The following is a 71,303-nucleotide window of genomic DNA, read 5'->3' on the forward strand; positions in this document are numbered from 1 at the left end:
TCAAAAGAATGTCAAGGTCGTTCAATAGCTAATAACACCATGATTTGTCAGCCTGAATAAATGAATCTTATAACAACAACAACAAATATCAGAGAGGAATAAATGCATGATTGGCATCTTGAATATTTTTAGGTAGGGCCTCACTAGAAAAGGTAAGGTATTTAATAAGGAAAAAGTCGCCGTGTTCTAGTAGAATGACTTAAATGAATTGCACATTTCTAAATGAGCTTGAAGAATTTGTGAGGCAGTTTCCACATCACTTTCTTCAAAGTTGTTGTGGCGGAAGTTGTGCCAAACTTGTTCCCTTATACATTTAATAAATTAGTATTGAGAGGATTTCTTTCACTTTCATGGCAAAGGGCTACTGACTAACTTAGGTTCTGCGGGTTGAAAAGGAAGCCAAGCATTGTTTTTTGTCTAAGTTTGATCAAATTAATTAGTATAATGGTGGTTGCTTGGAAGAACGACCTTCCTTTTTCACTAGCTCGATCGGACGTAGTTCATCTGGTGGACCTACTTCTTTTCGGTAGGGCAGTCATGGACATCTAATATGTGGACATTAAATTCAAATCCGGCCGGAATTATCGCTGATAGGTTAACACCAAACTTTGCAAATTCAATTTTATATTGATAAAATGTTTAGCTTAATCAGATACAAGGAATCTAAAGCAAGATTAGATCTTATTAAAAAAGGTTGGATGTTAATAGGTTTTGGTGAAAAATGAGAAGCCAAGGCTCTCTTTCTTACCTCTTGCTCCAAAGGTCTAGGGCCGCACCGGCTTGCACAAGGAGTTGACTCTCTCCAGTCAGACTGGCTACGCTAAACCCCTTGTGGCGATATTCATTATGGTAGTTGAGCTTGCAGACCCTTTTTATCAGATTGTGCCGGCAAATGCGTAAAAAATATTGAACTCTTCATCTTCTTTAAATCTAAAGTCCTAATTACTCTAACCCCCAACCTGACTGGAGGTCTAGAGTTCTTTTTTTCCTTCAAACTAGTTGAAGGAAATTTGGACTTGAACCCATGTTAGAGCAGCAGTAAACCAGTGGCGGAGGCATAAATTTGTAGCTAAGGAGTACTAATAGTTTAAATTTTAAACTTTAAAGGATACCTATGCCCAAAAGTTTATGGAGAAATCTATATAAAGAATATTGATAGTTTAATTTTAAACTTTAAAGGATAACTATATAAAAGTTTCTGGAGGAATCCATATTTAAACATAGTAATTTATTTGGGCTGGTGCGCGCAATTGCCTATGTCAGCCCACACCTGCCTCTACTACTGGTAAAAACCCCTAGACAAACATCCCCTACTGCAAAAGATGCACTTGGTTTTGGCCTGTGTAAGGAGGTGACACCCATGGGAATCGAAACATGAATGCCCGGCCGATGGGCTTAGCCGGCTCCACCCTACAAACCCTTCCTTTTGATCAGGTTGAGAGTGCATTTGTAGGCACGACAATGAGAAAACAATTAAGTTGCAAACACGAGGCCAACTTTGTTGTCTACTCCCAGTTAAAATTTTGTTTGGTAACAACCGAGTTTTATTAGCTACCAGCCTCAAGACTAACTTTCACTTCCCACAAATCCCAGACATTTGCCCCAACAAAGGCTGCACCTTAACAGCACTCAGTAGGTGCACCAACCCACTGCTGTTTTTGAGATTCTCCCGTCGCCCAATTAATCAATGGACACAGCCTCTCAACAAGCAGGATCATCATTCAATAAATATTGGGATAAGGGCATCGTTCTGGTTGGCAAATAACCACTGCAAAGGCAGCAATATTCATCAAATAAAACTGTAAAAAAAGAAAGGAAAGGAAGATGATAAAGTTGTAAACTTGCGCTGTATTTCATTCTTTAGTACTTGAAACTTCTAATGTTTCCTGGAAGTTCAAACATGTCGGAATCAATTTTATAGCACTGTAGAGCTGTTCCTCGTTCATTTTCTTGGATTCCTTTCAAGTGAGCATTTCATCCTACTACCGAGCTGCTCCCGTCCTTCATTCTCATTTTGACAACAATAACACAATATCATTGTCTCATGAATCTACCTCAAACAATAGGGTGGACTCATGGAACACTTGTTACAACATTCTATAAATTTACTCCATGCGCTTATCGATGAGCAACAATATGCTACTGTTTCCAAACAGCACCATAATATACACATATCATCTCATTAAACATTAGTATTCCTTTGACATGAGGTCAAAGGAGACCCCGAAGGTCCGCCGGTTTTTTCATTTAAATCAACGGAAGTTAGGGCTACACTTGAAGGCAATCAAAAGCTTAAAGCTCTACTTTAGAATTATGGCCAGCTTCTCTTGACAATCTCCCCCAAGAACTTACTTTTAAGAACGCGCCAAGATAGAGCCGACGCTAATATGTCAGTTTTGGAAAGAGACGCAAATGACAAGCAAGTGAAAACAAGTGGATAAGAAAATGTCCATATCGGAAGAAAATGGACATCTTAATCACCAAAATTCTTGTGTTTGTTCCCCTGTCAAAGAAAAGAACCATCTAAAAAGCAGAGCCACATATAGTTGAGAAGTGGGCACATGCCGACCCACTTCTAATAATATCAACTTGAAATATATATACATCCGTCGCTTAACTGAAAATCTACGTACAAGTTTCGAACTGCTTCTTCATATATGATAAACAATTTACTTGTTTAAAAAATATTTACTTGCTCGTCAATCCGGTAGAATAGTTTTTTATATTTGTGAGAAAAAATAAAGAAATAAGTAAAGTCCCATCTTCTTTAAAACACAGAACAAAAACAGTAACAGGACAAGCAGGAGCACGGGAGCTGGATGACGAATGAGGGTTGGTCAGCATGCCTCGTGAATGATGAGCGGAGAGCAGACGGCGTGGAAGAAGGCAGTCGTCACTCTGCGTCTGCCTCGACATTCCCTGCCACATGACTCCCTACTCGCCGTGGGCATTTTCGCCAATTCCTCCGCCTTCTCGCCGACAGCCGGATATAAAGGACACCAGCTCCCTGACTTTCCTCGCTCTCTCTGTCTCTTCCCCCGATGTCCAATGGGTGATTGATTGAGGAATTACGAAGCTAGCCTCCGTTGCAGAGCGAGGAAGAGAGTGGGAGTCTGTGGCCTGCCTGTGTCGTTTCCCGTCCTTCTCTTCCGCTTTTCCGTGAGGTACTCTTCTCGACTTCTTGTCTGCACCTCTCTCTCTCTCTCTCTCTTTCTGTGTGGCTCCTCCTTACTATCTGTCCACGCCGCGAACTCGCTGCTTCATTGGCGGATTCGGATTTCGGAAGCAATTACGTAAATGCCCTCTTTTGTCTGTCCGGCAGCCTTGCCTCGTGATCCTTCCCACCGAGAGATCATTGGTAGACGGCCGGCCGGTTGCCAATGCATCTCTGCTGCGAGCTTTGTCTGCGATTACTTTCGTAGATGCCTTTTTCTTTTTAAATTCCGTTTCTGGTTTCCGAGCAATTTTGGTCGTGCCGTAGCCTGAACTTCCACGAGAGCAGAAAATTTTGCTGAGATACGAACTTCTCAATTTCGGTTTTTTAGACAATATCCTGCATTTCTGGCAAGTGGAATGTAGTTTTTTGAAGTCGTAAAAATGGTGAATCCTATTTATACGAACTTTTTGCAAGTTATATGGATGAACAGATGAGATCTCTTTCTGGATTCATGGAAGGTAACAAGTTTGATCGCATTTACCTCCATTTTAGGAGTCCACTTTTCCGCTTGAACCATATATTCTTTGCTTCTGATACATTCTATCAAGGACATGCCATAGTGAGAAAAAAAGATGGTGGGTTCCTATTTGGCCCATTTACTAACTTTCCAGTTTTTCAAGTGATTTTGGTCTATCACAAAGGACTTATGCCCTGTCAGCTGGATGTAGATTCCTTACTGCTGCTGCATATAATTCCATAGAGGCAAATCAGCATGAAGGTTCCTGGTATGGGGCAGAAGTACGTAATCAAAGAGACCCATATTGTCTTGCTGTGGGTAGCGGTTGTGCTTCTGGCTTTCGCCTCCGTTATGGGAAGAGACGTGTATGGGCTGAGCAAGTTGTCTTCAATGTCCGCCAAATTATTTTCTCTGCCTAATGCAAAGTCCCATCTTGTTGCTCAATCAAACGTTACTGCCGTTGGCATTCCTGCTTCTTTGACAGAGGACCCTCAATCAAAGAGCTCGCTTCTAGATGAACATCATAATGCTTCTGTGAAAAATCCAATCGAACGGATTCCGACTCCTCAAAGTCCATCGGCAGAATTGCCGATGAACGCATCAGAAGAAGATGAATTTGAAGAGTCGTTCAGTGATAATGACGTTACTGCTGCAAATGGGTCAGCCTCTTCACCTCAGTCTCCTGCAACTGAATCTGCGAAAGCTCCTCAAAATTTTGAGAAATCCTTCTTAATCGGCACTAATATTTCAGCAAATTCGAATATTTTATCCACTCCAGAGCAGAAGCCTCGAATCATGAACAATGACACAGAGCCGCTACATGATTCTCCTCCACAAGAGGCAGAAAGATCCTCCGTGACTACCACCAATTTGAGGGATTCTGCAATTTCTCCAACCAATAGAACAAAAGAAGTATGAAATGAAAAATTGGTTCTACTCTCCTTATTTCTCTGTTTTTCTTTCCTCTTGTTTACCGTGCTTTGTGTTAACCTATTCCTTTTCCTTACGAAGGGAACGCCTGCCCTAGACGAGCTGGACTATGTACTGGCAGAAACTGCAGATGAGAATAAGACTGTCATTGTCATTACACTCAACAGCGCATGGGCACAAAACAGGTCCATGATTGATCTGTTCTTGGAGAGTTTCCGCGTAGGGGAAGGCACAAAGAAGTTGTTAGATCATCTCCTCATTGTCGCGGTGGACGCAAAGGCGTACGATCGTTGTGTGAAAGTCCATCCGCACTGTTATATTCTCAGGACACAAGGGGTTGATTTCTCTGCTGAGAAGAAGTACATGACGCAGGATTATTTGAAAATGATGTGGAGAAGACTCGGTTTTCTAGGCGACATACTAAATAAGGGATATAACTTTCTCTTCAGTGTAAGTTCACTCCTTCGAATCAGACCGAAATTTGCGTTAGTCACCTACTGAAAAGAAAAGGAATTTTAAATATCCAAAACTTGATATCCGTTGCTTTTGAAAGCCTTGATCAGAGATTTCTCTAAGAAACCATCTCTTCTTAAACTTAAGGTACTTCTCTGGAACTGTTCTAGTTGATGTAGACATGGCGCATCCTTTTCTTCTGTGATGAATACATTTTCTCTATTCTTAAGGTATGAAACAGGGGCGTCTTTGTTACCAGAAGATGGTGTGTCTGTAGGAATTCACACAAACATTTGTTAAGTAGTCAGTTGATTATTCATCCGTATTAATATTCCATTAGCATCTGCACTGAAGTATTCTTTGCCTTCTGCCACACTTCTTGGCGTCGCCTTCTGTCTCTGTCCAGCCGTAGCCTCCATTGTCAGGCTCTGCATTGCTCTGTTCACTTCTTACTCGAAGGCTTCACTTTGCAGGACACAGACATAATGTGGCTCAGGAATCCTTTCCAGATCCTTTCACAAGATGCAGACATCCAGATCGCTTCTGACCGGTTCAATGGAAATGCAACAGATATAAGGAACCGCCCAAATTGCGGGTTCAAATTCGTCCGTTCCAACAAGAAAACTGTCAGTTTCTACCAGTACTGGTATAGATCAAGGTGGTTGTTTCCGGGCAAAAACGAGCAAGAGGTGATCAACATACTGAAGTACAGAAGCAGCTTCAAGAAGTGGAACATGAAGTTTCTTTTCCTGAATTCAAAATATTTTGGTGGGTTCTGCCAGAGGAGCCAGTACATAGACGAAACCTTCACCATGCATGCCACCTGCTGCAAGGGACTGAAGGCGAAGCTTGCCGATCTTAGAACTACTTTGGACGAGTTCATTGCAGCCAAGCAAAATGTAACTGTGCAACAGAACAGCAGAATCCGAAGGCCAAAATGGTCGGCTCCAAAGGCATGCCCCCTTTCATGGTCGACAAATTAGCCTGCAACATGAAAGTAACTTCCGTCCACATACAATTGATTCCCTTGCTTCCCTGCAATTGCCATACATGGTCAGCACTTTTTGGCCGATGGGTGAGCGTGGGGACGTCGTGCAGGAACTGAGAGGCTTTGCTTAGTAGATTGAACAATGTCCCTGCCCATAGGCCATAGCTTATGGTTCATAAGGTTGATTGTGGCCAATTACCATGTCTAACGTATTATATCATAGCATATAACGACGTTCAGACTGGTTTTTATTTGGGGAGATCAGGCATAGGTTCGACCACAATGTAGCTTCATTTGGAGAGCTCTGTAATTCCAATAAGCAGAAGAAACATGGTGCATAATAATCTTCAAGGCTTTTCTATCGCCTTTTTTGTTTGTTTCCTCTTTTTGGAGAAAGGGAGAGAAATGTATATTAAACATTAGAGGGCCTCATTACTTTGCAGTAGTTAGAAGGAATTCATTTATATATGTCTAAAATATTCGTTCATTTGTGTGCAGTAGTTTGTGGTAGTTCAGTTATATATGTCTAAAATCTTTGTCGTGTTACTAGTACAGCTAAGCCCTGCCACCTAAAGCGCATCTTGTTGATACTTGAACCCGTAACTTGTCTGAGTACATGTAGAAGTTTTGCCCATGCGAGGACCTCCTTCAAAGTGGATCAGATATGGATCTTGATCCAATTCAAAAACTGTTCTAATAAGGAGACCTAAACCGATCCATATACTCCCCCTCCCCCTATTCCCCATTGCCTACACTTACTAGGCCCCTTTCCCGTACCAAAGATGGCGTACAATAAGGAGAAACTATTATAACTGGGTCCATATCCGCGTCTATCAAATGGATATTAAGACAACCGGAGAATCCAAACTTTTATATAATACGATCTGATCTGTCCCCTGGTAGTGGTAGGTGAGTGAGTGATGGTTACGGGCTTAACTGACTGGGTCCGGTCGTGAATCACTATCTCAGTGGGCTGACTTTAGATCTGCTTAAATTTGGATCATAGTCTCAAATGATCTGCAGAAAGGGATATTAAGGTACCGAGTTGTTGGCGTTTGGATCTGAAATGAAATCCAGATTAAGAAAAGGAAGACGCATGAACCAGGTTGAAGTTGTATCGAAACAATAAAAATAAATCAGTTCATGTCTCCTTTTCATATAATGCAACAGGAGACGGTTGTTCTCAATTTCCAAATCGTGGGAGCTGCACATGAAACAAACGTCTACTCTAGTGTTCGAATTGGGCAAGTTGTTAGGAACTGGCAAATTATTGGCTTGCGGTCTGTACCACAAATTTCTTATAATTCTTGAGCCGCACAATATTACGTTGGTATATTACTGGTTTTGAATGTGGATAAATTGGAGCAATAAGCAATACAAAATTCTTTGCTCTCAATAAGAAATGGAAACTTTAATAGTCTTAGGTGAAGTGATCTGAGAAGCTTTAGTGAAAGCTTGTCAAGAATGTGCCCATGTCAAATATCATAAGAAACTTCAGCAGTTGTATTTACAGAGGTTGAGAACAAGGACAATGGATGTATCATTGTAAAACAGTTCTCATTTGATGTGCTAATGGACTTTCAAGTGAACTTATAACTAGTTTTGTATGAACTTGTGTTGAACTAATTTTAAAAAGATCATGTATAACTAATTTCAGGTAACCAACCAAAGTATACATGATGTACCCCGGACAAACGACTTTTGGATGCTTGTAGCCTAGAATCAGCTATGCAATCAAACTTAACCTAGACTTATGGTTTCTCCTGTGAATTTGTGTGAACATGTATTGAAGTCTTTGAAACGACCTGACCCACTCTCACACCGGGCTGGACCGTTAGCGAATCTCAACCAGCCTCCTAACAATTTCTATTTCAACTAAAAAAAAAAAGTTAGGAACTAAGACAACCAACTAGTGAACAACTCCCTTTATAAGCTCTTAAAGATTTCTCTCCATCTTCAATACATAGCTAAACTTCTCGAAATGGGGCATTACAATCTTCCTTTTTTTACTTGAAGATCAAATGGGGCATTACAATCTTCCTTTTTTTACTTGAAGATCAAATGGGGCATTACGATCTTCCTTGTTTTACTTGAAGATCACAAGGCCAAACCTCTAAGCGGCTGTATGCAGACAGGTTGTTTATGGCGCAAAGATTGCTTTATTGCAAGAAGTAGAAGTATGATTTCTCGATCCAGCTTAAGAAAGGAGGTGGCGATCACCAAAATGGCAAGCCATGCCCAAAAGGTCACAAGGTTGGCATCTACCAATTTTCAGGTAAGCCGAAACCCGATTTCATGCGACCCTGCTTTGAGATGCAATGAATTCAACAAACTCATTGAGCTCGCCTGAGAACGGCTTAATCCGACCAACTCAGGTAATATCAAGCCCGTCAGAATCAGTTGCATATTCGGTCCCACTTTCAACTTTGAACCGGTTGGGCGCCAGTGAAACATTACTCAAGCATCCACTTGGACGCATAATACAAAAATATCCATAAACAACAGAGACATAAACGACTACACGTGTATCAAAAAGTGTAAATACAGAAATAGAAATATTATTACTGGATTGGAAAATAATCGAGTATCACATACATATCTGCCGACTCACTTTTAACAATTACAGCGAAAAAATCAATTTTGATTTGAATAGTTCTGCTTCTTCCTGGACGCCTCAAAGAATCGCATGAAAAATAGGGATATAAAGAATTAAATTGCCTGAGAATACATTTGTGAAAGATAATGACGGACATCACGTATTTCATTCTAGTCTACGTGTAGGGGAACTCCTGAAGCTCAGCAGAAACTTTGCATCCTACCAAGCATTCATAAGTCGTTGAACCCTCTCCCTCTCTCTCATTACTTGCTTCCTTTATCTTGTAATTACGATGAAGAAATCAAGACTCCTATACTACTCTGTCGTCTTCTTGCCTGAGGAATACCAAAGCTTCTTTTGGCAGATAAGAACCTTTTCCTGCTCCACACTGTACTCCGTATCATGCTTCTGGCAGCTCCATTTCATTCCCTTGGCAACATTCTGTATTGCTTCCACGAAATGGCTGGACTCGCGCATGATCACATAGCCATCTGGTCTTAGGATACGGTCCATTTCAAGCAGCACATACTTCATCTCGCACCTGGAAAGACACACTCGAAACATAAGAAAGAAAGCACATGCAAAGCCCTTTACTGAATACAACTGCACACAAAATCTGACTTCACCTGTGGCTTTCAGCAGTGAAGAGGCCATCAAGATGCAAGAGATCATATGTTCGAGGATATGTAGAGAATGCCTCACACCTGAAATGATCGACAAGCATAATAAATAACATGTCCGCATGCATTTTGAAAACATGGCCATGTTTCTGTATATAGAAGAGCTCACCAATCATGGTTCGTGCCAATCAAGCCTCGGTCAAACACAACACTGAGAGTATTGATACTATATGAAGACACAACATTCATCACCCACAATGGAGAATCAATTAGAGCAGCAGCAAAGCCTCCATACACAGTATTCATGTCCATGACATTGCGAATCTTATCAGTCCCAAGAGCGGGAAGAAGAGTCTTGTAATGCTTGACCCTGACTTTCCACTTAGAGTCATCATGGTTAAATGCACCAGCACTGCCCCCATGAATGATACTGACCCTCTCGGGAGCAGCATGAAGACGTTCAGGCCATTTTGGTAGTGATTTTAATGATGTTTTCTTCAAGTTGGGGTCCGGAGCCACCACACAGGGCCTGAGAGGAACATACCAAGCAGCATCCGGCTCAAAACTATCATCACATTTTGGTGGATACGAGTCTGCCTTAGCCAGTTTATCATAACAGCTATTGTCTGTGGACTTTTGCCACACAGCAATGTCATCTTTCTTGCTATACTGCTTAAAGCACATTTTCGTAAGCAGAGTCTGCAAACTGTTGTAGTCGGCTTTCTGTTCTTCAATTGTGGTATTCCATCCACGCCAACGGTTTTGATAGTTAACAGGGGGCCCAGATAGGACCCAGAAACCCCCAGGCCTAAGTATCCGGTGTATCTCCAGAAGATAAACTCCACCTGAAAATAGACTTGCTTATTAAAGTACTGCATTTCAAATGACTTAGATATGATGTGAAACACAAATAAGATGTACTGGACAAAAGAAAGAATTCATATAATGAATCACTTTAATATGGAGAAGAACGCGATATGAAAAATTTGAGAACATTTAGGTACCATATTTCGGATAATAAAACAAAGGTTGTTATGATACATATTTTTGAAGTTCCCTAACACGTTTCATATTGATCTATTGACATTCTTCAACCCGAATGTCTGAAGAACAACCCTGAGCCTGGTAGACAGAGCCTTGTTGGCAGGGAGCTAACCTTCCCATTACCAATCTTCGAGTTCCAAAAAGTCAAGCAGAAGGTAGACATTGACAATAGATTCCGGAAATTTACAAATTTCTTCCATAAACACCTTTCTTCACTACCAACTTAACCTAGTGACCTTTGTAAAATGGCAGTGACCGTTCAAGCTGTACTGAGCATATACCAGACAACATAAAAATTGTCATCAGTGATCAGACAGATATATCAAGTCTCAATGTATGGTTTCAATCGTTGAACAGAAATTTTAACTTATCATTTCACCATCTAAAGCAACTCATGATATTGGCATTACCGTGTAGCTTTTCAAAAAATACAAGCATACAGGTAACTGTTTGCCAAAGTGCTTTCTTTCTCTCCACTTACAAGAAACGGTTTGATTCTGAGAGCAACATGGCAAGTAACCATGGGTTATGCAAATGTAATATCTTTATTTTTTCGCGACTCCCCAACTGCTATACTATAGGTGGAAAACCCTTCAACAATTTGCGCACTTAGGATAAATGAACATATACAGGGAACACTTCTTATGAGATTTTGGGATTGTGAAATTTGAAATACCAAGTTCACAAGAAAAATGGTCACCCAGATAACTGACTTGCCAATGTTATCTTAATTTGTTTGTACAGACTAAAGCTGAGGACAGACTTCCTTCTGTAAACCATGTAAAACAAAATTTTGCAGGTGAAGTAAGTACCAAATTCAGTCCATGGAATCAAGCATCTGCTGCAATGGGCCATATCAAATGAGTTTGACGGAAAAGGCAGGCGTTGAGTAGACAGAATTCCCAATATTGCAGGAATGCCACGTTCCAAAGCAAACTGCACTTGGGCTTCATGATTGTCTCTTGGTGCAAGGGACATTGTTAGGATTCCACGATCTAGTAAATCACCTCCCCAGCTAGCAACCTGAACAGAAGGATGGCTTCAATAAGGTAACACCGAACCAAGGATAGAAGATCAGCACATGCACAGTAGTATACATGCTCTCATGCACGAACTTATATAAAGATAATATAATTTGAGTGATTATATTAACATGTTATTATGCATAAACATATCTCAGAAAGCAGACAAGATGCATACCCCACAACCAGTATCAAGAGCTGTCCTTATGCTCTTGTCCTTCATCCCTGGGATCAAAGCTTGCATCAAGTCCACATAATGACCAACACCTTTGGGGAACATGGTTCCACCTCCTGGAAACAGGAACTTCTCCCCTTGTTTTCTTAACCAATTTTGATTTGATTTCTGATTGTTAATCCAGTCATAAGGAACATTCCTACAAAAGAAAACAAAGAAAAAAAAAACATCAGCCCCACTCACAATGTTCTGCAAAAACCAACTTTGCCACTGAATGTGAAAAATAAATCATAACATGATCCAGTAGAAATACCTGTACCAACATTCGTCTTTGCTCTTTGGCCATCTGATGGGTATCTTGTACCCATTTGGTGGGGGAACTAAGCATTCTTTTCTCTCAAAGAGTGGAGGGCAGTGACGCTCCATGAATGAAAGTCGATTATAACTGTATTTTCGCCATCTCTGAGAAAGGGAAGAGGAGACATAATCAGCACTCTCTAATACAAAGATCTGCCGATATAACTTCTTTAACGTTCTTCATCCTAGGGAAACTTCAACCATGTTCTTAGGTAGCTACAGGTCATAAAAGATAAGATGATGGAAAAAAAATATATATTAGGAGTTCTGATAGAGTTGATGCATGCCAAGGTTGGCCTCCTTGGGCCTGCTGGACTAGGCTGCCTTGTTAACAGAGCAAAGTATCTCAGATCATTATTAAACTAGACACGTTGTAAATTGTAATAACAGAGCCAATATAAAGGAAGAAAAATGCATGCTAGTAATGAGGAAAACTGATTGATACCTTCGGATCTGTGCATGGGGTGTAATCCTGATGGTCAATGCCACACTCAGGAAAAACAACCGACTTAAGTTGAGGAGAAGTAACTGCAACCTTTTTAGGGGTTTGGGGGGCTACAACTACTGGCCTTTCAAGCAGCTTATGCTTGTCAGAGCAAAATACACCACCAAGATAAAATGAAAGTGCGCAGAGTAATAGAACCACTACAGTTATTGGAAGAGCTCTGAATTTTCTATCAGGATAAGACCCTTGCTTGTATTCTTTACCCTTCACCTTTTCAGATACAAAGTACCTGCACCCGAGATTACAGACTGTGTAAGAAGAATTGCAAACAGAAGCTTAACTTTGACATCCATAAATCATTACACACCGAATTGCACCGGTCATTTGCTTAATACATAGCATTTTCAGCACGTGAAATACCAATTAAGTTTAGAGATGCAAGAGTAACAAAAAATTGATTTAGAAGCAGTGATCTTATGAAAATAACCTAATAAAACATCAAACCAAATATCGACATCCAAGATCAGCACACCCTAAATATACCCTTACATGTCTATGGCCATAGGAGCAAATCCTTACATACTGACAACAGTAATACAAAGTTGTGTACATATCAGCAAGTGCACATGCTTGTGCACATATGCAAACAGTACAAATAAAATTAGGTTCATGTTGGGACATAAAATTTAGCTGAAATTGCTGCTGACACAGATCTGTCATGAAAAAATATGTTGTTCATTTTCTGTAGGCAAGTGGGGTTGTTAGGCAGACGAACGTCTTAACACGAACGTCTTAAATCTAACCCAGTAGCCAGGTGAATGAATCTCTTGTTTGGCACAACGACTAGAATTTAGATAGAATTTGCACAGTTAATCACGGACAAGTGATACATTCTGTGGAATAAATTGCACTAAAGCTAGAAATCCAATCGTAAGAATTCTTTGCCGCATTAAAAGCTTCCAACATCTCAGAAATCCAGGAAACCAAATAACTCAGTCCATAGACATTAATTACAAACAAGATCTTCTGGGATTTTCAGAAAAAGCAACCAAATTCTGTCTGGCCAGAGCGAGAATCGCTCAGTAAAATTTGAAAATTGATCAAGATGAGTGAACAATAGCCAGCCGCCCACCCACGTCCGAATCATCGAACTTTCACCATACGTGGCAACACAAAAAGCCGCGATTAGTGGAACATAAACATGGAGACCATGAAAAACTGTAATGTTATATACAGCTCAATACAAGTGGAATGAAGTAGACCAGAAACAATGATCCAGATCTACATCAAACTACGTCAACAAAAGCGCCTAAGAGAAACGACCGTCTCCTTTTTCCATTGGAAAACGATTTTCAAGCGTAAGACTAGAGTAGAAAACCAGACGAATTCATAAAGTCCAACCATTGGTGGCCAAAAAGTTCCAAACTTTTCCATGGCTGCCATGTTAGAGCAACTTTAATTAGAGAACGCTACAAGAACAGAAGAAAGAACATACCCCGATATGGATAGCTTCGACATCTTCCAAACACAACGCTTCACATGAACACCCGATATAAGCAATAGATCTGCTGAATAGAAGAGATCTTTAGAATTAAACTCTGCACCACTTTAATCTCTCGAGAGAAAATAAGGGGAACAGGGAAGAACTCTCTCCTCACCTCAACTTAATTCATTTTCCATAAGAACCATATAGAGATGAGAAAGAGAGAAACGAAGTAAGGAGGAAGAAAGGTGCAGGAGATAAGAGGACTCAGAAATGCTAAGGAGGAAAGTTAAGATTAGAAGCGGTGAGCAACAGAGGGAGGACCTGTACTATGAAAAAGAAGTAGGAGGTTTAAATGTAGAAGCAACGATGAATGACTGACCTCACCAGATCTCCTTTCCGTATTATTCCTCAGAGGAGGAGCGACTGAAAGCAGAGAGACAGATGGGGAATAGGCAGAGAGCACAACCGAACGTGCACTGCCTTTTTATCAGCAATCTCATTTACTCTGTCGGCGACCTCTCCTCCTCCTCCCCGCGTTTCACAGTTTACTCTAACCCCAACTCCCTCCCTCGTTTCTCTCACTTTTACAGCGGGATCCTCGTTCTTGCATTAAAAACCGTCTCTCTTCGTGACGTACACACAATCACCACACAGAAACTGAAGATCTGTCTATCATACACAGGAGAGATAGAGAGAGAGGACAGAAAAGGAAGGAAAAAGAGCAGACTCGTAGTAAAGACTAAAGCGTCGGTGATACGCAGCTCTTTCCCCAGTTTTCTACCAAATCATTCGGCTCGCCAGCGGGCCTGAAGAACGCCCACCTTCCTGCTTTGCGCCCACCATCTCTAATTAGCGTCCACTGTTGGAGCTGAAACGAGCCACTCTGATCTTCAGTCCGGTTTTCCCTTTTGAGCTTGTGACGGAGAGAATTGAGAAACTATTTTCCACATCCAGATTACTGAGAACCAAATCTTTCACTTCCTTCCAAATGAACGGAAAGAGAAAGAAGGATTTAGATACACCTCCCTAGATTTCGCCAAGCAAGTTTTGTGAAGACCTTACTGTCGAAAACTAGGATATTATAAGTCTACAGTTTCAAGCCCAACAGACCAGCCCATATCCAGGTCGAAGTATTATAAACCCAACATAAGACCGGATTTGACTCTGAAACACCATTGGATTCTATATCTAATCCAGCAGCAGTTGATCGGTTAGGTTCAGTTGGGTGGATCGACATGAGACTGTTTTTCCAGGTGGGTCAGGTTCTTTAGGGTGGCGAGCTAGGCAGGACCGAGCCCACATATGAATGAATGTGATGTTAAGATCGCGGACCAGGCATTAATTGATTAGACCTACCAACCCTCTAGATCTCGGCACGTTGTGTTGGACCCAAAGGTGTGATTGATTAATTGACTGCCCATTTCAAGACTTGGACAGCTGGGTTGGACCCAAACCCACGAAAGCGAACTTAAAAAATAGCAGATGCAGTGAACCAATATCAAGTTACCTCATTCTTGAGCTTAAGTTTATATTCTTCAAGATATAAAAAGGAAGGAGATGATGATGATAACAATGGCATTAAGTCTAGTCCCAAGTCTCGAGGAGTACAGAGGAACAGAAACCGATAACAGAGCTAATCCGGTGCAGACTTAATGATAACGCGGTTCCGAACCAGGAGGGGAGGTGAGGGCACGGCACGGCGGTGATCCCTCAAGAGAGGGACGTCGGCGAGGAAAAAGGTCGGGCAAATGGCCGACTCTGGCAGTCAACCGTCAACCTGCCATGCCTAGACTCTAGAGAAGTAAGTAGTCTTGAACAAAATTCGAATAACATAGTTTTATTCATTACCATTTCTTACCATACATCTCTTTCCTCCGGTGGTGTTGGAAATCGAAAGGTTGAATGAATTTAAACTGCTCCAAGGCAATTTCTTCGTCCATTGCTATTTATTTTGTGATTTGAATGATTTTATAGCATGTCATTGTTTACAGTCCAGAAAAATAACACCAGTTGAATCGAATCATATCGAACTGAGGATGCATCATGCTCGGCCCTCAAATCTAAGGCCGGGTATTTTAAAATAGTCGGACCGCCAAAAACGCGTGAGAGAGTTCGCGGTGGAGCCCTGACCTTTAGCTCTTGACGTTAACCTAGGTTCGTCCTCACGTGGGGCATGTGCTGAGTGGGGGGCACATGCACATGCATATGCAATCCCCACTCCAAAACTTGCTAATTATTTATATTAGCGGCCCACCTTTCCTTCTAATCCTTCTCCACTCGACGACAATATGCCTACCAAATTTGCATTAGTTGTTTTAAATTCAAAAAAAAGGAGTCCGGCAGACCTTCATGCATGCATACAGAATCGGACTCATCATTTAGAGTCCAAGGTGTTCGTTCCCCACTAAATGAAAAGCATTATAGCTTTGCGAAGGTGGAGAGTCGTGGCTCCCATATCTAATAATTAGAGAAACCCAGGCCATTAATCGACTCAAGAATTTTGAGTCAGATTTTTCTTTTTGACCTGTAGTAAGTTCAACCTTCGAATATTTTAATCATCATCCCAAGACAGGCTCAGCATTTTCATACTCCAATGTAATATATATATTCATCAGCACTGAACGGAGGACAATGGGGGCAGGGGCTACTTTTTTCTTAATGTGCGTGCCAACCAGAACGAGTGGTGATTTGGGCTCCACTTTTTTTCTCTACGAGGAGGCAAAAACGAAGCAAAGGTGTGAACTCTGAAATAGAAAAGATACTGTGTATGTACTTGCAATGAAGGAAGGAAGGAAGGAAGGAACGAACGAAAGAATCTACCTGCACACAGATATCAATCAAGTACACAAGTAACTTTCAGTACAGCGAAAATTCGTTGAATGACCTCCCGGAAACGCCGCTTTCTCTTTCCGACGACTGCCGGACGGCCACCCTCATAAGCCGAGCATGTTTGCCGCCGGTCAAAAAATGAAAGGCGTTCAATTGAAGGGTTCAATTTCATTCATAATATTGACTGGAATTCTGGTGTTATTAGTAAACAAATTCATATTTCTTTACCAAATCGGACTCGAGGGATGAAAGTGAAACATCAAATCAACATCAAACATGTGGAATCCATTTCAGACGCGAAATGCTAAATTAACAAAGCTCAAAATGGTACTGCACGTTACGTTACGGTGGAGAAGGCAAAAGGAGACGGACAACATGCCGACATTGACGAGCCGACCACTACAACAACCAGTTCCCCATAGACACTCTCTCTCTCTCTCTCTCTCTCTCTCTCTCTCTATATATATATATATATATATATATATATATATATATATATATATATCAAAAATAAATTATCACCTCATAATAGAAAATTGTTATTTGTGAGTAATTAGGTCAAATCAATCATGGGTGGCATATTGTCCCAAGTCAATGGAAAAATGAAAGATAAATTTGTTCATGTAGTCTTTTTCAATATATTTGAAAATTAAACTTTTCTTTGCTTGACTTCTCATTCTCCACCCCTGATTTGTGCCTATAATTTAGCTTTCTCTCTCTCTCTCCATGTGTATATTAAAACGCTTATTTGACCAACAAGAATCCGTGGTTGAAGTTTGGAGCCAATTGTTCGATGACGTCACTAGGTAGAATCTAATTGAAGGCCTTGAATGCGATTTTGGATCTGGATCTTAAACTTTGGAGTCTGCTTAGATGTGAAAGTAGAGGTGATTCGAGCTGGATGTGGGTTTGGTCCCAATCGACGAGTCGTCACATCTGGATCAGAACCGAGGCCCACCAACTTGTAGGCAAACTTTTTGTGTTGGATCCAAAGCGCGTCATTCCCCTTTGTTCTTTTCGCTGGCATTTCCCTTTAAATAGAAAAGAAAAGGAGTCAGAGTGACAGGGAGATCCGGATCCATCATGTGAAGTCTCAACATAAAAAAAAAAAAGATAATTAATTAAATAAAAGTATAATATTTCAGTTACGGACCCATCTATTGGCCATGTGTTAAGAACATGCCTCGTATTTTTTTCCTTTTCCAAATTTTTAGTGACTAAAAATTTATACGAGCAGAAAATTTCCTTCTTGGGAACCAACACACGACATATCTTTCCGGCACCAGTAATTTTTTTGGGGAATCTACACATTATCATTTTATTTATTTATTTATTTATTTGTTGCTGGCGGAAGCTTGCGTTTCGATGTTGGCTTCATCAATGCAGAGAACATGCCATTGCTTTCACTGACGTTACCGATGCGCAATTATTGAATCCATGTCTTTTTCACAGGATTTTAATAAGTTAGAAGCCTCAAGCCTTCTTCACTGAATTCTGAAGCACTTTCCTTTAGATGAAAAAGTGATTGGATAATTTATTTCTGTCACATTTATCTCAAACCCAAAGAAAAATGTTTGCTTCTAACTTTCTTGCTTCCCATCAAATGCCTGAAAGGCACACCTCATGGCATGTCATTAACAATCCATCAATCAAGCAGTTATATCTTGGAACTGTTGAGTGACCTTTCTCTTCATCTCCATCTGTTGCTTGTTCTCTCATTTGTTTTTCACTACTTTAAAGTTGCGTTTGATAGCCACAAGATTTAAACAGTGTGTTTTGAGAGATCAAGATCTCATTTGGATGGATTTTAAAACCATGCTACATGTTAAAAACCATGAATTTAAAATCCGATAAAAAAGAGAAGAGTCCGACCTTAAATCAAAGATCACAAATCGCCGCGGATCTCAGAACACAACCAAGTTATGAAAATTTAGTATCATTTTAAACCTTGTCTTACTCTTTTTTTCTTTTTCATATACATATGAAAAATACATAGAGGTGCTTTATTAAGAAGACAGCGAAGGAATTGCATGACAGCACGTCATCAAGAAAAAGCTTTTATTGTTATGGCGACGCGCCAATGAGTATATGTCTTTCAAAAAGCAAAACCGATAACCAGACATCGTGCTTAGAATGAATGGAGGAGAGAAAAGGAGAGGGATAAAAGAAAATACAGTTCACAAAGTGTGATCCTCAATAGGATATGTTGTGTCTAGCCAACTGCCAGTCAACTTTTGAATGAAGTGCGTGGGGAACCTGTATTACAATGAGTACAAAGTCCGATCTTAGTCTGTCGATGTAATTTAAAACCTAAAGCCTGAGCTTAGATTTTAGTGATACAAGTCTCGTTGACCGATTCTTTGTTCCATTTGTATCATTTTCAGAAGCTTCAACGGGCATAGTATAGCTGGTCCAATTAACTGCTTGTAAACAAGTAAGTTTATAGTTTGATTTTCGTGAGTGCAGAGTCTTACGTGGTAAGGCGCTCGAGCTAGCTCGAAAAGAGGCAAACCTCTAGTGTGATTCTCGGGGGCATTGTGCCTCTGCATCTTAAGTGGTAGAACACAATACTTAAGTTAAGGGGGCATAATGCCTTGGACATACTTTTGGTGTGAGGTTCAACATTTATGGTTTCTAACGCTACCCATATGTAAAGAGTGTCACCTTTGAGAGCCGAAGCATCAATATCACCAGTACAGTGACTACAGTCCAGACACAGGCCGCCCGATTGGGCCTCCCTTCTTGGTCATGTCTTCCCCATGTTTCCGGATTGCCTGATAAAGGAAGCTCTTCAAAAATGTAACAAAACACAGGACTTTCTTGTGTGAATAGGATTTTTGCAACCCAGTAAATTTCAGGAAATTTTAAATCAGGAAAGTTTATGGGTTTAACTGAACCATGGAAATCCATTCATATATACAAATTATATACGCTTTTAAATTTATTTGGTATTAGATTTTTCCCCTATTCATAGCTACCATTTGATTGGTAGATCCCTGTGCTGCATACTCTCTCTCTCTCTCTCTGCTGCAATGGATGGTGTTTAATTATATTGTTCTTATCTCCTTAGTATGAGCTTCATACACGAACTATATTTCATTATACAATTTTGTTCACCGACTGTTTATCAGCAACACAGAAGTCCGTTCTTTTGGATTCTAATGCATTAGAAGCTACATTCGAGTCTGAGATTGAGCAGGAACTCAAGAATTTAGATGTGGATCAAGAGTCTGAGAGAAACTTCTTGGAGAAATGTCCATTTCAGGCCCTACAGAGCTCCGGTAATAAACAGTTCGCGTCATTGCAGAAAAAGGGGTAGACTCGTAGTCTGGTAAGGCCGTGAGAAATCGAAAACATTGAAAAACCATTGTCAAAGGCTGCCGCAGATAGGAAGCAGATTATAAGAGGAGAATTATGAAAGATGCTGAGACGAAGACCCCGGATCAAGTCCGGATTGCACTTATCTGTCGCTTTATAAACGTATGCACATGGTTTTGCATATAGGCCAAAGCAACATTTTCAACTGAGGGCTGCCCCAGGTTTGGTGGGTACAGTCCTAAACCATGTATGACTATAGAATGCATATTCCTTTTCCATTTGAGGTCATATTGGCCCCGCCTTGAAATAATGCAAGGCCAGTACTTAGGAATGTCAACAGGGCGGCGTCCTAAATTCAGATGCTGGGTCTGACCTAATTTACATGTAAGTAACGGGCCTTATGTTCATGGGAAGAAATCCAAGTCCGAGTTTCAATCTGAATCCGACTAAATGGAGACCTGATGAGGACTGAACCGACAAATAGTGGATCTGAGCCAGATTGAAGCCATTCATATCTATAATGCCTCTTGATTGGCACCATCTTGTTCAATTGGCTGAAAGCCAAAAAAAAAAAAAAAATTAAAAAGTCCATGTTGTAGAAGATAATTGCATGTGGACAATACAGGTTGATTTTCTGTGTCCTTTTGTGAAATTCTTCTTCTCTGTATCAACGTTGACAAGATGGAAGGCTACCATGTATCGGTACTGTAAGTCGATGTTGACAAAATTGGTTGGTGAATCTTTTTCACGGAATGGTGCAGGGAGAAGATTCATTTTAGTCTGTATCGGTTGATTCGGTTCAATGCAGGCCAATACTGTCACCTGATCAAGGAGAACAGCAGTATGCAGAAGGATAAACAGATCATAGACCAGTCTCCGTTGCAAGGCAAGATCTGGCAACCATATTGATGATTCTCTAACAAATTGCAGGACAATCTCTGGAAATCTTAGCACCATGATTCTCCCTTTGTCAGTGAGAAACCTTCGGTGAAACCAGTTAAGAAAAACCAAAAACCATATCCGACCAATTTCCGGTCACCTTTTTTGGATGCCTCTTCTTTTAGTCTGCCGCCGATAGCTGCCGACATTAGTCACCATCCTAGTTTATAAATTTCTGGCTCCACCACCGTTGCATGATTAACAAGTGAAAGGCACGGGAAGGGGTGTGTGATGTGTTTTCTCCATCTTAATTGTTTGGCTTGTGCATGTATCTACTGATATTCGTTAGGCAGGAAGTCAGATTTTTCTCACTTCGAAAACCAAAGTTTTTTCTGGTGCTTACTTGTCAGGGAGTCGTTCGATAGCATCGGATTTGAAATCCTTAGAATTTGAGAACAGATTGGACCCTCTCTCCTCCGATCCTAAATCCAACCTTTTCTTTTTTCTTTTTTCAGTTCTTTAAGTGTAAATCTTAAGCTCAAGTTTGTATCTTGAACGTAAATCTCTTTTACAGTCGATTACGAAAGCCTAAAGAGCCAGCCTGGAGGTGCGGCGGATGTCGAGGAAGAAGCTGCCAAAGTGGTTTCCTTTTCAGAAAACACATCGTATACTATTCAAGCAAGTGGGAAAGATCTGCTTGCCTCCCACTGGCTGCAGGACAAGCACAGAAAAAGACTAAAAAGAAAGAAGGGACCTCCGTAATCAAAGCGGAAAAAGATCAAACTAATTAGAAAGAAAACGACCACCGGGCACTTGGAAGGGAAGCTCGGAAGCATGCAATGCAAGTCGCCATGGAAGATCAAAAACATGAAATCGAAGCTGCAGGAAGACGAACCAAAACAGCAGAGATGATTAATCTCGTGTTAACTAATTTTATGTCTGCCCAGAAAGAAAACTGCAAGGGATCAAGGAAAATCAGGCATTTTGTTTAAAAATCCGAAGATGCCTCTGGTGTGAAGGCTTTCTAGTTTCCTCCGGCGATAAGGAGAAAAGAAATAGTGAATAGTCCAAAACTGTAGTTGCAAAGGAAGCCTCAATAATTTCACATGGCCGGCACATCATGCATGGTAGCCCCCCCCCCCACCCCACCGGAAGAAAATCGTAAAGTTCCGATCCCTTCACCCACTCCACATCATTCCAACATGCAGGAGCAATGAATAATTGGCTGCTAAGTTAAGGCAAGGAGCCAAATATAAAAGTTGGATAATGTTCCGCTGTGATTGGGAAGATGCAGGGTTTTCTCCAAGAACAAGTACAAGCAATTTTCTTCTAACTGCGTGGAACACTTGTGTATTTTCTTATTCTTCTTCTTCTGTGGTGTCCGAGGGACTTGGCCTAGATGGGGTTGGGGTGTCTGGAACAAGCGCCCTTATGTCCCGTACTAAAAGCTGCGTAGAGATAATAAGAAGTCCATTTAAAACGGGACATCCAGCATAAACAAACACGAAACTTAAATGAAAAATTGTAAAAAACCTTAGATATAATTATGTATTAGTTTTTAAGATCAATAAATTGCTCCTAAAATTTTCGCCTAATTTTGGCTTCATCCAATAACAAGCTTCACACTTCTGAAATTTCCGATAAAGTGTCATTCTTTGACCGTCGAGTGCCAAACAAAAAGAACTAAGCTGAAGTCTGTGACTTAAAAATGTACTGAATTTTCGTATCTTTCCACGATGTTCTCCTTCATTCTCTAAAAACAAGGAGGATTACAATCACTTCACTAGCAGACCCTCTAGCTCTGCGTGTTTGATAGTGGGGACAGGTTGTTCTAGGCTAAAGCCGTTCGTCACATTCGTCCCTGCCCCAAGCATTCTTGTTCTACTTTTGTCCTTTGTTTGGCATGCTTGTGCAGGAACAGGATTCTGACTCGTCAAAAATTCACATAATTTAGAGTGGAACACTTTCGTTCCAATATATGGTCTCAGATAGAAGGGGATGACTCGTGGTTCAGATTCAGTTGTAAATTTAAAAGTGGGATTTGAATCACATTTAGATTGTGAATTTAGATTCAGATTTGGATATGATATAGACTTTTCTTTCTCAGATTCAAATCCAGATTCAAATCCGAACATTTGAACATCACATATAATTAATCAGATATGAAAAAAAGTACATCCCATTTGAATCTGATCCATTAATATTCCTACTTCCATCATGCCTTGTGGGAACAGTCTGATTAAAAAGGAAGGTGAAGAAAAGAGTCGTCTAACATTTAGAAGCATGAGAAGGCAAAAATCTAAAGGTTAAGTGACAAGACCACTATTTAAGACGAATAGTTGTTTGGCAAGTTTCAAAACATCTTCTTCGAGTCCATCAAAGCTCGGACAAAAGAAACTCACGCAAACAGTACCGGATATTGATGGATCGGCTGAAATGTCTCATACTCTTTTAGACAAATTGGTTGTTTGGAAAATTATCCAGCCAAAAGCAAGCTAGTGGATGACCATACCGTTAACAAGCATATGAACTCTTCCTAAGAATCAAACACGTTTTGTTACTTAAATCATAAGGCTTGACGCACTTTTAAGAAAGAACTACTGCAAAGTGCAAACCCCTCAAAGAAAAAAAAAAAATCTGATTAAGATATCGGATTTAAGAAATGACATCTGATGGGATTAAGATTTGACTACAAATTCAGATGTTTGTTTTGAAATAAATATCCTATATTTAATGCTCTTACAACTTAAAAATTGGCTAAATTTAGTTTAAAATTCAAATTCGGATTCATATATGAATGCAAAAAATCATATTCAGACTGTAAAATCAGATTTTGGATTTAAATTTGGATATGACTTTTCTTTGTTGGTATTTGAATATAAAAAAAACGGGCACAATTAAGTGTATATCCGATTTAAGTTCAATCCATTGGCATCTCTACTGGGTTATTTTGCAATACATGGTGTCTCATTATCAATTAAGAACACCTTGAGGTGACAACTTTAAACATTGTTTTGTGAGCGAAATGTTGAGTTGCATCCGAAATTGCATTTAAGGCGTGTTTGAATGATGGTCAAAAGCAAGTTTGTAAAAAATGTAAAAACTTCTTATTGTGTTTTTATTTTCTAACAGGAATAAGATGTTCTCATTTAGCCAGGAGCAACTCCCATTTAGCCGATTCACTGAATCTTCCTCTTACATGATTCTGTTCAAGAACTGGTTTTTGGTACCGTCGGTATCTTGAGATCTCGAGCAAACTTCTCTCAAATCGAGTTCTAGCGATTATTCGCAGTTTCATGATATTAATTTCTCTGACGAAGCTTTCAACTAGAGGGGGGAAGAAGTTTTTCTCAGGCTGCCAGTAAAAAATAAGGGCCATGCAGCAGATTCTATAGACCATCTTTGCAATCAAAATAAAGTGCTCAGAGCCCTGCGGATCCAACTTGGCTTATCGAAATTACATCTATGTATTTGAATTCAGATTCGAATTGGACTTTGAACTCTGCTTCTTCAAACCAATTTCAAATCCGACTTAGAATTCAACACTTCTATGTAGTGAGTCAGATCCTTATCATGTTCCATTGAATATCAAACTCGAATTCAAATTCACTTGGAAAAACTAAGGAGCTGCTTTTTATCAGTATATGGTCCTACTCTTTTTGGTGTCTGGACATGTTCTTGTCATATGCTTACTTGCGCTTATACATATTACTACAAAATTGATTCTAACTATTAACAGATTCAATTCTAAGTGCATGCCTAAACAAGGAGATGAACAAATATGTCAATGGGAATAAAGCATGAATGAATTAATCAATTGCTTATAACAGACAATAAATAAAAATAACTTATTTTTGTTTAAAGGGATGACATGAGTCCCTTTCTTAAAAATTGAGCAAGTCGAAGGCAAACTTGTCAATCGGATATAGAGACTGGACGACGATTGAAAAATTTCAGTGCTCCCGTACGGAGGAGCATTCGATGTGCGATGGACGGCCGCTTGCCAGCCCCTCGAATTTCAAATGGACGGTCTTAGATGAGACCTCACAGCAGTTACACGAGTGTCGCCCTCATGGGATAACTTATTCACCCCGTTTCCTCCTCAACTCCTGTCGCGGGAATCCAAAATTTCGTCCAAGAGGCGGTTCCCTTTTCCCTCCATCACCTCCGCCAGCCACCTCTCTCTCTATCCCTGTCTGCCTTAGGGTTTCTCATTTTCCGAAGCCCCGCCATTTTGACTCTCCTCTGTCCTTCATCTTCTTTCTGTCGGTTCGAATCTCCCGTCGTCGGTCGGTCCGAATCTCCCGTCGTCGGTCGGTCCGAAAAGAAGAGATCGATCGCGTGCATTAATGAGTAAGACCTTGTTGTTTTTCTTTTCCTTCTTTAGATTTGTTTTTCCTCTTCGTTTCTTGATTTGTTGATTTCTGCTTGATTTTCAAGTGGAGAAACCATGATTTAGATGTGCGTATTTTATACAAGCGTTGTGAGGGATCTTGAAGTGTTGGTTGGCTTTCCCTTTTGTCATCAGTTTTTGGGGATGACGAAGGAGAGTTTCGTTGTTTTATCCACTAGGGGTTTTGTAGACGGTCATGATTCGTCACGTAGTCAATCGGTACAAAACCCTCATAGTTAGCGTGGGAGCGATAGAGGGTTATTGTAGTCGACGTAGATGTCTTATTCCTGAACTTCTCCTTTTAGAGAAGCGAACGGATGGCGTCTGGTTCGGTCATCCGTGTTGATGATCAAAATAAAAGTGGAAACTGGGGGGAGATGATGTGTGATGTTAGCATGGAGATGGGGTAGCTGTCGAAAAGAAAATTCTCTTGATTTTTGCATCGAGAGAGTTCATTAGGGCACTATCGCCTTCTTTTCGACAACGCATAAATGGTTAAAGGAGGGAAATGACCAATTTTAAAAGCTAAGGCACTGCCCTCGTCCTGTATTCTGTGTTGTCGACAAGGAATGTCTTATTTGGCACGTTAAACGGACGGTTCTCAATAGTACACTATGTCTTCTTTAGCATTTGACGTTTCTTACCCTCTGGATGTCTGGAGAGTGTCTTTCGATCTGTAAGGTGGTTCTTCTTGCCACCACTTAAACAGTGATTTGTGTGCAATGTTTGTTTAATATATGCAGTCCTTTTTGACACGGTCCAATTACTGCCTAGGCGGATCATCGGGGACAACCACACGCTATCTAGATCCACTTGCTTGGTTATTCTACTTGCATTTCATAAGCTCATCTACAAACGTACTTGTAGATGGAGTACTCTGCATGCTTGTGTTTTGGTAGTTCATTTTTTATTTCTTATGACTCATCTCTTTCGTGCAGTAGAGAGATGTCTGTGAATTTGACAAGAGATGCTATCGCTATGGTGAGCGAAGGGAAGCAGGACATAAAGCCTGTTCTTCAGGTTTACGACATTAAATTGGTTATGTCGCAGGCTGCAAATGACAGATACAGATTGCTTCTCTCAGATGGCACCCACATGCAGCAATCTATGCTTGCTTCTCAATTGAATCATTATGTTAAGTCGGGACAGCTGCAGAAGGGCTCTATAGTTCAAATGATCGAGTATATTTGCAATACTATACAAAATCGCAAGTAAGTTGGTGACTCCATTTATTCTACGTACTTTTCTTGTTAATATTGAAGTTTACATGTTGATTAGAAATTTATGTTTCAGCATTCCATTTTTATATAGGGATTTTGCTGGTATTCTTATCTCAATTAAATTATATCTCCTTCCTGCTTAAAAATTAAGCAGAGAAAAATGGGTGTTTGCTATTAGGCTTTTAAGATAGCCCGTTGATCTTCCTAGCATAATGGCCTTCCTCTTGTTCCCTATTGTTCTGGCGGTGTTCCTGGGGAAGCATATATGACATTACTTATCTGGCTTTCAAGTGGGATTGCCTTGCCAGTCAAATATTTAGGATCTTCCCAAGCTGGTGCTCGCAACTAGGAACTACTCAATTTTCTTGAATTGCTTATGTCAATGTATTCCAAAAGTAGATTCATATTGTTGGGATTGTTATATAGACATTGTCCTCTATGTAAATTGTTGGTGACCTGCATCTTTGAGTTTGAGGGAACAGGAGGATGGTGGAGGGAGAGGAATTAAAAGTTGTATTGATCTCTTAGCGTCACATATATATGTTTGTGTGAGTTGTTGAACAAGTTTGGTATTTATTATTGTTTTATACCTTACTTTTATTGTCATTGGTTAGTTTCATCTTTTGTTGCAGCTGACCATTGTTTTCCCTGAATTAGGATCATTATTGTGATCAACCTGGAAGTAGTGCTCGATAAGTTTGATATAATTGGTGAGCCAAAACTCTATGTGGGTGCTTCTGCAAATGGTCCAGCTGCACCGCAGGTTGAGTCTGTTCCAGCAAAATCTTCTCCTGTTCTGTCCCGACCAGCAACTGGAAATGCTCAGCCTTATGGTGTTCCCTATGCTGCTGGCCATCTTGGGGAAGGGCCAAATCCTGGGGGATCTTCTCTGCATCCCAAAGCTGAAACTGGGGCTAGTGTTACTAACATTGCCAATGGCAAAAATTATGGTATTTCATCACATAGTAATATGGCCAACCAGAATCAGACTTCAAATATGCATGGGCGAGCAACTCCACAATCAATATATCAGCCAACTCCATCATATGTCAATAGGGGGCCTATTGCTAAAAATGAAGCTCCTGCTCGAATTATTCCAATTGCTGCGTTAAACCCATATCAGGGAAGATGGACAATTAAAGCAAGAGTCACGTCAAAAAGTGAGCTTAGGCGGTACAACAATCCCAGAGGAGAGGGCAAAGTTTTTTCTTTTGATCTGTTAGACTCTGATGGTGGGGAAATTCGTGTTACTTGCTTCAATTTGGTGGCAGATCAGTTTTATGATAGGATCAATGTAGGTAATGTATACTTGATATCCAAGGGAAGTCTAAAGCCTGCGCAGAAGAACTTCAATCACCTTAATAATGAATGGGAAATACTTTTGGAGTCAACTTCAACAATAGAGCCATGCTTGGAGGAAGATAGCTCTATCCCTAGGCAGCAGTTTAATTTTAGGCCTATCAGTGAAATTGAGAGCATGGAGAACAACTCAATGGTTGATATAATTGGGGTAGTTGTCTCAGTGCATCCTTCTTCTACCATAATGAGAAAAAATGGTACAGAAACGCAGAAAAGAACTCTTCAGTTGAAGGACATGTCAGGGCGAAGTGTTGAATTAACCATTTGGGGTAACTTTTGCAACGTGGAAGGACAAAGGCTGCAAGAAATGTGTGACTCCGGAATGCGTCCCGTTTTGGCTGTGAAGGCTGGTAGAGTAAGTGATTTCAGTGGAAAATCAGTTGGGACGATTTCTACGAGCCAGCTATTCATTGATCCTGAGTTTCCAGAGGCTCAACGATTAAGGGAGTGGTTCAATAGGGAGGGAAAAAATGTGGCTACTCCATCCATTTCAAGGGACAACTCAATGTCGGGAAAAACAGATGTTCGGAAGACTGTGTCACAGATTAAGGATGAAGGTCTTGGTAGAGCAGAGAAGCCAGATTGGATCACTGTGAAAGCAGTTGTTGCATTTGTAAAGGTAGATAACTTTTGCTATACTGCATGCCCCTTGATGGTTGGTGATCGGCAGTGCAACAAGAAAGTTACTAATAATGGTGATGGGAGGTGGCACTGCGACAGGTGCGACCAAGATATACCTGAATGTGACTACAGATATCTTCTCCAGTTCCAGATACAAGATCACACTGGCATCACATGGGTAACCGCATTTCAGGAGGCTGGGGAGGAAATAATGGGAGTCTCAGCTAAAGCCTTGTATATGTTGAAACATGAAGAACAAGATGATGTGGAGTTTGGTAAGGTTATAAAAACTGTTCTCTTCAATCAATACCTGTTCAAGCTTAAAGTGAAGGAGGAGATTTACAGTGATGAGCAACGGGTCAAGTCCACTGTCGTGAAGGCAGAAAGACTGAATTTTGCAGCTGAATGCAATTGCCTTTTTGGTTTGATTGGAAGGCTCTCAAGGGATGAGCTGCAAACTAATCCTGCAACAATCTCACATGGAGGAAACAGTTATGAGATGAACAGTGCAAGTGGCTACCGAAGTGCTGTGAGTGGCTATGGTGGAAATTCTCTTGGTGGCAACACAGGTAGCAACACTGATGGATACAATGCTTCATTGGCATACCAATCTGGTTTTATGGGTAGTGGACAAGGTGGTGGTAGGCCTCTCAACTCCTTTTGTAACAAATGTGGTGGCACAGATCACAATCCTATGAACTGTCCAGGGCTAAGAGTAGCCGGCGCACATACAGTGGGAAGTTTTGGAAACAGGCTGCCTGGTGCTGGTGTAGATGTTGGTGCTACTGGGGAGAACCGATGCTACAAGTGCAATCAAAGTGGACACTGGGCAAGAGATTGTCCTGGACCCAACGCTACTCCTATCTATGGAGTCCCTGGTGGTGGTGGATACGGGGTGAGAAGCAATAACTATGGCGGCCGGTATTAGATATTGTATAATGGGGAAGTGATCTCTACAAGTGGCTGACAAGCCAATTATGAAATTTGAGATTCTCTAATGGGTCTTGCTGCCCCACTTTGGTCTTACGTGGCAAACCTGTAAACGCTGCGGCTGTCAATTTCCAGTTAGTTTTAAATAGAAACTGGATGGAGAGAAAAGTGCGTAAACCACTGAGCTTTTTGTAGCCAGACTTGCGGCCAATGCACCAAGCCAGTCTTATCGAGTGCTGGTCGTTGTTACCTTGTTTTTTGTAATATATTTACTATGCGTTCCTTTCCTAGTCACATTGAATTTTATATCGCTTTAAACTGTAGGACGGCGCAGTCCTGACCGTTCTTGCGCTCTATTTGCTACAGGAGATGACTAACTGAAGATGAGCTTAACTGGCTTTTTAGCTACATTGGTCTCACAATGGTTGAACTTATTCACCTTGGTCATCTCTTCCACACGATCTCGCAAAATGTCCAAGCTTGTCCACAATAAACGTTTATGATTGTTTCAATACATGAAAGGGGTTTGGTATTTGATAAAAACAAGGGGTTTGGTATTTGATAAAAACAAGGGGTTTGGTATTTGATAAAAACCGTTCATCTTTACGGCGAGCAGGGTGAAATGTTGCTTCTTTGGTACCTTTTTTTTTGTCCTCGCCAAGGAACACGAGGCTTTGTAAAATTGCAGGCGGCACATATTAGACACTTAAGGGTCGGTTCTCTTACATCACTACATCCTTTTTTCCTCATTCTGTACTTGAAACAAGATATGTACAAGAACTTTCTCGCCATAAAGTATAAGGCTTCTTCAACAGGATCACCCCTGTGCATGTCGAAGAGATGAAGATGTCTGACACATGCATCAACAACAAAGACGAGCGAACGCCGATAGTTGTTCACAGGTAAAGGACAGATGCAATCTTTTAACGAACTCCTTTTTACTTGTAGCATTTCCAATGGAATATGTATCATTCACTCATTTCAGCATCACGGTAGATAAAATACAATGATGACTGCCGTCATGATCATCCGTGTCATGATCCTTGAGGCATCACTCATGTTTCTTATCACGGCCATTGTCTTTACGTTGCTTCTCGCCGTGGTTATCATGCATATGATCTTTGTGGGACTTATGGCAGTGGTCATCATGTACCTTATGATGTTTATTGTCATGGCCATGATCCTTAGGATGCTTGTGATGCTTGTCATGATCGTCATGTTCCTTGTCATCCTTCTTGTGTTTGTCATCATCATGCTTCTTCTGATCCTTCTTGTGCTTATCATCATCATGCTCTTTGTGATCCTTCCTATGTTTATCGTCATCATGTTCCTTGTGATCTTTGTTGTGTTTGTCATCCTCGTGCTTCTTATTATCCTTCTTGTGCTTGTCATCATCATGCTCATTATGATCCTTCTTGTGTTTGTCATTGTCATACAATTTGCGATTCTTCTTGTGTTTTTTGTCGTCATGCTCCTTGCGATCCTTGTGTTTTTCGTCATCATGTTCCTTTTGGTCCTTGTTATGTTTGTCATGGTGAAGCTCTTTGTGACCTTTTTTGTGCTTGTCATCATCATGCTCATTATGACCCTTCTTGTGTTTGTTATGGTCATGCTCTTTATGATCCTTCTTGTGTTTGTCATCACAATGCTCCTTGTGATTCTTCTTCTGTTTGTCATCGACATGCTCCTTGTGTTTCTTCTTCTGTTTGTCATCGACATGCTCCTTGTGATGCTTGTGATCATGCTCTTCATGATCTTCATGGTGTGGATCATGCAGATTGTGGTGAGCTGTATCATCCTGCTTGTGATGATGGTCTAAATGTGTCTCATCGTGGTGGCCAACCTCGGGCCTGTCATGATGTCCTTTGGGCAATGGCTACGACTAGAAGGAGGAGGAGTACAATGCTCCGCATTTTGGCAGAGAGGGAGGTAGTGAAGTGGGTAAGGAGAGGCAATGGTAGAGAATAAGAGGTTAGAAGTCGATGGATAATGAAAGGACATAACAACCCCTTTATATACGAAGGTAGCCATGCGCTAACGATTTGAACGAGCTCACACTTCCAAAGAAATGATGAACGTGCATGCACGCACTTTACCTACTCATACACCTTCATTGAGCCCTTCGACGGCAGATATATTCTTCTTCATGTTCAATTTTGAATTCTTAATCCGTGATTGACTTGTTGATATTGTGAATTTTTTTGGTGGTTGACCTTTCCTTGATGGTATATATGGCCTTTATCACCTCTTGCCATTTCTCATCATCACATATCCGTTTATTTTCGATACTAAGAACAACGAAATATTTGTCCTTCACTCCGACCTGTTATTCAGTTGTAGACGTTGACCTTTTGCTTGCCCATAGAAAAGAGAAATTGCTATTTTGGGATGAAAGTACAGATTTTTTGTTAAAATGAATGCAAGAAACATACCAAAAAGACGCCTGATTTTGTTTCTGAAATATAATTTTTTAAAATATTTATACAAGATAAAGAACATTTAATTAAAGTTTACATATAAATTAAAAAAAAAAACCTTTTTTGAGAGCGCCGAGACCCTGCCAGCCACCTTGCGTCCGCCCTTAATAGGGACGTGCCCCCACACCAGAATGAGAAGTGATTAATAGTGTGATCATCGTCAAATTATAAGATGCTACTGAAATTCACAAGCCCCAGCTTGGCCATCCGTTCGGGAAATTCCTGTGAGAAATGGAGTGCCATGAAAGTACTGCTACCGCATAATGCGATGACATGAAGCTGGAGTGGGCTCTGTATTGATTTAGTAGATAATATATTCCAGAGGAGCCATTAATTTGCTGCTACAACTGAAAAGATGCTTGAGTTGTACGTGATGAGCATGACAGGATCGAGTGAAAGGATGATGTTTGGTGGCCGACCGATCGAGTTGGATATAAGAGAGTCAACTGTTCAAGACCCAGATTTTAGTGTGCATGCGAAATGTTGGTCCGATTCCAACTCTCTCGGTATCTGTGGAAGTGGATGAGATGAGATGACCTCCATGAGAAGCCACCCATAACTAAATCTAGGTGTTTTTGATGAATCTGTGGTTCGAAACTGGATCCTGGTACGGTCGACCATGACTTCGCATGAAAATTTATGACCCCGACGGAACGACGGGACGACCGGCATTAAGACAACCAAGCTAAAAGCCGCTCTCTAATGACAGGAGTAGCGCCATTTTCGAAACAAGGGAGCTCATGCTTTCAACTTCCACTTTCATGTACAACTAGTCCACACATTCTGATGATGAAAAACACAGAAACAAAAACACAAAAATAGGAATTATGGGCCTATGGCCGTTGATAATTATGGAGCCGGTAATTCTTACAGAAAGTCAAAGGGCTCTACACATGTTGGTCATATTTTTGTTAGGCGGTCTACTGTCTTGGGCATCAGCCGGCCTGGCCTGACACCCAAAACACAAGTCCGAGTGCGTCCTGACACTTAAAACTTGAGCTCAAAATAGAAAAATATATTTTTAATATAAAAAAATATATAAATATAATTAATCGTGGTAAAATATAATAATTATATTTAAAAATAATAAAGTTAATATTAAAAAATTCTTATCTGGTAGAACAGGCTTAGTTGAGCCCACCCGAGCTGGCCCGATAAGTTATTGGGGCAAGTCTGGTACTTTTTTTTCGAGCCTGAGTCCAAGTTCGAGTCGAGTTGGAGGGGTAGGGTCTTTTGAGAATCATTACTTCACTACGATAGTGTTTGATGGCCAGAAACATATTTCTGGAAACAAGTTTTCAAAACATGTTTCTGGAATTGGTTTTCTAGAAATAAAATTTTAGATTTTCAAATGTATGTTGTGTTTGGTAACCATGAATTATTTTTCTGGAAATTCCCATTCTGCGTTTGATTGCAAGAGATGAAGAATCGCCCCTTTCTTCCTCCGCCTCTACCCCTTTCTTCTTCCTCCTCCTTCCGCCTCCGCCTCCTTCCCTTTCTTCCTCCTCCCTCCTTCCCCCTTCCTTCTCCCCTCTTGCTCCTCCCTCCTTCCCCTTTCCTCCTCCCTCCTTCCTCCTTCAGTTCTTCCCCTTTCCTCCTCCCCTCTTTGGCCTCCCTCCTTCCCCTCTCCTCCTTCCATTCTTCCCCTTTCCTCCTCCCTCCTTCCGCTTTCCTCCTCCCTCCTTCCGCTTTCCCCCTCCCCTCTTCCTCGTCCCTCCTTCCTGGCTTCGCCTCAGCCTCCTTCCCTCCCCCCTTCCTTCCACGATCGAGCCTAACGGCTCCAAAAATAATTCTGAAACATATTTTTGGAAATATGTTTCCGATTTTCATGTTAACGGTAAAAAAAAAAAAAAAAGTTCTGCATTTGGTAAACAAGAAATATTTTAAAAATTTAAAATATTATTCTGCTGCTACAATAAAATACCTGACCATCAATATATATATATATATATATATATATATATATATATATATATATATATAGGTAATTAGCAAATAACAGGCCTAACAGATAAAATCAGTCTTTTTAAAAGTGTATTAAAAATTGCTTTAAACATATATAATATAAACCTCTTAATGTGTTTATAAATTCAAAATTTATATAAATCATGTTTTTAGTTCAAGTCACTTTTGAAAAAAAAAAATCTTTTTTACTATCAAAATTTTGATGTTATGTGAGGCTTTATTTTATGATTATGATAAACATTATTAAAATCAGAAAATGACCAACTTAATGTACGTGTCTCACCAAAAAACTCTTTAAGTTACACTGCAGAAAAATACTTTAATAATGAATTTTAATAGGTCCAATTTTTATATATGAAAAGAGAGAAAAAAAAGAAAACTAAAATCGGCAGACATCCCAGACAATTATACAAAGTTTTTTGCGTTTATTTTAAAAGAATATATATATTTAGGTATGATCACCTGCTTAATTAAATTGGCAATTTAAGCTTCTTAGGTGTACCATTTTGGTGCCCAAGAAAAGGATTAAAACCTTCAAAAACAACTTAATAACTTGTCCGATTAAAAGGAAAAAGCTTCTTAATTAGTTCTGATACAATGTCCCACAAATGAAGATGTTGTTGTTGGAAATTGGGAAAAGCCAAATATGCCAACAAGGTCAAGTAGACCACTAAAAGAATTCAAAACTTCAACCAAGTCAACCTCTGGTCAACATCTCAAAAGTGAACTTCTAGAAGTACGACGTGGGAAGCAATGTGATTAGACTCGTGTCGCACCTACTTGCACGTCTTCATTTCTTTAACATATGTCAATCAAATTACTAGTACATGCATACATGGCAACTTGTCTATATAAATGGGTCAAATCATTCTTTGTTATCCATAGCCTTGCAAACTCCCCTTCTTCTTCGCGATCGGCTGCTTCCTTTCCTCACCCTCCCAAGCTCCTGTGATCTTGTGCAAAAATGAAGAGCACAACATTCCTCCTCATCCTCATCGTAGCTATTGCCCTCTTCATATGCATAGCAGGTGCTAGAGACCTATCAGAAAACCATCGTAAGGAGCACGAGCATGACCATCGTGAGACGCATTTAGACCATCACCATGAGAAGGATAACAAAGATGGCCACCATCCGCATAACCCACATGAGGAGCATCATGAAGTGCATGATCATAGGGATCACAAGGACGATGAGAAGCATGAACATGACAAACGGGAGAAGGATCATAACGAGCACGAGCACGACAAACGCAAGAAGGAATATCGTAATGAGCATGACCATGACGAACACGAACACAAGAAGGATCATAAAGAGCACGACGATGACAAACATAAGCAGCATCACAAGAGGCACGATGATGACCATTATAAGAGGGATCATAAGGAGCATGATGGCCCTCATTATTGATCATGCTTTGCATGAGAGTAGTGCGTCTCTGTTGTGTTGAGCTGCATGCTTTTGTTGTCTGATTGGCTTTTGCTATTTAGTTTCTGCCAATGATTATGTTAAATAAGTGAATGCTACACAATTGCAGTGAGGCTGTTACATATGATGGAGTTCAATGAAAGAAGCCTTTGCCTTCCATCCATGGAATGACTATTTTATTGTCGCTGGTCCTTGTTGTTGATGCATATCGGCATATATCTTTTATTCCTAGATCGACTCTATTGAAAGGCTACCTTTACCATCGACTCACTCTCTCCCTCTCTCTCTCTTGAAACTTTGTTTTTTGGCAACCATCAGGAATTTGTTCCCACTCTCGAAACACTTGGGGGCCATTTGACATTAGGAGCAATATGAATAGACTCATGCGTGCTTGCACGTTCTCATAGTTACTTTGAGAAAATGATATGTCTATCAAACTACTAGTACATGCATACGTGGCTACTTCTTTATATAAAGGGGTCCAAGTCACTCTTTGTTATCCATAGCCTCTCAAATACCCCTTCTTCTTCTTTTTCTTCTTCTTGATCGGCTGCGTTCCTCCTCATCCTCATCGTAGCTACTGCCCTCTCCATATGCCTAGCGGCAGAGAGACCTACCACAAGATCATCGCGAGAAGCACGAGCATGGCCACAGTGAGACACATTTAGACCATCACCACCAAACGGATCACAAAGATGACCACCATCTGCATCACCCACATCTGGAGCATCATGAAGTGCATGATCATAGGTATCACAGCATGAACATGACAAATGCAAGAACGATCACAAAGAAAATGACGATGACAAACATAAGAAGAATCATCAGGTGCATGACGATGAGAAACACAAGAAGGATCCTAAGATGCATGAGGACGGCAAACACAAAAAGGATCATAAAGAGTATGATGTTGGCAAACACAAGAAAGATCACAAGGATCATTATGATGAGAAACACGAGAAGGATCATCATGAGAGTCATGATGGCAAACATGAGAAAGGTTACAAGAGGCATGATGAGGACAAACATAAGAAGGATCATAAGGCGCATGATGGCCAACATTATTGATCGTGCTTTGCACGAGAGAATTGCATCCCTATTTTGTTAAGTTGCATGTGTTTGTCGTCTGACTTGCTTTGGCTATTTGGTTTTTGTCAATGATTATGTTAAATAAGTGGATGCTACACATTGCATTGAGACTGCTACGTATAATATGAAGGAGTTCAATACAAGATGTCTTTGCCTTCTACCTATGAAATGCGTATTTTGTTCTCGCTGGTCCTTGTTGTTGATGCATATTGGCATATATCTTGGTATTCCTAGATCGACTGTATGGAAGTACCATCTTTACCATCAACTCTCTCTCTCTCTCTCTCTCTCTCTCTCTCTCTGGCTCGCTTTTGAAGTCTTCGTATTTGGCAACTGTTGCGGATTTTGTCAATGAATTCCCATGTTGTCGGTTCTCTCTCTCTTTTCATACCTTTATTTTTGGCAACTGATGAGGATTTGATCTTGCTCTTGAAACACTTAAGGGCCATTCAGCATTAGGAACAACGTGAAGGTGTTCTTTGAATTTAGTCCAAATGGGAGTACATTGGACACTTATGCAACTTATTCCATGAATCTGCAAACATTTTGGCATAGATTCATGAAACATTCATCTTGTTCCCAATGCCAACTGGTGAAGTGGCTGTTGTGAAGGCAGAAAGATGAATTTTGCAGCTGAATGCAAGTGCCTTTTTTGGTTTGATCGGAAGCCTCTCAAGGGATGAGCCGCAAACTAATCCTGCAACAATCTCACATGGAGGAAACAGTTATGAGATGAATAGTGCAAGTTTCTGCCGTAGTTCTGTGAGTGGCTATCATGGAAATTCTCTTGGTGGCAGTCTAACTGGTAAATAAGAAGGAAGAGAAACTGGAAGGATAGAAAAGTCCATAAACTTCTGAGCTTTTTGTAGCCAGACTTGCGGCCTACGGGTCAAGCCAGTCTTCTGGAGAGCTGGCCGCTGTTATCTTGTCGTTTGTAATATATTTACGCGTTTCTTTCCTAGGCACATTGTTTGTGACTGAGGACATTGAATTTTATATCGCTTTAAACCGTAGGACGGGGCAGTCCTGACCATTCTTGCGCTCTATTTGCTACAGGAGATGACTAACTGAAGATGAGCTTATCTGGCTTTTTAGCTACATTGGTCTCACAAAGTTTGACCTTATGTTCCCCATGGTCATCTCTTCCACCACGATCTCGCAAACCGTCGAAGCTTGATCAAAGTAAACGTTTATGATTGCTTCAATACATGAAAGGACTTGGTATTTGATAAAAACCGTCCATCTTTACGGCGAGCAGGGTGAAATGTCGCTTATTCGATACTTTTTTTTCCTGTTCGAGGACACAAGGGCTTGATCTCCTAAACGGTTGTGGTTGTTTCAATAGTTGAGGTGTTGATAAAAATTTACACATCTTTATGGCCAGCAGTGTGGAATATTGCTTCAATTATACCTTTTTTCCTGACCTATATAGCAGACAAGGCGTCTCATCTTCGTCGGCACAAAATGAAATGTTTCATGCACTCTTTCTTCCATTTTCAGTAGCTTAAACTAAACAACAACTTTGCAAATTATGTTCAAGTAAAATTCTAGGTGCTATTCTGGGCGCATATTAGGCGCTTAAGAGTCGGTTCTCTTAACAAGCATCAATACATCCACCTATCCTCATTCTGTTCTTGAAACAAGACATATACAAGAACTTTGACGTCAGAAATTATAAGGCCTCTTGAACAGGATCAAGGCAACCCCTATCCATTGTCGAAGAGGTAAGAAGAACTCTGATACATGCATCAACAACAAAGACGAGCTAGCGCCGATAGTTGTTCGCAGGTAAAAGACAGATGCAATCTTTTAACGAACTCTTATTACTTGTAGCATTCCCAGTGGAATTACGCATCATTCACTTATTTCAACATCACGGTAGACAGAAGACCATAGAAGGGACATAAATCACACAGAAAGAACAACTCAACATGCTAGTCAGGGACACACTGTTCTTACTCAAAGGGTGCTATGATCAATGATGACTGCCGTCATGGTCATCCGTGTCATGATCCTTGAGGCATCACTCGTGTTTCCTATGGTGGCCATTGTCTTCATGTTGTTTCCCGCCGTGGTTATCATGCTTATGATCTTTGCAGGACTTATGGCGATGGCCGTCATATACCTTATGATGTTTATTGTCATGGCCTTCATGATGTTTTTTGTCATGGCCATGATCCTTAGGATGCTTGCGATGCTTGTCATGATCGTCATGTTCCTTATGATCCTTCTTGTGTTTGTCATCATCATGCTTCTTATGATCCTTCTTGTGCTCATCATCACCATGCTCTTTGTGATCCTTCCGATATTTGTCGTCATCATGTTCCTTGTGATCTTTGTTGTGTCTGTCATCCTCGTGCTTCTTATTATCCTTCTTGTGCTTGTCATCGTCATGCTCCTTATGATCCTTCTTGTGTTTGTCATTGTCATACAATTTTCGATTATTCTTGTGTTTCCGATCGTCATGCTCCTCGCGATCCTTGTGTTTTTGGTCATCATGTTCCTTTTGATCCTTCCTGTGTTTGTCATGGTCATGCTCTTTGTGACCTTTTTTGTGTTTGCCATGATCATGCTCCTCATGATCCTTCTTGTGTTTGTCATGGTCATGCTCTTTATGATCCTTCTTGTGCTTGTCATCACAGTGCTCCTTGTGATTCTTCTTGTGTTTGTCATCGCCAAGCTCCTTGTGATGCTTGTGGTCATGCTCTTCATGATCTTCATGATGTGGATCATGCAGATTGTGGTGATCGATATCATCCTTCTTGTGAGGATGGTCTAAATGTGTCTCATTGTGGTGGTCAACCTCGGGCCTCTCATGATGGCCCCTGGGTATATCCCTGGCTCCTGCTAGGCATATGCATAGGGAAATGGCTACGACTAGAAGGAGGAGGAGTGCAGTGCTCCGCATTTTGGCAGAGAGGGAGGCAGTGAAGTGGGTAAGGAGAGGCAATGGTAGAGAATAAGAGCATAGAAGTCGATGGATAATGAAAAGACATTACAACCCATTTATATACAGAGTAGCCATGTGCTAACAATTTGAACGAGCTGCTACATTCCCAAAGACATGATGAACGTGCATGCACGCACAATACCTACTCATACGGCTTCGTTGAGGCCCTCGACAGCAGATATATTCTTCTTCAAGTTCTATTTTGAATTATTAATCCGTGATTGGCTTGTTGATATTTTGATTTTTTTTGGTGGTTGACCATTCCTGGATGGCATATATGGCCATTATCACTTCTTGCAATTTCTCATCAACATATATGGGTTTGTTTTCGATGCTGAGAATAACGAAATATTTGTCCTTCACTCCGACCTGTTATTAAGTTGTTGTACACGCTGACGTTTTGCTTGCCCATAGAAAAGCGGCATGTTATTAGAAGACAAATTGCTATTTTGGGATGAGATCAATCCTAAAAGTACAGATTTTTGTTAAAATGAATGCATGAAACATACAAAAAAGCTGCCTGATTTGTTTCTGATATCCAACGAGTTTTTTTCCTTACATGTATAAATATTATATCGTTGTGTTATTTCCTTAAGTAATTCTTTTGTGCTTTTTTATGATCATCTTCGCGTGTGGGTGAACTAGCTACTTATGGAACTTAAAGCATGCGTACGTCCGTGATCGTTTCAAAACCTTTCCCATATTGAAAATGATATACTGCTCCTACTATCACATCATGTCCTTTGGTTTCTTGTCTTAGATGGTTCTTGCGGTCATGGTAAACGTGCATGTCCACCCATGGTAGACGACTATACCCATTGGCATTCAATTTCTTGGCAGCAGCACGCATCTTACTTCTATATAAAATCTCCAAATCCGTAACAGTCTCTGTCTATCAGTTCAACTTCTGGCTGCCTCTCCTACAACCAAGCGGTAGCTAGGTGTCAGTGATCCATCTAGGAAATTCCACAAACTGAAATTGACTGCAATGAAAGTACTGGGCTACAGGCCTCCAGCACACAATATGATGAAGAAGACGCTGGAGTGGACTTTGTATTTGTTTAATAGATCAGATACTGACGCGTTGTGTTCACGAGGAGCCACTAATTTGCCAAGCTGAAAAGATACTTGAGTTGAACGTGATGAGCATAACAAGACAAGATGGAGTAAAAGGAAGAGGTTTGGCAGCCGACCGCTCGAGTTGAATATATGGGAATCAACTACTGAGGGCCCAGAATATTTTAGTGTGCATATCTAAAAGCGAAATGCAGATCCACTTCGAACTCGCTGGGTAAATGCGTGGACAATATCAGCCGATCGCTATGAGAAGCCACCCATAACTAAATCTAGGTGTTTTCATGGACCTGTGGTTCAAAACTGCATCAAGATGAGAAAAAGTTGCATGTACCGTTGCGCATGGTGCACAGTAAAAGAGCAATGAGCATTTTGTAATTTTTAAAAAAGAAATATATTTTTGTAGATTTTTTTTCTTTTTTCTATTTCCATTTTTATGTTAAGAAAAAGTTTTTTTTTTTTAAGTTTGAACTGACGATATTTTAGTCATTAATTACACTGGTGCATAAAAATTCATGCACGAGTATGACACATATGACCTAATAACAAAAGTGGTGCCACTTCATTTCCAAGACGGGGAAGATTGAAAGAAGGAACAAATGCTTTCAAAACTTTCATACTCCTTGACCATTATTATATATATATATATATATATATATATATATATATATATATACATATATATATAGAGAGAGAGAGATAGATATGATTGCTTGCCCAAATTGCCAATTTACTCTTCTTTACCATTTTGGCGCTCAAGAAAAGGGTCAAACGTTAAAATGGACTGGCCGATACAAGCAAAAGGAAAAAGTTTCTTAATTAGTTTGGATCAATGTCCCTCAAGTGAAGATGTTGAAAAATGGGAAAGGCCATACATGCTAACAAGGAAAGGTCAAACACTAAAAGAATTCGAACTTTCAACAAGTCAATCTCCGGACAACAACTCAAAAGTTTACTTCTACGAGTGCGTCGTGGGAACCTCATGGAATCAATATGATTTAGCCTCATGCGTGTGTGCACGTCTTCATTTCTTTGAGAATATGATATGTCAATCAAATTACTAGTACTGACATCGCTACTTCTCTATATAAAGGAGTCCGCATCACTCTTTGTTATCCATTCGCAAATACCCCTTCTTCTCATCTGCTTCCTTTCCTCACCCACCCAAGCTCCTCTGATCTTGTGCAAAAATGAAGAGCGTAACATTCCTCCTCATCCTCATCGTAGCTATTGCCCTCTCCATGTGCTTGGCGGGTGCCAGAGACCTATCCGAAGACCATCGTAAGGAGCACGAGCATGACCACCGTGAGACGCATTTAGACCATCACCATGAGAAGGATCACAAAGATGGCCACCATCCGCATGGCCCACATGAGGAGCATCATGAAGTGCATGATCATAGGGATCACAAGGACAATGAGAAGCATGAACATGACAAACGCGAGAAGGATCATAATGAGCATGAGCATGAGCACGAGCACGAGCATGAGCACGAGCACGAGCACGAGCACGAGCACGAGCACGAACATGACAAACGCAAGAAGGAATATCGTAATGAGCATGACCATGACGAACACGAACACAAGAAGGATCATAAAGAGCACGACGTCGACGAACATAAGCAGCATCACAAGAGGCACGATGATGACCATTATAAGAGGGATCATAAGGAGCATGATGGCCGTCATTATTGATCGTGCTTTGCAAGAGAGTAGTGCATCTCTATTGTGTTGAGCTGCATGCTTTTGTTGTCTGATTTGCTTTTGCTATTCAGTTTTGTCGATGATTATGTTAAATAAGTGAATGCTACACAATTGCAGTGAGACGGCTACATATAATATGAAGGAGTTCAATAAAACAAGCCGTTGCCTTGTATCTAGGAAATGACTATTTTATTCCCACTCATCTTTGTTGTGGATGCATATCGGCATAGGTCTTTTACTCGTAGGTTGACTACATAGTAAGACTCTCTTCATATTGACTCTCTCTCCAGAAACCTTCCTTTGTGGCAACCGTAAGGATTTTTTCTCCGCTCTTAAAACACTTAGGGGCCACTGGACATAATTAGGAGCAAGATAAGAATGTGATAGCATATATTGACTGGTTGATATGTGAATTCTTTTGGTTTACCATTCCTTGATAGCATATATGCCCATTATCACTTCTTGCCACTTCTCATCAATGTATATGCGTTTATTATCGATACTGAGAACAACGAAATATTTGTCCTTCATGATGGCCCCTGGGTATATCCCTGGCTCCTGCTAGGCATATGCATAGGGAAATGGCTACGACTAGAAGGAGGAGGATTGCAGTGCTCCGCATTTTGGCAGAGAGGGAGGCAGTGAATGTTTGGATAAAATGCGGATAAACACGAATCTACTAAAAAAGATTCAACAACGAAGTATAGCCCAAACCGATCATGCAAGAAGCAACAAGCCAACGACCAAACAATCACAAATGCACGAGAAGATTTTTACGTGGAAAACCCCTCTAAACAATGAGGGTAAAAACCACGGGGTACTACGACCCAAAACTCAATCCACTATAATCAATGATATAAGTTGTCCCACGAAGAGCTACACAAAGCCAACCCTCCAACAATAATATCTCACCAAAGCTATATGAGAAAACAAGGGAAAAATATCACGGATTGAATGCCCAAAACGTGGATTGGGAGGAGATGCGTTCCGCCTCCTCGTTGGAATCGAATCTTGCTTTAGCCAAATGCTCGCAACCTTCTCTTCCTCTTCTCATTCTCTCCTTTCTTCTTCTCCTTCTCTCCTCTTGCTATGCAGCCACCAAGAGAGAGCACGAGAGACCACACCTCTCCTTTCTCTTTTCCCCAAAAACGGAACCCTAGAAAGAGAGAGAGAGTGAGAGACGTAAGAGGGATTGAGAGAGAGAGGGGGCACATCGCGTGCCCCTCTTTTTCTTCCGCCCGTCACTTAAGTGACGGGCCGGATCGGGTCCACTTGAGGCTGGACCCGACCCAACAAGCTCCCCCTCCAGCCTCAAGTGAGGGAACATTCCTGCAAAAAGAACAAAATTAATATACTGCCTTAAAGGCAGTCATCTCAACTAAGTCTCTACACATATCATGTTTCTCTTTAGGTAGAGACTTCGTCATCATATATGCTGGATTATCATCTGTATGGATCTTATCAAAAACAAACTGCTTCGACTCTAGAACATCACGTATCCAATGATACCTCACGTCTATATGCTTTGACCTTGCATGAAAAGTAGAATTCTTTCCAAGGTGAATAGCACTCTGACTGTCACAGTAAAGCACGTACTCGTCTTGACTGAACTGAAGTTCCTACATGAACCTCTTCATCCATAGGAGCTCCTTGCTCGCCTCTGTAGCTGCAATAAACTCTGCTTCAGTAGTAGATAATGCTACACATTTCTGAAGTCCGGATTGCCAAGAAACTGCACCACCTGCATATGTCAATAAAAAACCAGATATAGATCTTCTCCCGTCAATGTCTCCTGCCATGTCTAAATCTGTATAACCAACGAGAATAGGTTTTTCTGCCCCAAAACAAAGTGAGAAACTGCTAGTCCCACGAAGGTATCTCAAAATCCATTTAACTGCTTCCCAGTGTTTCTTTCCTGGATTTGAGACAAACCGACTAACAACACCAACTGAATGAGCAATATCTGGTCTAGTACATACCATAGCATACATCAGACTACCTGTGACTGAGGCATAGGGAATCTTCTCCATATCTTCCTTTTCTGAATCTGTCCTTGGACTCTGCTTGGTGCTCAACTTGAAATGCGCTGCAAGAGGGGTGCTAACAGGCTTTTCCTTGTCCATGTGAAATCTTTGAAGTACCTTCTCAATGTATTTCTCTTGAGATAGCCATAGCTTCTTCGACTTCCTATCTCGTGTTATCTTCATACCCAAAATCTGACTAGCATGTCTCAAGTCTTTCATAGCAAACGACTTGCTCAACTCCTTTTTCAAGTTTGAAATTCTCGATATATTGTTGCCAACAATAAGCATGTCATCAACATAAATCAACAAAATGATAAAATCATTACCTGAGAATTTCTTCACAAAGACGCAGTGATCTGAAGTAGTTTTGGTGTAGTCATACTCCCCCATAAATGACTCGAACTTCTTGTACCACTGCCTAGGTGCCTGCTTCAGACCATACAAGCTTTTCTTTAATCTGCAAACATGGTTTTCTTTACCTTTCATAAGAAAACCTTCTGGCTGCATCATGTAAATTTCTTCATCAAGATCACCATGAAGAAAAGCTGTCTTCACATCCATCTGTTCGATCTCTAAATCAAGACTGGCTGCCAAACTAAGAACAACTCTGATAGATGACATCTTGACCACCGGTGAGAATATCTCGTCGAAGTCAACTCATTTCCTCTGATTGAACCCCTTCACAACCAACCTAGCTTTGTATCTTGGGTTTAAAGAGTTTTCATCATGTTTCACTCTAAAAACCCATTTGTTTCTCAATGCCCTCTTACCTTGGGGCAACTCCACAAGCTCGAAGGTGTGGTTGTCGTAAAGTGACTGCATCTCATCTTTCATGGCTTCCATCTACTTTTCCTTGTGCACATCATGCACAACTTCTTCATAGCATTCAAGCTCACCACTGTCAGTCAACAAAATATAGTCATGTGCGGGATATCTAGTTGAGGGACGTCGCTCCCTTGTGGATCTCCGCTGCTGATCTACATCTGAGGAAGAACCTTCCAGATTATGATCATCATCTTCGTCATCTGAATTAGGAATATATAGCATGTCTACTTGTCATTCTCTATCATGTATCTGCCCAACAGCATCATCTGGCACTGCTCTTGAAGTATTCTGCAAGGGAATAGGGTCCACATCAACTGGCAAATAGCTGCTATGAGAAGAATCCTTTACTGCTTTCTGAATATCCTCAATATTCTGATCTTCAGCAAATACCACATCCCTGCTTCTGACAAGCTTCTTCTCAACTGGATCATACAATCTGTAACCAAATTCATCATGGCCATAACCCAAAAACACGCACTGCCTGCTTTTTGATTCGAACTTCGACCTCTCATCCTTTGGTATATGCACAAATGCCCTGCATCCAAATACACGTAAGTGCTCATAGGATACATCCTTCCCATACCAAACTCTGTTAGGAACATCACCATCCAAAGGAACATGTGGAGACAAGTTAATTACATAAGCAGCAGTATGTAAAGCTTCACACCAAAAAGAATCAGATAACTTAGCTTCAGATAGGAGACATCTAACTCTCTCCATGAGTGTCCTGTTCATCCTTTCTGCCATGCCATTCAATGGAGGAGTCTTAGGTGGAGTCTTCTGGTGCCTGATGCCATGAGATCTGCAATACTCATCAAATGGACCAATATACTCTCTCTCATTATCGCTGCGAACACACTTCAGCTTCTTTCCAGACTGCCTTTCAACCAGTGCATGAAAGTCCTTGAAAACACCAAGGACTTGGTCTTTCCTCTTCAAAGAATAGACCCAAACTTTTCTAGAAAAATCATCAATAAACGTGACAAAATAAAGTGCACCACCATGTGAACTTACTTTCATAGGACCACATAAATCTGTATGAACCAGCTCAAGTGCTTCTGACTTTCTAGAAGGTGGATGACTCTTGAAAGAGACCCGCGTCTGCTTCCCTGCAAAACAATGACTGCATTTATCAAGTTTAACCTTCTTTACATCTTGTAGAAGATTCTTCTTGATCAAGAATTGCAGTCCCTTGTCACTCATATGTCCCAGCCTCCTGTGCCACAACTCTATAGATTTCTCATCCTGTGTCACATGTACCATGTCTTTGGAAATCGATGCCTGCATAGTATAAAGATTATTGCTGCATCTCTTGCCTCGAGCAATAATCAAGGAACCTCTAGTAAGCTTCCACTGGCCATCACCAAAAGTATTGTGATACCCTTCTTCATCGAGCCTTCCTGCAGAGATAAGGTTCAGATGCATGTCAGGTGCATGCCTCACATCTGTCAGCTTCAATAGAGCTCCATTCGCATTCTTTAGAATGACGTCGCCTTTGCCTACAACATGAGACAAAGAACCGTTACCCATTCTCAAAGTACCAAAATCACCAGAAATATATGAAGAGAAAAAATCCTTATGGGAAGTAACATGAAGAGCTGAACCACTATCAACAAGCCAACAAGTATCGTCTCTGGCAACATTAACCATGTTAGTATCACAAACAACAAACATTTCATGTTGTGCAGCAGCTACGACATTGTCATCTCGGTCATTTTTCTTCTCCTGTTTCTCCCCAAATTTATTCTCCTTATTCAGCTGGAAGCAGTACTTCTTTATGTGTCCTTTCTTTCCACAGTGGAGGCATTCCAAATTCTTATATCTCGATTTGGACTTGCTTCTGCTTTTATCTCTGCCCCTGTCATTCTTGAATTTACTCCTCCCCCTGTTCTCTGTGAAAAGAACCTCTGTCTGAGAAGAGCAAGCCTGAGATTTTCTTCTCATCTCCTCATTGAGAATACCTGACTTAACAGTCTCTAAAGAAACAACCCCATTAGCTGCAAAGTTAGTAAGCGAGACTCTAAATGTTTCCCACGAATCAGGCAAAGTAGCAAGCAATAATAATCCCAAAATCTCATCTTCAAATTTAACGCCCATACTGGATAACTGACTAATGACCCCCTGAAAATCATTTAGAAAATCTGACACTGAACTGCCCTCCCTGAATCTCAAATTCATTAATCTTTTCAGAAGAAATAATTTACTACTTCCTGTCTTGGAGACATAAAAATTTTCTAATTTTGCCCACAAACTACATGCATGATTTTCATCTTGAATATGGTTATAAACATTTTCATCCACAAATTGTCGAATGAAACCACAAACTTGTTCGTGTTCAAATTCCCATTCTTCGTCAGACTTAGAATCGGGCTTTTCTTTGGCAAAAACTGGGAGGTGCATAGCCTTCACATATAAGAGATCTTTCATCTTATTTTTCCATAGACTATAATTAGTCCCATTTAGACTAATCATACAGCTAGTACCAAAATCAATTTTGTTATCCACCATGTTGGCTCTGATACCACTTTGTTGGGATAAAATGCGGATAAACACGAATCTACTAAAAAAGATTCAACAACGAAGTATAGCCCAAACCAATCATGCAAGAAGCAACAAGCCAACGACCAAGCAATCATAAATGCACGAGAAGATTTTTACGTGGAAAACCCCTCTAAACAATGAGGGTAAAAACCACGGGGTACTACGACCCAAAACTCAATCCACTATAATCAATGATATAAGTTGTCCCACGAGGGGCTACACAAAGCCAACCCTCCAACAATAATATCTCACCAAAGCTATATGAGAAAACAAGGGAAAAATATCACCAATTGAATGCCCAAAACGTGGATTGGGAGGAGATGCGTTCCGCATCCTCGTTGGAATCGAATCTTGCTTTAGCCAAATGCTCTCAATCTTCTCTTCCTCTTCTCATTCTCTCCTTTCTTCTTCTCCTTCTCTCCTCTCTTCTTCTCCTTCTCTCCTCTTGCTATGCAGCCACCAAGAGAGAGCACGAGAGACCACACCTCTCCTTTCTCTTTTCCCCAAAAACGGAACCCTAGAAAGAGAGAGAGAGTGAGAGACGTAAGAGGGATTGAGAGAGAGAGGGGGCACATCGCGTGCCCCTCTTTTTCTTCCGCCCGTCACTTAAGTGACGGGCCGGATCGGGTCCACTTGAGGCTGGACCCGACCCAACAGTGAAGTGGGTAAGGAGAGGCAATGGTAGAGAATAAGAGCATAGAAGTCGATGGATAATGAAAAGACATTACAACCCCTTTATATACAGAGGTAGCCATGTGCTAACAATTTGAACGAGCTGCTACATTCCCAAAGACATGATGAACGTGAATGCACGCACAATACCTACTCATACGGCTTCGTTGAGGCCCTCAACAGCAGATATATTCTTCTTCAAGTTCTATTTTGAATTATTAATCCGTGATTGACTTGTTGATATTTTAATTTTTTTTGGTGGTTGACCATTCCTTGATGGCATATACGGCCATTATCACTTCTTGCAATTTCTCATCAACATATATGGGTTTGTTTTCGATGCTCAGAATAACGAAATATTTGTCCTTCACTTGGACCTGTTATTAAGTTGTTGTACACGCTGACGTTTTGCTTGCCCATAAAAAAGCGGCATGTTATTAGAAGACAAATTGCTATTTTGGGACGAGATCAATCCTAAAAGTACAGATTTTTGTTAAAAAGAATGCATGAAACATACAAAAAAGCTGCCTGATTTGTTTCTGATATCCAACGAGTTTTTTTCCTTACATGTATAAATATTATATCGTTGTGTTATTTCCTTAGTAATTCTTTTGTGCTTTTTTATGATCATCTTCCGCGTGTGGGTGAACTAGCTACTTATGGAACTTAAAGCATGCGTACGTCCGTGATCGTTTCAAAACCTTTCCCATATTGAAAATGATGTACTGCTCCTACTCTCACATCATGTCCTTTGGTTTCTTGTCTTAGATGGTTCTTGCGGTCATGGTAAACGTGCATGTCCACCCATGGTAGACGACTATACCGATTGGCATTCAATTTCTTGGCAGCAGCACGCATCTTACTTCTATATAAAATCTCCAAATCCGTAACAGTCTCTGTCTATCAGTTCAACTTCTGGCTGCCTCACCTACAACCAAGCGGTAGCTAGGTTTCGGTGATCCGTCTAGGAAATTCCACAAACTGAAATTGACTGCAATGAAAGTACTGGGCTACAGGCCTCCAGCACACAATATGATGAATAAGACGCTGGGGTGGACTTTGTATTTGTTTAATAGATCAGATACTGACGCGTTGTGTTCACGAGGAGCCACTAATTTGCCAAGCTGAAAAGATACTTGAGTTGAACGTGATGAGCATAACAAGATGGAGTAAAAGGAAGAGGTTTGGCAGCTGACCGCTCGAGATGAATATATGGGAATCAACTACTGAGGGCCCAGAATATTTTAGTGTGCATATATAAAAGCGAAATGCAGATCCACTTGGAACTCGCTGGGTAAATGCGTGGACAATATCAGCCGATCGCTGTGAGAAGCCACCCATAACTAAATCTAGGTGTTTTCATGAAAGAGCAATGAGCATTTTGTAATTTTTAAAAAAGAAATATATTTTTGTAGATTTGTTTTCTTTTTTCTATTTCCATTTTTATGTTAAGAAAAAGTTTTTTTTTTTAAGTTTGAACTGACGATATTTTAGTCATTAATTACACTGGTGCATAAAAATTCATGCACGAGTATGACACATACGACCTAATAACAAAAGTGGTGCCACTGTCATTTCCAAGACGGGGAAGATTGAAAGAAGGAACAAATGCTTTCAAAACTTTCATACTCCTTGACCATTATTATATATATATATATATATATATATATATATATATATATATATATATATATAGAGAGAGAGAGAGAGAGAGAGAGAGAGAGATATGATTGCTTGCCCAAAAAGCCAATTTACTCTTCTTTGCCATTTTGGCGCTCAAGAAAAGGGTCAAACGTTAAAATGGACTGGCCGATACGAGCAAAAGGAAAAAGTTTCTTAATTAGTTTGGATCAATGTCCCTCAAGTGAAGATGTTGAAAAATGGGAAAGGCCATGCATGCTAACAAGGAAAGGTCAAACACTAAAAGAATTCAAACTTTCAACAAGTCAATCTCCGGACAACAACTCAAAAGTTTACTTCTACGAGTGCGTCGTGGGAACCTCATGGAATCAATATGATTTAGCCTCATGCGTGTGTGCACGTCTTCATTTCTTTGAGAATATGATATGTCAATCAAATTACTAGTACTGACATCGCTACTTCTCTATATAAAGGAGTCCGCATCACTCTTTGTTATCCATTCGCAAATACCCCTTCTTCTCATCTGCTTCCTTTCCTCACCCACCCAAGCTCCTCTGATCTTGTGCAAAAATGAAGAGCATAACATTCCTCCTCATCCTCATCGTAGCTATTGCCCTCTCCATGTGCATAGCGGGTGCCAGAGACCTATCCGAAGACCATCGTAAGGAGCACGAGCATGACCACCGTGAGACGCATTTAGACCATCACCATGAGAAGGATCACAAAGATGGCCACCATCCGCATGGCCCACATGAGGAGCATCATGAAGTACATGATCATAGGGATCACAAGGACAATGAGAAGCATGAACATGACAAACGCGAGAAGGATCATAATGAGCATGAGCACGAGCATGAGCACGAGCACGAGCACGAGCACGAACATGACAAACGCAAGCAGGAATATCGTAATGAGCATGACCATGACGAACACGAATACAAGAAGGATCATAAAGAGCACGACGTTGACCAACATAAGCAGCATCACAAGAGGCACGATGATGACCATTATAAGAGGGATCATAAGCAGCATGATGGCCGTCATTATTGATCATGCTTTGCAAGAGAGTAGTGCATCTCTATTGTGTTGAGCTGCATGCTTTTGTTGTCTGATTTGCTTTTGCTATTCAGTTTTGTCGATGATTATGTTAAATAAGTGAATGCTACACAATTGCAGTGAGACGGCTACATATAATATGAAGGAGTTCAATAAAACAAGCCGTTGCCTTGTATCTAGGAAATGACTATTTTATTCCCACTCATCTTTGTTGTGGATGCATATCGGCATAGGTCTTTTACTCGTAGGTTGACTACATAGTAAGACTCTCTTCATATTGACTCTCTCTCCAGAAACCTTCCTTTGTGGCAACCGTAAGGATTTTTTTTCCGCTCTTAAAACACTTAGGGGCCACTGGACATAATTAGGAGCAAGATAAGAGTGTGATAGCATATATTGACTGGTTGATATGTGAATTCTTTTGGTTTACCTTTCCTTGATAGCATATATGGCCATTATCACTTCTTGCCACTTCTCATCAATGTATATGCGTTTATTATCGATACTGAGAACAACAAAATATTTGTCCTTCACGATGGCCCCTGGGTATATCCCTGGCTCCTGCTAGGCATATGCATAGGGAAATGGCTACGACTAGAAGGAGTAGGAGTGCAGTGCTCCGCATTTTTGCAGAGAGGGAGGCAGTGAAGTGGGCAAGGAGAGGCAATGGTAGAGAATAAGAGCATAGAAGTCGATGGATAATGAAAAGACATTACAACCCCTTTATATAAAGAGGTAGACATGTGCTAACAATTTGAACGAGCTGCTACATTCCCAAAGACATGATGAACGTGCATGCACGCACAATACCTACTCATACGGCTTCGTTGAGGCCCTCGACAGCAGATATATTCTTCTTCAAGTTCTATTTTGAATTATTAATCCTTGATTGGCATGTTGATATTTTGATTTTTTTTGGTGGTTGACCATTCCTTGATTGCATATATGGCCATTATCACTTCTTGCAATTTCTCATCAACATATATGGGTTTGTTTTCGATGCTGAGAATAACGAAATATTTGTCCTTCACTCCGACCTGTTATTATGTTGTTGTACACGCTGACGTTTTGCTTGCCCATAGAAAAGCGGCATGTTATTAGAAGGCAAATTGCTATTTTGGGACGAGATCAATCCTAAAAGTACAGATTTTTGTTAAAATGAATGCTTGAAACATACAAAAAAGCTGCCTGATTTGTTTCTGATATCCAACGAGTTTTTTTCCTTACATGTATAAATATTATATCGTTGTGTTATTTCCTTAAGTAATTCTTTTGTTGTTTTTTATGATCATCTTCGTGTGTGGGTGAACTAGCTACTTATGGAACTTAAAGCATGCGTACGTCCGTGATCGTTTCAAAACCTTTCCCATATTGAAAATGATATACTGCTCCTACTATCACATCATGTCCTTTGGTTTCTTGTCTTAGATGGTTCTTGCGGTCATGGTAAACGTGCATGTCCACCCATGGTAGACGACTATACCCATTGGCATTCAATTTCTTGGCAGCAGCACGCATCTTACTTCTATATAAAATCTCCAAATCCGTAACAGTCTCTGTCTATCAGTTCAACTTCTGGCTGCCTCTCCTACAACCAAGCGGTAGCTAGGTGTCAGTGATCCATCTAGGAAATTCCACAAACTGAAATTGACTGCAATGAAAGTACTGGGCTACAGGCCTCCAGCACACAATATGATGAAGAAGACGCTGGAGTGGACTTTGTATTTGTTTAATAGATCAGATACTGACGCGTTGTGTTCACGAGGAGCCACTAATTTGCCAAGCTGAAAAGATACTTGAGTTGAACGTGATGAGCATAACAAGATGGAGTAAAAGGAAGAGGTTTGGCAGCCGACCGCTCGAGTTGAATATATAAGGGAATCAACTGTTGAGGGCCCAGAATATTTTAGTGTGCATATCTAAAAGCGAAATGCAGATCCACTTCGAACTCGCTGGGTAAATGCGTGGACAATATCAGCCGATCGCTGTGAGAAGCCACCCATAACTAAATCTAGGTGTTTTCATGGACCTGTGGTTCAAAACTGCATCAAGATGAGAAAAAGTTGCATGTACCGTTGCGCATGGTGCACAGTAAAAGAGCAATGAGCATTTTGTAATTTTTAAAAAAGAAATATATTTTTGTAGATTTTTTTTCTTTTTTCTATTTCCATTTTTATGTTAAGAAAAAGTTTTTTTTTTTTAAGTTTGAACTGACGATATTTTAGTCATTAATTACACTGGTGCATAAAAATTCATGCACGAGTATGACACATATGACCTAATAACAAAAGTGGTGCCACTTCATTTCCAAGACGGGGAAGATTGAAAGAAGGAACAAATGCTTTCAAAACTTTCATACTCCTTGACCATTATTATATATATATATATATATATATATATATATATAGAGAGAGAGAGAGAGAGAGAGAGATGATTGCTTGCCCAAATTGCCAATTTACTCTTCTTTACCATTTTGGCGCTCAAGAAAAGGGTCAAACGTTAAAATGGACTGGCCGATACGAGCAAGGAAAAAGTTTCTTAATTAGTTTGGATCAATGTCCCTCAAGTGAAGATGTTGAAAATGGGAAAGGCCATGCATGCTAACAAGGAAAGGTCAAACACTAAAAGAATTCAAACTTTCAACAAGTCAATCTCCGGACAACAACTCAAAAGTTTACTTCTACGAGTGCGTCGTGGGAACCTCATGGAATCAATATGATTTAGCCTCATGCGTGTGTGCACGTCTTCATTTCTTTGAGAATATGATATGTCAATCAAATTACTAGTACTGACATCGCTACTTCTCTATATAAAGGAGTCCGCATCACTCTTTGTTATCCATTCGCAAATACCCATTCTTCTCATCTGCTTCCTTTCCTCACCCACCCAAGCTCCTCTGATCTTGTGCAAAAATGAAGAGCATAACATTCCTCCTCATACTCATCGTAGCTATTGCCCTCTCCATGTGCATAGCGGGTGCCAGAGACCTATCCGAAGACCATCGTAAGGAGCACGAGCATGACCACCGTGAGACGCATTTAGACCATCACCATGAGAAGGATCACAAAGATGGCCACCATCCGCATGGCCCACATGAGGAGCATCATGAAGTGCATGATCATAGGGATCACAAGGACAATGAGAAGCATGAACATGACAAACGCGAGAAGGATCATAATGAGCATGAGCACGAGCACGAGCATGAGCACGAGCACGAGCACGAGCACGAACATGACAAACGCAAGAAGGAATATCGTACTGAGCATGACCATGACGAACACGAACACAACAAGGATCATAAAGAGCACGACGTCGACGAACATAAGCAGCATCACAAGAGGCACGATGATGACCATTATAAGAGGGATCATAAGGAGCATGATGGCCGTCATTATTGATCGTGCTTTGCAAGAGAGTAGTGCATCTCTATTGTGTTGAGCTGCAAGCTTTTGTTGTCTGATTTGCTTTTGCTATTCAGTTTTGTCAATGATTATGTTAAATAAGTGAATGCTACACAATTGCAGTGAGACGGCTACATATAATATGAAGGAGTTCAATAAAACAAGCCGTTGCCTTGTATCTAGGAAATGACTATTTTATTCCCACTCATCTTTGTTGTGGATGCATATCGGCATAGATCTTTTACTCGTAGGTTGACTACATAGTAAGACTCTCTTCATATTGACTCTCTCTCCAGAAACCTTCCTTTGTGGCAACCGTAAGGATTTTTTCTCCGCTCTTAAAACACTTAGGGGCCACTGGACATAATTAGGAGCAGGATAAGAGTGTGATAGCATATATTGACTGGTTGATATGTGAATTCTTTTGGTTTACCTTTCCTTGATAGCATATATGGCCATTATCACTTCTTGCCACTTCTCATCAATGTATATGCGTTTATTTTCGATACTGAGAACAACGAAATATTTGTCCTTCATGATGGCCCCTGGGTATATCCCTGGCTCCTGCTAGGCATATGCATAGGGAAATGGCTACGACTAGAAGGAGGAGGAGTGCAGTGCTCCCCATTTTGGCAGAGAGGGAGGCAGTGAAGTGGGTAAGGAGAGGCAATGGTAGAGAATAAGAGCATAGAAGTCGATGGATAATGAAAAGACATTACAACCCCTTTATATTCAGAGGTAGCCATGTGATAACAATTTGAACGAGCTGCTACATTCCCAAAGACATGATGAACGTGAATGCACGCACAATACCTACTCATACGGCTTCGTTGAGGCCCTCGACAGCAGATATATTCTTCTTCAAGTTCTATTTTGAATTATTAATCCGTGATTGACTTGTTGATATTTTGATTTTTTTTGGTGGTTGACCATTCCTTGATGGCATATACGGCCATTATCACTTCTTGCAATTTCTCATCAACATATATGGGTTTGTTTTCGATGCTGAGAATAACGAAATATTTGTCCTTCACTCCGACCTGTTATTAAGTTGTTGTACACGCTGACGTTTTGCTTGCCCATAGAAAAGCGGCATGTTATTAGAAGACAAATTGCTATTTTGGGACGAGATCAGTCCTAAAAGTACAGATTTTTGTTAAAATGAATGCATGAAACATACAAAAAAGCTGCCTGATTTGTTTCTGATATCCAACGAGTTTTTTTCCTTACATGTATAAATATTATATCGTTGTGTTATTTCCTTAGTAATTCTTTTGTGCTTTTTATGATCATCTTCCGCGTGTGGGTGAACTAGCTACTTATGGAACTTAAAACATGCGTACGTCCGTGATCGTTTCAAAACCTTTCCCATATTGAAAATGATGTACTGCTCCTACTATCACGTCATGTCCTTTGGTTTCTTGTCTTAGATGGTTCTTGCGGTCATGGTAAACGTGCATGTCCACCCATGGTAGACGACTATACCGATTGGCATTCAATTTCTTGGCAGCAGCACGCATCTTACTTCTATATAAAATCTCCAAATCCGTAACAGTCTCTGTCTATCAGTTCAACTTCTGGCTGCCTCACCTACAACCAAGCGGTATCTAGGTGTCGGTGATCCGTCTAGGAAATTCCACAAACTGAAATTGACTGCAATGAAAGTACTGCGCTACAGGCCTCCAGCACACAATATGATGAAGAAGACGCTGGAGTGGACTTTGTATTTGTTTAATAGATCAGATACTGACGCGTTGTGTTCACGAGGAGCCACTAATTTGCCAAGCTGAAAAGATACTTGAGTTGAACGTGATGAGCATAACAAGATGGAGTAAAAGGAAGAGGTTTGGCAGCCGACCGCTCGAGTTGAATATATGGGAATCAACTACTTAGGGCCCAGAATATGTTAGTGTGCATATCTAAAAGCGAAATGCAGATCCACTTCGAACTCGCTGGGTAAATGCGTGGACAATATCAGCCGATCGCTATGAGAAGCCACCCATAACTAAATCTAGGTGTTTTCATGGACCTGTGGTTCAAAACTGCATCAAGATGAGAAAAAGTTGCATGTACCGAGCACGAGCACGAGCACGAGCACGAGCACGAGGAGCATCATGAAGTGCATGATCATAGGTATCACAAGGACAATGAGAAGCAAGAACACGACAAACACGAGAAGGATCATGATGAGCACGAGCACGAGCACGAACACGAGCACGAGCATGAGCTTGAGCACGAGCACGAACACGAGCACGAGCATGAGCACGAGCACGAACATGAGCATGAGCATGAACATGACAAACGCAAGAAGGAATATCGTAATGAGCATGACCATGACGAACACGAACACAAGGAGGATCATAAAGAGCACGACGTTGACGAACATAAGCAGCATCACAAGAGGCACGATGATGACCATTATAAGAGGGATCATAAGGAGCATGATGGCCGTCATTATTGATCCTGCTTTGCAAGAGAGTAGTGCATCTCTATTGTGTTGAGCTGCATGCTTTTGTTGTCTGATTTGCTTTTGCTATTCAGTTTTGTCAATGATTATGTTAAATAAGTGAATGCTACACAATTGCAGTGAGACTGCTACATATAATATGAAGGAGTTCTATAAAACAAGCCTTTGCCTTCTATCTATGAAATGACTATTTTATTCCCGTTCACCTTAGTTCTTTTACTCCTACGTTGACTATATAGTAAGACTCTCTTTATATTGATTCTCTCTCCTGAAACCTTCCTTTGTGGCAACTGTCAAAATTGTTTTGATCAAACCAACTCAGGTATCCAATAACCAACTCAGCACGGATTTTTTCCCCGCTCTTAAAACACTTAAGGGGCCACTGGACATAATTAGGAGCAAGATAAGATTGTTTCATAAATATTCTATCTCAAAATTGAGGTTGATTCATGGGACACTTGTTTAAGTGCTTACGAAACCTACTTCCATTTTGGAGCAGGACTCATGGGACATTCACATCTTGTTCATAATGCCTAACGGCCCTTAACACCATTTGACATTAGAAACAACTTGTGAGTGTTTCATGAATCTACCCCAATCACAAGACACTTGTTACTTGTTAAGTGTTTGATGAATCTTTTTCAAATTTGGGGCAGATTCTCAAACATTCACACTCTTTTTTTAATGCCAAACCGTCCCTTAGGGGATACCAAGGCTGTCAGGGGTTCCTCTCTCCCTCTCCCCTACCCTCCTCTCCCTCTCTTTCCCTCCCTTAAAAACAGCGCTCCCTCACCATTGATGCTGCTAGCACCACGACTACTGTAAATTTTACTTCGCGGGTAACCTAACACGTAAATAAGTAAAATGTTCTTGAGGTTTTGCTACATAAATAAGCAATCTATGTGGCCTTGTACCTCCACCACTAGGGCCGGGGCCCATGCAAGGGCATTCTGCATCTTGTTGGTTGCCATGCCTCTGAGACCCTGGGCCAGCATGACTCATCCTTGGGCCAAATTAATGTTACGTAAAATACAAGATATGCACTTCAATACATGAAACATATTGAAAGGTGTCCTGTCATTGATTTGCATAATTTCTCTACTTTTTAACTGGATTTAAATTTGGTGGAGTGTCTTTGCATATACAGTGAATTTTTACTTAAGTATATTTGTATTAACCTCTACTTGAAACGGGTAAGCACCGAAAAATGTAATGCAATGAGATTTTTAATACTGTAGACACCGTGGAATGAGATTGTTCTGTATTTGCACTATATATGTCGTAACATGCATGCTATATCTGCAATCTAAAGTAGCCGAGAACATATGTTATGCTACGAAAATGGCGTCAGTGAAGACCCATCGAGTCACTCACCATCGATGGAAAGGTGTAGTGCTAGTATAGTGTCAACGGAGACCATGAGTCATTGCTGATAGGCATCAATGATGACCCATGTGAGTCCTACCCCCCATCCTTAAATGACATGGTTTGTTTTAGCGTTAATGAAGACAATCAAGTCTCCAACCATTTGTCACGCACAGATAATGGTGTTAATGAAAAACCATTGAGTTGACTGCCTGTGAAACAGTTTGGTATAGTGTCAACTGAGGGCATCGAGACTGTGAGTAATATCCTTTATGCAGTGTAAGATGGCATCAAAGAAGACAATCCGTCCATGATGCCTTTACAATTACTACCACTAAATATGAATCTGCTCTGACGAAATACCAGCACATGTCATGTTTTCTTTCGGGCTTAGATCTTCTTCTTTTTTTCTTTTTTCGCCAATGAAAGTGGCACTTTACGAACACTTTCTTTTTTCCACATTGATAAGGACCCAATTTGTTGCAGTACTGTGAGAGTCGGTAACTACAAGTTTGTGGTTGATGGTATGGAGCGTGAAACCCTAAAAAGGAATGTGGCTTATGTATTGCTCATTCTCACCATGATCGGATGGCAGATTTTGTGACCATTCTTGCCAAGTTCACCATACTTTGATTTCCAATACCAGGATATTATTGCGTTAATATTCATTTGGCAACGACGAAGAGTTTTTGTAACTTGTTTGGAGGACAAATATATTAGAGCAAACAAACATTGCATGTAGGGGTTGTTTGGTCAAACTCAATGCCCAAAAAGAAATGGAGGCTAAAATACATAAACAAGCGGCAAATATTGATATTGAAAACCATCTTTCACGAGCTCATGGAGAGCTCCATAAATTGCAACGTTCGGCCAATAGCCCAATCCCGTCTATCACAGGTCCTAGATTGCACCCTTCGCATTGGGAAAGTATTGGATTTCATTTCGCTGCCCAAATTGTTGGTGCCTAACTTATATTTAAGCATGAGCGCTAGTCAGTTCATCTCATAGGCCTTGAAGAATGAACTAAAGAACGAACTGAAATTCCTCGACTGGGTCATTTCTTATACTAAGTTCTTATCTTGGAATTTTGATGGGGCAAGGGTCATTCATTCTATCTACTTATTGCTACGTGTGGTGGAGGCACAACAAAGAGCGGCCTCTTCCCAGGGACAGAGCCAGGGAGGGCAGGGGGCCATGGCCCTTTGTAAAACTTATACGAATTACGACCTATGAAATTAAAAATTTTCAAACATTTCATTTAGTTGGTCGTATGACTGCTATCGAGAACATGATCTCAGCTCTGCCTCTGCCTCTCCTGAGGCCGCAGTGTATGATCTGCTTATCCGAATCAACTGGAAATTAGCCAGCATTTGCACATTTATCCAACGAATGAAGCCTGAGAATCCTAGTCAAGCCATGTAATGGGGAAATGGCCCCATGGCCGAGAGACACCTTCACTCGCCGGCACCATTCACCATGTGGTTGGGAGGCATCCAACCAATCCACCTAGGGCTAGGGACGACCATTGAATATCCCCATCAACATTCATATACGTACCCACCAAGATCCTGAAGTTTGGCAGTCCGAAGATGGACCATGATTAAGTGAAAAAAAAAAAAAAAAAATCTAAATTCTCATCTGATGACATTTACAGACAACGTTCTCCTTGCAACCCAAAACCCAATCTGCCTTCTAAATACTGTAACCGCAATTTGATTGCAGAAAGAACAATGAAAAAGGCTTATTAATGGTGTCTGCACATCGATATTTGGGCAACCAGTTTTCCTTTCATTGATTGGCCAATCATTCAATTTATTTGCGGATGTATCTTATTTGTATATAAATATTGGAACTTGCGGTCTCCAGATCCATCGCAGAATCTCATTTTATCAACCTCCAGCAGGCTCAATATTCTAATTTTCTTCTCCTCAAACTCTCACACTCCCCCATTTCTCACGGATGCGTGCGCCATTAGGTGCACGCGACCTATATACCCCTAAAGGAAAAAGAGTACATTTTTGTTAATTATTGAAAAAGAAATGTCTTTTTTATATTTTTTTGTCCTCACAAAAAAATTTCCTTTTTCAATAATCGGGGATATTTTCGTCACTAGTAATACTGGTGCACACAAAAAATCATACACCAGTATAGCTTACATGGGCACCCCTTAAGTTCTTAACCCAACATAATTAGTGAGGAGAGTCCCACTCCTCTGTCTTCTCATCAGTATTGCCTTGTGCATTTGGGTCGCAGCTAGTGCCAGGGACGTGCCCAAGCACCAAGAGACTAATGGTGATCCACAAATTATACGTATGATGATCTATAACTGAAATTCATATACAAGTCTTCACGTTGGGGATTGCGTTTAGGAAATTCCCCCGTCATTTCCGAGACGTGGAAGGTTCTGAAACAAGGGAATCCATGCTTTCAACTTCATTATACAACTAGTCAAGACATTCTGATGAAAAGCGCAAAAAATAATTGGAAATTATATGTATATGTAATTTTGAGTTGATAATTATGGGTCCGTTAATTCATTTGAGAAAACAAAAGCGGCTCTATACATGGTCGCCATATTCTTAGTAGGGAATCGATTGTTGAAGGAACAAAATTGTGCGTACTATTATAAACGAATTTCTGACCCCTGCGGTGAACATCTTCATTGGTGCTGTTTTAGTGCCACAAGGCTTTTGGCTCCGTTGTTTCATTCCCTCATTGGAAGGCGAAAACAAACTAATGTCAGACAGCCGAAGGTTCTCATTGTGCACTAAGAAGTTAACCCAAAATTAATTCTAACTTCAATACATTTCGGACAAACCTAGACACCTTAATTTTCTCGATGTTTTCTGCGTTTATTTTGAACGAATATATACATTTCGGACAAACCTGTACACTTCTTGGGTGTACAGTTTGGCGCTCAAGAAATGGGTCAAATCCTTAAAAAACAACTTAATATATAACTGATCAGAGTAAAAGGAAAGAGTTTCTGAATTAATTTGGATCAATGTCCCATAAATGATGACGACGTTGATGAAAACTGGCAAAAATTGTAAAGGCCGACTATGCTGGAAATATCAACCACTAAAATAATTCAAAATTTCAACCTAAGTTAATCTCCGGTGAACAACTCAAAGTTACACTGCTAGAAGGACGTCGTGGGAACCTCAAAGAAGCTATATAATGACTAGACTCATGCGTGCTTGCACGTCTTCATAATTTCTTTGAGAATATGATATGTCCATCAAATGACCAGTACATGCATACATGACTACTTCTCTATATAAAGGGGTCCAAATCACTCTTTGTTATCCATAGCCTAGTTCTTCTTCTTCTTCTTCTTCTCCTCGATCGGCTGCTTCCTTTCCTCACCCTCCCAAGCTCCTCTGATCTTGTGCAAAAATGAAGAGCACGACATTCCTCCTCATTCTCATCGTAGCTATTGCCCTCTCCATATGCATAGCGGGTGCCAGAGACCTATCAGAAGACCATCGTAAGGAGCACGAGCATGACCACCGTGAGACGCATTTAGACCATCACCATGAGAAGGATCACAAAGATGGCCACCATCCGCATGGCCCTCATGAGGAGCATCATGAAGTGCATGATCATAGGGATCACAAGGACAATGAGAAGCATGAACACGACAAACACGAGAAGGATCATGACGAGCACGAGCATGAGCACGAACACGAGCACGAGCATGAGCACGAGCACGAACACAAGCACGAGCATGAACATGACAAACGCAAAAAGGAATATCGTAATGAGCATGACCATGACGGACACGAACACAAGGAGGATCATAAAGAGCGCGACGATGGTCATCATCATTGATCATGCTTTGCATGAGAGTAGTGCATCTCAATTGTGTTGAGATGATGCATGCTTTTGTTATCTCATTTGCTTTTGCTATTTGGTTTTTGTCATTGATTATGTTAAATAAGTGAATGCTACACAATTGCAGTTAGACTGCTACATATAATATGAAGGAGTTCAATAAAACAAACCTTTGCCTTCTATCTATGAAATGACTATTTTATTCCCACTCATCTTTGTTGTGAACGCATATCGGCATAGATCTTTTATTCCTAGGTCGACTGAATAGAAAGATTATCTTTACCATCGACTCTCTCTCTCTTTCTCTCTTGAAACTTTCGTTTTCAGCAACCGCATGGAATTTTGTTCCCGCTAGGAAAACACTTAAGCGCCTATTGACGAGTGAGAATAAAAGATGGAAGAGAGTTTATATCTGCCTTCCGATCATGAGACTGTTTCATGAATCTACCTCAAAATTAAGATGAATGTATGGGACACTTGAACCATATTGACATTGTGAATTCTTTTGGTTTACCTTTCCTTGATAGCATATATGGCCATTATCACTTCCTGCCACTTCTCATCAATGTATATGCGTTTATTTTTTATACTGAGAACAATGAAATGTTTGTCCTTCACTGCGACCTGTTATTAAGTTGTTGCACACCTTGACGTTTTGCTTGGTCATAGAAAAGAGGCATCTAATTACACGACAAATTGCTATTTTGGGACGAGATCATACCTGAAAGTACAGATTTTTGTTAAAATGAATGCAAGAAACATACAAAAAAGGTGCCTGATTTGTTTCTGATATCTTTTTCTTATATGTATAAAATATAAATAATATATGGTTATGTTACTTCCACAAGTAACTCTTTTGTGCTTTTCTATGATCATCTTTCGCGTGTGGGTGAACTAGCTACTTATGGAACTTAAAGCATGTGTACTTCCGTGATTGTTTACTTCTATATAAAATCTCCAAATCCGTCACAGTCTCAGTATATCAGTTCAACCTCTGGCTGCCTCACCTATAACCAAGTGGTACCTAGGCGCTACGGACGTGCCCAAACACCTGCACAAGAAGAGATTAATGGTGTGATCATCGACAAATTATAAGATGCTACTCAAATTCACAAGCCCCAAGTTGGCGATCTGTCAAGGAAATTCCACAAACAGAAATTGATTGCCATGAAAGTACGGCGCTACAGGCCTACAGCACACAATGTGATGAAGAAGAAGCTGGAGTGGACTTTGTATTTGTTTAATAAATAAGATATTGACGCGTTGTGTTCACGAGGAGCCACTAATTTGCCAAGCTGAAAAGATACGTGAATAAATCGAGTAAAAGGAAGAGGTTTGGCAGCCGACCGATCTAAAAGCGAAATGCAGATCCACTTCCAACTCGCTCGGGAACGTGATCAGCTGATCTCAACGAGAAGCCACCCCTAACTAAATCTAGGTGTTTTCATGGAGCTGGGGTTCAAAACTGGATCATGGTATCGTCCTTCCTCATTGCTCATGAAATTTATTACCTCTAAGTAGCGAGGAGATGACGACTTGCATTAAGATGAGAAAAGGTGGCGTGCGCCATTTCGTGCGGTACGAGTAAAGGAGCAATGGGTATTCTTGTAATTTTCAAAAAGGAAATGTTTTTTTGTGGTATTTTTTACTTTTCACTATTTTCTTTTTTATCTTCACAACAAGTTTTCTTTTTTCAATGTCAATTAAGAGTATTTTAGTCATTAGCCATAGTGTAGTGTGACACATATAACCCAATAATAGGTGTGGTCCTACTGTCATTTCCAAGACGTGGAAGGCTGAAGCAAGGAAATCATGCTTTCAACTTTCATATATATATAAAGGACAGAATGGTGAATTTAGTTTTTTAGAGTGGTTCAACCATTTAATAATAACCATTACATTCAATATTATAAACAATTAAGTAAAAAACAAGAAGAAAAAAGGTCATAAATATTTTTATCATTCACTTATTTTATACTTTTTTCTCTTTGTTTTTTTCAACCTTTCATCTATTTTAGATAAACGTCACTATATATATATATATATATATATATATATATATATATATATATATATATATATATATATATATATATATATAGATAAAGGGAGAGTTGTGGTACTTCTCAAAAAAAATATTTGGACACTTTTTTTTCAGTGGTCTTTGTGTTTATTTTAGAAGAATATATATATTACGGTATGATCACTTGCCTAAATTGGCAATTTACTCTTCTTAGATGAACCATTTTGGCGCTCAAGAAAAGAATCAAAGTCTTAAAAACAACTTAATTAGTGGCCGGTCCGAGCAAAAGGAAAAAGTTTCTTAATTAATTCGGATCAATGTCCCACAAGTGAAGATGTTGGAAAATGGGAAAGGCCAAACATGCTAACAAGTAAAGGTCAACCATTAAAAGAATTCAATTTTTCAACCAAGTCAATCTCCGGACATCAACTCAAAAGTTAACTTCTAAGAGTACGTCGTGGGAACCTCATGGAAGCAATATGATTCACACTCATGCGTGCTTTCACGTCTTCATTTTTTTGAGAATATGCTATGCCAAATTACTAGTACAACACCGCTACTTCTCTATATAAAGGAGTCCACATCGCTCTTTGTTATCCATTCGCAAATTCCTCTTCTTCTCGGCTGCTTCCTTTCCTCACCCTCCCAAGCTCCTCTAATCTTGTGCGAAAAATGAAGAGCACAACATTCCTCCTCATCTTCACCGTAGCTATTGCCCTCCCCATATGCATAGCGGGTGCCAGAGACCTACCTAAAGATCATCGTAAGAAGCATGAGCGTGGCCACCATGAGACGCATTTAGACCATCACCATGAGAAGAAGGAACACAAAGATGGCCACCATGATACCATCCGCATGGTGTTGGCAAACATAATGTGGGCCCTAAATATAACTCAGCTACAAACTCGAATTTATGCAAAGAAAATCCAGCAGAGTCTCGACGTCCAAACTGATACTCAATAATAACTTGGCAAAGTATACTTGAACAAGTAAACTATTTATTCATCAAACTAGATATTACAAAAGAGGGCTTAAGAAAACTCACCTCGACTCGCGCAGTGAGCTAACACACCCAACACCCTTGTAGCATACACTTGAAACTTCAACACTCGAGTTCACGAAGTGAACACACGAGCTAACACTCACCAGCTCACAAATGGAGCACACGCTCAGCTCACAAAGTGGGCACCCAAGATCACTCAACCTGATTTTTCTCACACATTACACTCAAGCTCACCAAGTGAGCGACTCACTTTCCATGCTCACACGCTATGCCCTCCATCCCTATTTATAGGGAGGAGTAGTCGGTGGTGGACGTTTCCACCACATTCTTAATAATAATTTTTTCTTTAATTTTTTTATTTGTAATCATTACCTCCACCGACTTACAAAAAGGAAGAGGCTCGTAGCCTCTTGGTTCTTCTCGACTATTTCCAAGAGTCGGTGATGACTCTACAATCTCCCCCTCATTACCGACTCTTGACTTATGACTCTCAACATTCTTGAAACTTGGTGAATATCTGCACTGGCAAGCCTTTGGTAAATATGTCAGCAACTTGATCTGCTGAAGCGACTGGCTGTAACTGAATATCTCCTTTGAGTACTTTTTCTCTGATAAAATGATGCTCCACCTCTATATGTTTTGTTCGAGCATGGAAAACAGGATTTTCTGCGAGTCTAATTGCACTCTGATTGTCGCAGTATATTCTAACTGCATAATCCACATTTTGTTTGATGTTTTTCAGTAGTCGCATCAACCACACACATTCTTGTGTTGCTTGAGATGCTGCTCTATACTCTGCTTCGTTTGTAGATAGTGAAACTGTCGGCTGTCTCTTACTGCACCATGAAATTGCACCACTTCCAAGACTAAACGTATATCCAGTGGTTGATCTTCGAGTTGATAAGTCTCCAGCATAATCCGCATCATAATGACCAACAACTTGACAAGTTGGTCCCTTCTCATAAAGTATACCAAAGTCAAGGGTTCCTTTGATATACCTTAATATTCTTTTTAGTGCTTCTAAATGTGACTTCCTTGGAGTTTGCATAAACCTGCTCACAACACCAACTGCATAGGTAATGTCTAGTCTTGATAATGTTAAGTAGATTAGGCTTCCAACCAGTTGTCGATACATAGTAACATCGTTCAGCCTGTCTCCTTCATCAACTCTAAGTTTTGCATTTATCTCAATTGGTGTTGAGATAGGTTTGCAACTGAGCATACCATACTTACGTAGTGAGTCATGAGCATACTTCTTTTGACTTAAAAATAATCCTTGAGTTTCGTAATCAATTTCCAATCCAAGGAAGTGTCCCAACTCCCTTAGCTCTTTCATTTCGAATCTCACCGTGAGATGTTCACGAATGAGATTAATTTCTTCATTGTCATCTTCAATAATAATTAAATCATCAACATAAATTAACAAAATAGTAAGTTTCGTACCTTTTGCCTTGACGAAGAGACTTGAATCTGCTGAGGAGACTTGAAATCCATTAAACACCAAAAATTCAGCTATTTTCCCGTACCATGCTCTGGGTGCTTGCTTTAGTCCATAGAGTGTTTTTCTTAACTTGCAGACGTAGTCTGGTTTGTTTGAAGATTTGGATCCTTGAGGCTGCTCCATATAGATTTCATGGTCAAGATGTGCATATAAGAAAGCATTTTTTACATCCATTTGCCATAGCTTCCAGGATTTGCTTGTAGCAATGACTATCAGAATACGTACGGATGTGATCTTCGCAACATGACTAAAAGTTTCTTTAAAGTCAATATTATACTGCTGAGAAAATCCTCTCGCGACTAGTCGAGCCTTATATCTATCAACTTAGCCATTTGTCTTTCTTTTTATTTTGTAAACCCACTTACACGTGATGGACTTTACTTCTGTAGGCTTTGGTACGAGCTCCCAGGTTTCGTTATGCTCCAATGCCTTCATTTCATCTTCCATTGCTGATTGCCACTTTTCAACATCTTTTGCTTCTTCAAAAGAAGTTGACTCGATCACCTCCATGATGGCACAGTCTGCATCTACATACTTCGGATTTGGTTTTGGTATTCTCGTTGATCTTTTTGGTGTTATGGGTGCTACTTCTGGCTCTTCAAATTGTGATGGTCTTTCTTCTTCTGCAGTTCTTTGTTGGATTGGACTGACTCCAGTTCTCCATGGATCTGCTCTTTCTTCTCGTCTTGGGCTATGTTCAGGCGTTTGAACTTGTTTATTTGATCGTGTTGCTTCTTTATCATCTGGCTCAGGTTCTCCTTGATTCATCTCAAATTGTATTTTGTTTTGAACATCTCTCTCAATAACTAGAGAGTCTGGAAGCATCTTCTTCTCTTCTGACCACCACGATGATGCTTCATCGAAGATGACGTCGCGAGAAACATTCCGATATGGATCATATCCAACAAAGACACACCTCTGTGCCTTTTTATCGAACTTATTCCTATGCTGCTCAGAGATAAAAACATAACAAACACAACCAAAAACTCTAAAATAACTCACATATGGCTTCTTTTTATAAAGCATTTCATATGGAGACTTGAAACTAAATTTTGGCATTGGTAGTCGATTAATTACGTGTATAGCGGTGCTGACACACTCGGCCCAAAATCTCGGTGGCATGTTCTTTGCATGCATCATGCTTCGACATGTTTCTGCTATGTTCTTTGAATTTTTACTTAAGTATATTTGTATTAACCTCTACTTGAAACGGGTAAGCACCGAAAAATGTAATGCAATGAGATTTTTAATACTGTAGACACCATGGAATGAGATTGTTCTGTATTTGCACTATATATGTCGTAACATGCATGCTATAAAGTAGCCGAGAACATATGTTATGCTACGAAAATGGCGTCAGTGAAGACCCATCGAGACACTCACCATCGATGGAAAGGTGTAGTGCTAGTATAGTGTCAACGGAGACCATGAGTCATTGCTGATAGGCATCAATGATGACCCATGTGAGTCCTACCCCCCATCCTTAAATGACATGGTTTGTTTTAGCGTTAATGAAGATAATCAAGTCTCCAACCATTTGTCACGCACAGATAATGGTGTTAATGAAAAACCATTGAGTTGACTGCCTGTGAAACAGTTTGGTATAGTGTCAACTGAGGGCATCGAGACTGTGAGTAATATCCTTTATGCAGTGTAAGATGGCATCAAAGAAGACAATCCGTCCATGATGCCTTTACAATTACTACCACTAAATATGAATCTGCTCTGACGAAATACCAGCACATGTCATGTTTTCTTTCGGGCTTAGATCTTCTTTTCTTTTTCTTTTTTCGCCAATGAAAGTGGCACTTTACGAACACTTTCTTTTTTCCACATTGATAAGGACCCAATTTGTTGCAGTACTGTGAGAGTCGGCAACTACAAGTTTGTGGTTGATGGTATGGAGCGTGAAACCCTAAAAAGGAATGTGGCTTATGTATTGCTCATTCTCACCATGATCGGATGGCAGATTTTGTGACCATTCTTGCCAAGTTCACCATACTTTGATTTCCAATACCAGGATATTATTGCGTTAATATTCATTTGGCAACGACGAAGAGTTTTTGTAACTTGTTTGGAGGACAAATATATTAGAGCAAACAAACATTGCATGTAGGGGTTGTTTGGTCAAACTCAATGCCCAAAAAGAAATGGAGGCTAAAATACATAAACAAGCGGCAAATATTGATATTGAAAACCATCTTTCACGAGCTCATGGAGAGCTCCACAAATTGCAACGTTCGGCCAATAGCCCAATCCCGTCTATCACAGGTCCTAGATTGCACCCTTCGCATTGGGAAAGTATTGGATTTCATTTCGCTGCCCAAATTGTTGGTGCCTAACTTATATTTAAGCATGAGCGCTAGTCAGTTCATCTCATAGGCCTTGAAGAATGAACTAAAGAACGAACTGAAATTCCTCGACTGGGTCATTTCTTATACTAAGTTCTTATCTTGGAATTTTGATGGGGCAAGGGTCATTCATTCTATCTACTTATTGCTACGTGTGGTGGAGGCACAACAAAGAGCGGCCTCTTCCCAGGGACAGAGCCAGGGAGGGCAGGGGGCCATGGCCCTTTGTAAAACTTATACGAATTACGACCTATGAAATTAAAAATTTTCAAACATTTCATTTAGTTGGTCGTATGACTGCTATCGAGAACATGATCTCAGCTCTGCCTCTGCCTCTCCTGAGGCCGCAGTGTATGATCTGCTTATCCGAATCAACTGGAAATTAGCCAGCATTTGCACATTTATCCAACGAATGAAGCCTGAGAATCCTAGTCAAGCCATGTAATGGGGAAATGGCCCCATGGCCGAGAGACACCTTCACTCGCCGGCACCATTCACCATGTGGTTGGGAGGCATCCAACCAATCCACCTAGGGCTAGGGACGACCATTGAATATCCCCATCAACATTCATATACGTACCCACCAAGATCCTGCAGTTTGGCAGTCCGAAGATGGACCATGATTAAGTGAAAAAAAAAAAAAAAAATCTAAATTCTCATCTGATGACATTTACAGACAACGTTCTCCTTGCAACCCAAAACCCAATCTGCCTTCTAAATACTGTAACCGCAATTTGATTGCAGAAAGAACAATGAAAAAGGCTTATTAATGGTGTCTGCACATCGATATTTGGGCAACCAGTTTTCCTTTCATTGATTGGCCAATCATTCAATTTATTTGCGGATGTATCTTATTTGTATATAAATATTGGAACTTGCGGTCTCCAGATCCATCGCAGAATCTCATTTTATCAACCTCCAGCAGGCTCAATATTCTAATTTTCTTCTCCTCAAACTCTCACACTCCCCCATTTCTCACGGATGCGTGCGCCATTAGGTGCACGCGACCTATATACCCCTAAAGGAAAAAGAGTACATTTTTGTTAATTATTGAAAAAGAAATGTCTTTTTTATATTTTTTTTGTCCTCACAAAAAAATTTCCTTTTTCAATAATCGGGGATATTTTCGTCACTAGTAATACTGGTGCACACAAAAAATCATACACCAGTATAGCTTACATGGGCACCCCTTAAGTTCTTAACCCAACATAATTAGTGAGGAGAGTCCCACTCCTCTGTCTTCTCATCAGTATTGCCTTGTGCATTTGGGTCGCAGCTAGTGCCAGGGACGTGCCCAAGCACCAAGAGACTAATGGTGATCCACAAATTATACGTATGATGATCTATAACTGAAATTCATATACAAGTCTTCACGTTGGGGATTGCGTTTAGGAAATTCCCCCGTCATTTCCGAGACGTGGAAGGTTCTGAAACAAGGGAATCCATGCTTTCAACTTCATTATACAACTAGTCAAGACATTCTGATGAAAAGCGCAAAAAATAATTGGAAATTATATGTATATGTAATTTTGAGTTGATAATTATGGGTCCGTTAATTCATTTGAGAAAACAAAAGCGGCTCTATACATGGTCGCCATATTCTTAGTAGGGAATCGATTGTTGAAGGAACAAAATTGTGCGTACTATTATAAACGAATTTCTGACCCCTGCGGTGAACATCTTCATTGGTGCTGTTTTAGTGCCACAAGGCTTTTGGCTCCGTTGTTTCATTCCCTCATTGGAAGGCGAAAACAAACTAATGTCAGACAGCCGAAGGTTCTCATTGTGCACTAAGAAGTTAACCCAAAATTAATTCTAACTTCAATACATTTCGGACAAACCTAGACACCTTAATTTTCTCGATGTTTTCTGCGTTTATTTTGAACGAATATATACATTTCGGACAAACCTGTACACTTCTTGGGTGTACAGTTTGGCGCTCAAGAAATGGGTCAAATCCTTAAAAAACAACTTAATATATAACTGATCAGAGTAAAAGGAAAGAGTTTCTGAATTAATTTGGATCAATGTCCCATAAATGATGACGACGTTGATGAAAACTGGCAAAAATTGTAAAGGCCGACTATGCTGGAAATATCAACCACTAAAATAATTCAAAATTTCAACCTAAGTTAATCTCCGGTGAACAACTCAAAGTTACACTGCTAGAAGGACGTCGTGGGAACCTCAAAGAAGCTATATAATGACTAGACTCATGCGTGCTTGCACGTCTTCATAATTTCTTTGAGAATATGATATGTCCATCAAATGACCAGTACATGCATACATGACTACTTCTCTATATAAAGGGGTCCAAATCACTCTTTGTTATCCATAGCCTAGTTCTTCTTCTTCTTCTTCTTCTCCTCGATCGGCTGCTTCCTTTCCTCACCCTCCCAAGCTCCTCTGATCTTGTGCAAAAATGAAGAGCACGACATTCCTCCTCATTCTCATCGTAGCTATTGCCCTCTCCATATGCATAGCGGGTGCCAGAGACCTATCAGAAGACCATCGTAAGGAGCACGAGCATGACCACCGTGAGACGCATTTAGACCATCACCATGAGAAGGATC

General features: G+C 40.4%; 8 protein-coding genes across 15 annotated transcripts; 5 read left to right on the plus strand and 3 right to left on the minus strand.

Moving 5' to 3' along the window:
* The first annotated feature begins 2,815 nt into the window (after positions 1 to 2,815).
* On the plus strand, positions 2,816 to 6,532 carry LOC116253690 (uncharacterized protein At4g15970-like). 2 transcript variants are annotated; one of them, XM_031628629.2, is made up of 4 exons: positions 2,816 to 3,164; positions 3,876 to 4,586; positions 4,686 to 5,054; positions 5,531 to 6,532. In XM_031628629.2, exons 2-4 carry the CDS (start codon positions 3,930 to 3,932, stop codon positions 6,038 to 6,040), a joined length of 1,536 nt encoding a protein of 511 aa, XP_031484489.1. In that variant the 5' UTR covers positions 2,816 to 3,164; positions 3,876 to 3,929; the 3' UTR covers positions 6,041 to 6,532. The 2 variants fall into 2 exon arrangements, with proteins under 2 accessions (XP_031484489.1, XP_031484488.1); XM_031628628.2 differs by having other exon boundaries at positions 2,817 to 3,164; positions 3,886 to 4,586.
* A 2,051-nt stretch (positions 6,533 to 8,583) lies between these two features.
* Positions 8,584 to 14,792, minus strand: LOC116252738 (probable methyltransferase PMT20). 6 transcript variants are annotated; one of them, XM_031627229.2, is made up of 10 exons: positions 14,170 to 14,792; positions 13,963 to 14,063; positions 13,800 to 13,869; positions 12,305 to 12,593; positions 11,816 to 11,964; positions 11,506 to 11,701; positions 11,118 to 11,328; positions 9,431 to 10,106; positions 9,268 to 9,345; positions 8,584 to 9,182 (listed from the first exon to the last, which is right to left on the minus strand). In XM_031627229.2, the coding sequence occupies exons 3-10, from the start codon at positions 13,820 to 13,822 to the stop codon at positions 8,957 to 8,959; spliced, it is 1,848 nt and encodes a 615-aa protein (XP_031483089.1). In that variant the 5' UTR covers positions 13,823 to 13,869; positions 13,963 to 14,063; positions 14,170 to 14,792; the 3' UTR covers positions 8,584 to 8,956. The 6 variants fall into 6 exon arrangements, with proteins under 6 accessions (XP_031483089.1, XP_031483090.1, XP_031483091.1 ...); XM_031627230.2 differs by having other exon boundaries at positions 13,800 to 13,872; XM_031627231.2 differs by lacking the exon at positions 13,963 to 14,063 and having other exon boundaries at positions 13,800 to 13,872.
* Positions 14,793 to 24,949: 10,157 nt separating this feature from the next.
* Positions 24,950 to 29,633, plus strand: LOC116253356 (replication protein A 70 kDa DNA-binding subunit A-like). Of its 2 annotated transcripts, none has more exons than XM_031628132.2 (3): positions 24,950 to 25,169; positions 26,148 to 26,420; positions 27,087 to 29,633. In XM_031628132.2, the coding sequence occupies exons 2-3, from the start codon at positions 26,155 to 26,157 to the stop codon at positions 29,335 to 29,337; spliced, it is 2,517 nt and encodes an 838-aa protein (XP_031483992.1). In that variant the 5' UTR covers positions 24,950 to 25,169; positions 26,148 to 26,154; the 3' UTR covers positions 29,338 to 29,633. The 2 variants fall into 2 exon arrangements, with proteins under 2 accessions (XP_031483992.1, XP_031483993.1); XM_031628133.2 differs by having other exon boundaries at positions 26,151 to 26,420.
* Positions 29,634 to 30,390: 757 nt separating this feature from the next.
* On the minus strand, positions 30,391 to 31,252 carry LOC116253233 (uncharacterized). The gene is made up of 2 exons (XM_031627998.1): positions 31,241 to 31,252; positions 30,391 to 31,137 (listed from the first exon to the last, which is right to left on the minus strand). The coding sequence occupies exons 1-2, from the start codon at positions 31,250 to 31,252 to the stop codon at positions 30,391 to 30,393; spliced, it is 759 nt and encodes a 252-aa protein (XP_031483858.1).
* Positions 31,253 to 34,745: 3,493 nt separating this feature from the next.
* On the plus strand, positions 34,746 to 35,189 carry LOC116253234 (uncharacterized). The gene has a single exon (XM_031627999.1). It carries the CDS (start codon positions 34,746 to 34,748, stop codon positions 35,187 to 35,189), a length of 444 nt encoding a protein of 147 aa, XP_031483859.1.
* Positions 35,190 to 38,319: 3,130 nt separating this feature from the next.
* On the minus strand, positions 38,320 to 39,204 carry LOC116253235 (uncharacterized). Its single transcript, XM_031628001.1, has one exon. It carries the CDS (start codon positions 39,202 to 39,204, stop codon positions 38,320 to 38,322), a length of 885 nt encoding a protein of 294 aa, XP_031483861.1.
* A 2,306-nt stretch (positions 39,205 to 41,510) lies between these two features.
* On the plus strand, positions 41,511 to 42,014 carry LOC116253236 (uncharacterized). The gene has a single exon (XM_031628002.1). The coding sequence runs from the start codon at positions 41,511 to 41,513 to the stop codon at positions 42,012 to 42,014; it is 504 nt and encodes a 167-aa protein (XP_031483862.1).
* Positions 42,015 to 53,694: 11,680 nt separating this feature from the next.
* On the plus strand, positions 53,695 to 54,180 carry LOC116253237 (uncharacterized). Its single transcript, XM_031628003.1, has one exon. The coding sequence runs from the start codon at positions 53,695 to 53,697 to the stop codon at positions 54,178 to 54,180; it is 486 nt and encodes a 161-aa protein (XP_031483863.1).
* The last annotated feature ends 17,123 nt before the right edge of the window (positions 54,181 to 71,303 follow it).

Source organism: Nymphaea colorata, chromosome 4, assembly GCF_008831285.2.
Source record: "Nymphaea colorata isolate Beijing-Zhang1983 chromosome 4, ASM883128v2, whole genome shotgun sequence".
Classification (NCBI taxonomy): Eukaryota; Viridiplantae; Streptophyta; class Magnoliopsida; order Nymphaeales; family Nymphaeaceae; genus Nymphaea; species Nymphaea colorata.

Bases quoted from the DNA above. Each gene is read 5' to 3' on its own strand.
- LOC116253234 (XM_031627999.1), top strand. From the start codon at position 34,746: ATGAAGAGCACAACATTCCTCCTCATCCTCATCGTAGCTATTGCCCTC.
- LOC116253690 (XM_031628629.2), top strand. From the start codon at position 3,930: ATGAAGGTTCCTGGTATGGGGCAGAAGTACGTAATCAAAGAGACCCAT. The intron at 4,587-4,685 runs GTATGAAATGAA...TTCCTTACGAAG, and splicing joins CAACCAATAGAACAAAAGAA to GGAACGCCTGCCCTAGACGA. The intron at 5,055-5,530 runs GTAAGTTCACTC...TTCACTTTGCAG, and splicing joins GATATAACTTTCTCTTCAGT to GACACAGACATAATGTGGCT.
- LOC116253235 (XM_031628001.1), bottom strand. From the start codon at position 39,204: ATGCGGAGCACTGCACTCCTCCTCCTTCTAGTCGTAGCCATTTCCCTA.
- LOC116253236 (XM_031628002.1), top strand. From the start codon at position 41,511: ATGAAGAGCGTAACATTCCTCCTCATCCTCATCGTAGCTATTGCCCTC.
- LOC116253356 (XM_031628132.2), top strand. From the start codon at position 26,155: ATGTCTGTGAATTTGACAAGAGATGCTATCGCTATGGTGAGCGAAGGG. The intron at 26,421-27,086 runs GTAAGTTGGTGA...TCCCTGAATTAG, and splicing joins AATACTATACAAAATCGCAA to GATCATTATTGTGATCAACC.
- LOC116252738 (XM_031627231.2), bottom strand. From the start codon at position 13,822: ATGTCGAAGCTATCCATATCGGG. The intron at 11,329-11,505 runs GTATGCATCTTG...CCTTCTGTTCAG, and splicing joins CTCTTGATACTGGTTGTGGG to GTTGCTAGCTGGGGAGGTGA. The intron at 9,183-9,267 runs GTGAAGTCAGAT...GTGTCTTTCCAG, and splicing joins TTCACTGCTGAAAGCCACAG to GTGCGAGATGAAGTATGTGC.
- LOC116253237 (XM_031628003.1), top strand. From the start codon at position 53,695: ATGAAGAGCATAACATTCCTCCTCATACTCATCGTAGCTATTGCCCTC.